Here is a 72,089-nt window from a genome sequence, read left to right as displayed (position 1 = left end):
GCATAGTTGTAGCATGTGAGGCCATGTCTTTTAATGAGCTTGATTAGTGGAGCCAGGTATATGTTGAAGAGCAGCAGAGATAGGGAGGATCCTTGTGGTACTCCACAGGTGGATTCCCTTGGGGTGGATTTGAAGGGTTTGATCCAGACGGTTTCTATTCTATCTGCTAGGAAAGATTAATCCAGCATAAGGCTACGCCAATGTTTTCTTTTTCTTCCAATCTCCTGATGAGGATGTCATGGTTGACTTGGGTCAAATGCTGCTGATAGATCCAGAAGTATTAGAGCTGTGCTTGTGTCTGAGTGTGCATTAGCCTTCTGGTCGTCCCAGATTGAGAGAGGTGCTGTTTCTATTCCTCTGTTCGGTCTGATACCTACTTGTGCCTGGTCCAGCAGAAGGTGTTCTTCTGTGTAATCTTGTATTCTTCAATATACGTATGTTTCGAGCAGTTTTGCTGGATAGGGGATGTTTGAGATGGGTCTGTAGTTGTCCAGGTCTTCCACGCTGCTTGCTGTGTCTTTGAGGAGCAGCTTGATGTATGCCCACTTGAATGATCATGGTACTTTCCCTGTCAATAGTGATTGTTTGAAATAGTTTATGTAGTGTTCCATGGGTGCTCTTTGCATGAGGATTGATTTGTGTATGTCTGGGGGGCAGGGATCCATGGGGAAGACAGCTTTGTTGCTGTTTCTTACCAGCTTGACGAATGTCTCAACTGATATTTTGGAAAGGTTTTGGGGTTTGTTCTGAAAATCCTCGGCTGGCAAGGTCAGTTACATGTTGTGGTAGATTGGTCTGCTTTGTATGATTTTATGGATGGTGCTGATTTTTTTCTTGATGTGATCTGAAAGGTTGTTGATTAGTTTCAGTTAGGGCATGGGTGTGTTTTTGCATTTTGTTTATGATGTTGAACAGTTCTTTTTGAGTGTTGCCAGCTTTGGAGATTTAGTTGTCATAGAATTTCATTTTGGCCTTGTGGATTTCCTTTTTGTATGAGCGGATTTGATGTTTTGTCATTTCATGTCGCTGAGAAGCAGGTGAAACCATTTTACTGTTGCTCTTTTGCATGATGAGGTGAACGGCTTTTCCTAGGAAATGTTGTAGATTTTTTTGGCGAACCATTTTTGCAGTATTTCTGTTTTTCTGTCGAGGTCAACCTCGTCCAGGGCCGTTGTCGGTGGTTTGTTGATTTCCAGTTGTTCTATTAGGTTCTTAGCTTTGACTCTGCTCCAGTTTCTTTCATGGTGGTGATCAGTTGTCCGGTTGTTTGGCTGTAGTCCTGGGTAGGGATGATGAAGTGGTCGGTCGCTCCAGAGGATCTTTATTGGTGGTGCTGTGGTGATGAGGTTGCTCCTTTGACTAGCTGATGTAGTTTCATTGTCTTCAATTGTTTTGCTAGTGACTTTTGTGAGTTAATGGTTTCTTCTTCAAACTAGATGTTGAAGTCTTCCCCGATTCTCAGGTATTCCTGCTCGATGGCTAGGTTGGTAATGGCTTCTGTGAAGGTGTCCACAAAGGTTGCATTATATGTCAGTGGTCTTTGAGGTTTGTTTTAGGGTTTGCTATTAGGTGAACAATTAAGGATTTGCCGTTTTTGATGCTTAGTGGTTCATCCGTTTTGATTTTCTGGTGTTCCTTTTAAGGTACTGCTTGTCCTCTTCCTCTTTGTTTTTTTATGTTTGCCTGTGAGCACTTTAAGTTGTCAGGCAGGAAGTTGTGAAGTGTGATTTTGTAGTTTTCATCTAGCCAATTGTTGGTTATGAACAGGATGCCAATACTCTTGTCGCACAGGAGGTCAAACATTTCTGTGGCATGTTTGGACATTAATCTTGTGTTTATTAGGTCACAATGGATCTTTTCAACGGTGTTGGGTTTATTTTAATTTTTTGTCTGTTTTGTCTTGCAATAGTGTGTTGGGTTGATTCTGTTTTGTTTACACAAATTAAATGGAGCTCTGTGGGCTCTATTTCATTGTTGAATCATTCTGTTAGATTGGTGGGCTGGGAGGATAGCTCAGGGGCAATGCGCTTCTATTGGAAGCAAGACAAAATGGAGCAACACTGGTTCAAGCCCTGTGTCCGCTCTCAGGAACCTCTGGTTATTAAGCGCATTATAGATAACCAATTACAATTACAATAGCTGTGTTTGAGAAATCTTCTATGTTTTGATGTAGTTATTGACGCTGCCCTTGTATTTTTGTGATATAAGTAGTGAGGGGGATGATTTTGTTCCTTTCTCTTCTTTGATCTTCTCTTCTTTTCCTGCTATGTTCCAATAGGTTTTCTGTCTGCTAGAACGGCCGGTGGCATTGGGGTGTTGCGGTGTGGAGGCAGTTTCAAGGTACGGTGTTAGATATAGGGATGTTTCTCTTCACATGACATTAGTTCTGTTGGTTGTGGTGTTTGTAGGGGTGTGTTCTGTGTTTGTGGCAGTTTCGACTGGAAGAATGAGCAGCTGCATTGGGATTATTGCTTCTTCTGTGTTTCTTTGGCAGTGTCCTGTTCTGTGTCAGGGCATCTTGTGGACCTAGGTGGTCAAAGGGCTTGGATCTTTTTTTGGGCTTTTTGGTTTGGGTTACAGGAGCTGTAGCCCACCTGTAGGACCTCTTGTGGTTTGGATGGTGTTGAGTCTTGTCCTGCTGTTTTGTAATTGTGCAGGGCACTATGTGGCCATGCTTCTTTTGTACATAGTTATAATCCAGGCTAGTTGTGGGGTAGTTGTAATATAGTGGGCTGCTGTTGTAGATTGGCTGGGGTGTCTGTGTATGAGTGATGTTTGAGATATTTGGGGATTCTGGGCTTGGGTTGTTGTAGGGTGCATGTAGTTTGCTGGGGGTTTTCCGGGTGGCTGCCTAAATAGTGGATTTGGGTTTTGTATCTCTCTTTCCTGTGGGTGGATGGCCTAAGTGCAGTGGTGTTGACATGTTAAGCGTTGGAGAGATGGTAGGCAGTTATTCTGTTGTGGGAGGTGCATGACCTGATCTTGGTTCTTAGTTGGGTAGTGATCAAGCTATGGTTGGTTGCATTCAGCGGGTAGCTGGTTGCTCCTTGATGGTTGGTGAAGGCCTGGGATTCACAAAATGGTAGATATAAAGACTGCTAAATTTGAGATTCCTGGAATATGGGGGAAGGGCCCACAAAGTGACAGATAAAAGCACACCTATATGTGAGACTCCTCAACAGCGTGAGAAAGACCAGGGTTTCACAAAATGGCAGATATAAACACAGCTGAATTTGTGATTACCAGATAGAGGTAGAAAGTCCTTGGTTTCGCAGAGCAGCAGATATCAACGCAACTAAGTTTGAGATTCCTATTTAGTGGGATAAAGGTCTAGTTTTGACAGAGTGGCAGATATGAACACACCTATGTTTGAAATTTGTAGATAGTGGAGAAAAGCATGGGTTTCACAAAATGGCAGATATAAACACACATACATCTAGATTCCTACATAGTAGGAGAAAGACCTAGTTTTCACAGCAGGCAGTAACAAACACGCCTATGTTTTCAATTCCTAGATGGCCTGGAGAAAGGCCTGGGTTTCACAAAATGACAGATATAAACACACACCCAAATCTTAGATTCCTAGATTGTGGGAGAAATGCCTAGTTTTCACAGAGTGGCAGATATAAACAGACCTACGTTCAAGATTCCTAGCTAATGGCAGAAAGGCCTGGGTGTCAGAAAATGGCAGATATAAACAAACTTACATCTTAGATTCCTAGAGAGTGGGAGAAAGTCCGAGTTTTCACAAAAGGCAGTAACAAACACACCTAGGCTTTAGATGTTTAAATAGCCTGGAGAAAGGCCTGGGTTTAACAAAATGGCAGATATAAACATACCTAGGTCTTAGACTTCTAGATAGTGGAAGAAAGGCCTAGTTTTCACAGAATATATAAACACACCTACTTTTGAGATTCCTAGCTAGTGGGAGAAAGGCCTGGGTTTCACAGAATGGCAGATATAAACACACCTACATTTGAAATTCCTAGATAGTGGGAGAAAGGCTTAGTATTCACAGAATGTCAGATATAATCACAGCTATGTTTGATATTCCTATCATAAAGAGCTAGAGCAGGTAAGGCCAGCTTCCCCTCCCTAACCTCACTGCACTGGAATGCCCTCCCCACTTCCTTGCGAGCCGAACCGTCACTCACTGCCTTCCATAAGACCATGAAAACCACCCTATTGGCCTGACCACCCCACATTCTGATATGAAGTCCATCCCATCCCTTGATACTGCAAACTGTGTACGTTTTTATGCATAACATGTATAACATCTCTGCTCTCCAATGCACTAACGTATGCTTAATGTAACTAGGTTTACTGCAAGTAACAGCGCCACAATGCCCTTGGGCTGTCTGTGCGCTATATAAATGTAAAAGATAAAATAAAATAAATAAATAGACAGCAGGAGAAAGGTCTGGATTTCACAAAATTGCAGATATACTACACACCTAATTTTGAGATTCCTAGACAGTATGGGAAAGGCCTAGGCTTCAAAATATGAAGGGCATTTAAATGAGCTTGTATTCCCACTGTTCTTCCAAGAAGATGTCACAGGTGCGTGTGATTGGTGTAGTTTTTGAACCTTTTGGTTGCTTAGGGAGTTGAGCATCAACGTGGCTATTAGAATCTGACAGATGTGCCTACCTTATCCGTTGATGCTGGTTGACAGCCGTCTAGTCCCCTTCTGGCAGGTGTGGACACTGGACACTGTTTGGGCAGCTTGTGTTGGTTGCTGGTGGAGTGTCTCGGTCACCACCCAGATGAATGGAGGTGGGACACAAGCTAGTGTTACAGTTGTCTAGATGTAACTCAAGCTAGTGTTACAGTTGTCTAGATGTCACACTAGGCTAGTCTTTACAAATCTTCTATCTGAGTGTGATGCATGGCTATACTTCACCAGGACAGAATGTGGATGCCTAAATTGGAGGCACAGCACAAGTGCAAACACCTAAATTTGAGGCATCTGAATAGATGGAGAACGCCTAAGTATGGGACACAACAGTGAATAACACATCTGAGTGTTTGTTACACAGCAGTGAAGGGGTATTCTTTACTAGTTGGATGATTTTGGTATGCCTATGTTGTGTAGGTAATATGAGAGGCAGGGCTGTTAGGAATACAGTGATTGCTGTACTCCCCACCCAGACCATACTTTTCTTGTCAATTGCTGCTGGTTAACAGCTGGCTACTGGCTTCTCAGGTGAACACGGGCAAACATGGTTTGGAACTACTTCTTTGGTAGCTGTCTTTTCCTTGGGGCCCTTTGCTGAAGGGGCTGAACAAGCAGTGGGCTGCTCTAGGGGGTGTGATTAAGAGCCTGCCTCCTGGAGGTAGACAGCCAATCACGGACAAAGGGCAGGGGAGGGGTGTCACATGGGCAGCAGAGAAATGGAAAAAAGCCCAGAAGCCAAGTGGAAATGGCCGCCAGGAACAAAGGCAGAGACACACCTGACTATTGCAACCAATTGCAGGGGTTGAGGGTGGGACAGGAAAACATCCAGAAAAAAACGAAGGATGACACCCAAGGGACTGCACACTTTAGATGCAGGCCAGCTCAGAGAAACAGGGTGAGAACCCCAGAAACACATGAGAAACCCACCAGAATAACACAAACTAGTAACAAAGCAATTGAAAAAAATCACACAAACCCCTCCACAATAGAACATGAAACAGGCCAAAAGCGGATTACAATCATGTATAACTACTCACTGAGCATCAACCAGCCCCTAAGGCTGCTTTCCAAGTGATTTCCAAAAAAGGACCCTTCTAGATTTCAATCCAGAAGGCAAGTAGAAATGGCTGCCAGGAACAAAGACAGAGACACACCTGACAATTACAACCAATTGCAAGGGGGAGCATGGGGACATGAAGTAAGCCAGAAATAAACAAAGGACAAAACCCCAGCGACTGCATACTCTAGATGCAGGCCAGCTCAGAAAAATATGGTGAGAGGCCACAGAAACACAACAGAAACCCAACCCACCAGAATATCACAAACTAGTCAAAAACTGATGGAAAAAAAACACACAAATCCCTCCTCAGGAGCACATGAAACGGGCCAAAAACTGATTACAATCAATGTACAACTACTCACTGAGCATCAACCAGCCCGCAAGGCTGCTTTCCAAGTGATTTCTTTAAAGGATCCATCTAGATTGCAGTCCAGAAGGCAAGTGGAAAAGACTGCCAGGAACAAAGACAGAGACACACCTGACTATTACAACCAATTGCAAGGGGGAGAGTGGGGACAGGAAGAAAGCCAGAAATAAACAAAGGACTATACCCGAGAGACTGCCCACTCTAGATGATGACCACCTCAGAACAATAGGGTGCGAAGCCACACAAACACAAGTTTAACCCACCAGAATAGCACAAACTAGTCAAAACCTGAATGAAAAAAGCACACAAATCCCTCCACAGGAGCACATGAAACAGGCCAAAAATGGATTACAATCAATGCACAACTACTCACTGAGAATCAACCAGTCCCTAAGGCTGCATTCCAAGGGATTTCCAAGGGATTTCCTTAAAGCATCCTTCTAGATTGTTGTCCAGAAGGCAAGTGGAAATGGCTGCTAGGAACAAAGGCAGCAACATACCTGACTATTCCAAGCAATTGCAAGGGGGGAGGGTGGGGACAGGAAGAAAACCATAAATGAACAAAGGACAACACCCCAGGGACTGAACACTCTAGATGCAGGCCAGCTCAGAAAAATAGGGTGAGAAGTCACAGAAAGCCATGTGTTGAGGTGCTCCTCCCAGACAAGATACTATGCCATAGGAAACCACAGAACTTGACACTCTTCTCGGCATTCATTGTCACCTTTGTCACCTTTAGTTTTGAGACTCGGCAATGGGGCCAAGGGTTAAATAGGCTTGGATAAAACACTAACCGTTCATTATGGAGAGGTTATGTCCATGTATATTTATGTATCTTATTTTATTTATTTTCTTCTCGAATTCCCTGCCAGTGCATTCACAGAAGGAGGAAGGAAGGAACAAAAGAGATTATGGGGTCACAAAAAAATCCCAACATATACCGTAACACAAAACATACCTTTGTGCTAATCACACTGCCAATCACGCTGGATTGGACTTTGACCTTGAAGGAATGAAAGGAGCATCCAGCACTGCTAAGACTCAAACTGAAGCAGTATGTACTTGGTGTGTGGGCCGGATATGTTTACATTGTCAATTTCCAAAGTACATATGCTGCATTAACGCTTCATTCTTTAATAAAACGTTATTTTTAGCACACATTATAATGATAAGCTATTGAACACAGGGATTTTGGAGACCGGGGAACAGACACATTTGACCCACACCCCAAACCAAAGAAATAAAGGTATCGTAGAATCTCTCGACCCACCCCATTTGTCATCCCTGTCACATGCACAACAGTGGCAGCGATTCAAATAAGCATGCAAACTCCCTTGAAGTCCCTTACCCCTTCATACTTTCTGGAATCCTAATAAACATGTGCAATTTCAAGAGAAGCATCGCCAGCCCACACAGAAATATTTATGAAATGGCAATATTGACAGGTTAAGCATTATGAGTTGCCCAGTATCACCAACTTTGGTTAATTAACAAAGCTCTTATTTGAGCCCACTCCACAATTTAAGCAGTTGCCCACATAGTGTCCCAGTTCCTGTTGTACAGCATGGTGTATTGTGGAGCTGCCTTGAAAAGTGCAAACTTCACATGGTACTCACACATAACAAAATACAAATAATAAAAATCATTATAGAAAAGTAATCCACAATTAGAAAGTAACCTAATTTTGTGCATCATAAATCAAAGTAAATTGAATTCTACAAACCCCAGAATACTAATTGATGTAAGCCTAAAATATCCCAAAACTGAAAAAATGTATGTAAAATGAGAACATCTCTAGCTATATCTATCTTGATGCAGCTTCCAATTTACCTCCTGCATTATGTGATGTGAACATTTTCATCATTGATCTCAGCACAAACACAAGCAGATGATTTAGGCACTATATAATAATACAGTTTATTTTCCTCATTCACTTATGTTCCTTGCACCTCGTTTTTAAAAATATACTATATCGACTGGATTCTCTAAATTACCAGTTTATGGGAGAAGACTGACACACCCAAACACTGGAACCTATGTAGGGGGAAAATCGGACAATTTCATGTCAACCTTGACAATAGAGTGAGTACCTATAGATTTGATTACAAGGCATGCCAATAGTAGGAGTATTTTCACATTTGTTGGCAATACTTGGCAGTGGTGGAACTGCAAGGGCAATGTATTGCAATCCCTAGCAATCCCTAGCCATGGGCCCGGTACCTAGACAATGGCCATCACTACAAGTTTCCCTGAACAAAGCCGGTGAAACCGTCAATCCGGTAGTACCATTAATGGCTACCGGAGAAGCCAAATCTCTGGCATATTACAACTTGGCGGGCACGCGCATCCCGCAATTATGGAAACGCTGTCCCCACCATGACGGTAACAGTGGCAAAAGTGACAAAGGCCGGTAATATTGTGAGAACAAATGGCAGCAACAGCGGTTCCATCCAAATATTGACGAAAAACACAAGTATCGTTGTTACCAATACCGAAACACCTGCAACAGTAACACCGGCACCGGAAACAACATTATCCGTTGGCAGGTGGACATTTTGGAAAAATCAATCCATTTAAAATCGGGCATTTCTTGCTGACATCCATTCACGGCAAAACTATAAAATGACCCAGTGCCTTACGGGTTGGCCTGTCAGATAGTTTGCATTATACTCAAACAAGTTTGCACAACCCTTTTAATTGCTTGAATTGCCATTTTAAAATAATTTTGATGACATGCAGACGAAGGGCTGCAGACAACGTGTTTGTACATAGAAATATAAGGAAATGAGCACAATAGCAATGCTGATGAGCATACTTGGGCTGGATTTTGAAGCCAACATTATCTTCCTTTAGCATTCTCCGTTCATGGCTGTTCTGTTACCAGACACTGGGAGAAGACACGGCCTGACTGTTAAGGATTATCTGACAAGTATTTTTTAATAAAGTGATAACAGCACATTTGCAATTAAATCCTATGTTGTAATTATGGATAATCTGAATGTGTTGGTAGACAGTCTGATAAGTGTGAATTAAGGCACCCAATTCCTGAGAACTATTCTTATGGCAGGGATGGTTTTTCGTATTCTACCGCAGGTAAATTGGATGTCTGGGAAGCATGCTATTTGCTTTCAATGTCTGCTTATCTAAATTGCTACAGGGAATTTTTTGAGAGGAGTGTTATTTCTGCAAAGTGCTTCACTTTGCTACCTAGCCCTTCCCGTGATCAGAATGTCCATTATAATATAATTTTGGCCCAGCCTCGAGTAGAACTCTGTGGTAAAATGTTGTTAATGCAAACTAATGACAAATTACGCCTTTTATGTATCTTTTTTCTTTTTTTTGTTCTTACATGACGTTTTGTGGGCTTTTTCCACTTCTGCTGGTGGAAGAAAACCTGGGAGAGTTCTCAGGATTCCAGTTAGCATGGGTCCCAAGAGATGAAAAGCTTTTTAAAAGATCACCACAAGGAACACGCGTTTTCAATTTTGCTCTCTTTCTCTGACTAATGCCTCAAATGCACACGGCTGCACAACAGTGAATACAATGCAGCACCTTTTCAGAGAACAATAAAATCCCTTCAAACTACAATGCCTTGAATGTTATGACTCACGTATTTTTTATCCGCGTTTACAAACTGCAGCGTTCAGATGTATTCCTGTTAATGTACATGCTTCTGAAATGCATAAGTCTCAACATTAAAAGTCATATTTTAATAACATGTCTTAATAACAAAAAAAACCAACTATGTAGGAGAAAGAAGCATGCAGTCACATCCATTTAGGGGACCGCTGGAATAATGTGTCAGCTAAACATGTCTGGAGCCCAGATGTTTCAGAGTGCCCCAGTGCATACATGGGTGAAAGTCCCAGCGGGCCACTGAGCACAGCGCCTGAACATGTTAAAGTGAGGTCTCAGGCATCTCCCAACCTGCCAAACAACATACTATGGTGTGGTAGTAAATGGGTGCTTTTAGTCCTCAAATTTCAAGCAGCCATTTCTCTGAATCAATGGTTCTTGCTCCAAAAACCCTTAGCATGGAGGCGTATGATAATGAGTCAAGCTTGCAGACTTTGTTCCTTTCCCTCATCTGCCAACTCACAGATACTTACTTTCTTGCAGATGGGGAACAATGTATCCACCTTGGGCAGAGCAAGTGAGGACATGCTAAAGAGTGGGATTGACAGTGGCAACGAGAACCCGTGAAATGGGACCTGTCTTTAAGATTCTTCTGGCAGGCGTACGTTCTTTAGAGATTTTGCAAAGGATTGGATTGTAGCAGAACCAAGTCTGACTACTCCCTTGGAGACTAGGATACTCTTTACATCTCAAAATCCGAGAGGTGAGAGAGCATCAGTGCCCACAGAATTTGCTGTGGGAAAGCTGGATTCATTTGTCTGTAATGTGGAGCCATGACCCTCTCCATTCCACAATGAATGCTCTTCTATTTGATTATGAAGACGCTGACGGAAGCTGCTGTGGTGAATGTGCTCATCTAACATGCGGGCTAGCTGTGCGGTTTGTCAGCGGTGTGACTGAAGTTGCTCGGCCCCTGTGGTGGTTTTTAACTTACCGCTTGTGTGTGAGCTCCTATGCTTGTGGGATTGCAGTGACCCAGCAAGGGAGCATCTGTCTCGTTTCTGTCAAACGTCTCTGTCATTGTTTGCAAGTGTTGTCGTTTGGAGCTGCACTCAGCCTGATGCAACCCTAAGGAAACACCAGGATCCAAATAATACATGCTCCTGTTTTGTGCTATTATTTTGTTGTTTATTGTGTGTTATCACAGTGAAAACCTTCATATCTGTGCTCACAAGTAGTGGTTGAGTAGGCTCCATTTTATGCAGTGCTCTTGCTGATTTTTTATTCTCATTGCTTCTGTTAAATATTTCCATCACGAGGTCTACTAGTTTGGAAGCAGCTCCCACACTTACATCTGTGCATTTGAAGGCTATAGTCCTTAAAACATGCCCTTGATGTAGAATTACTTTCAGAAGCTAGGGCTTCCTCCCAGTCTAAGATCAGGGTTGCTTTTTCTCAGGGAGGCGATCATCAAGCTCTGAGTTTGAACAGCAACCCCTCATCTAAATCAATTGCTGCTAGTAAAGCTGCCCATATCCCCTCATCAGCAACTATGGATAGGCTCTCTGAGGTTTTGGAGAGGGGTGCCAGATGGAGGCAGAGACTAAGATGGCCCGATTCATGGAAAAGAGTGCATTCATCTAACAAGGGCTGCGTGCCGAGAACGACACTGCGCAAGCCTGCGTGCATAGATAAATAATTTCTAGGAGACACGGAAAGGGAATAGAGCTGTGAGAGAAATGCCCACAACGTGCCTCCACACAAACCAAAGACCAAGCCATATGACAACCTAAGCACAAACCTCTGCGTCCACCCCGATCCACCATTCAGCACCCCTCTGGTGGCAGCGCCCCTGCGAAAAACACAAGGCCTTCCTTGCAAGTCAATACGGCACCCCTGAGAAAACACAATCGCTCCCTCCTAAGTCGAGGGTACACCCTTGAGAAAACGCGATGGCTCCATCACAATGCAAGGCAGCACTTCCTGCGAAACTGCTACTCCATCCCCCTACACCCTAGGCACCCAATCTGCTGCCATATACCCCTACTGCACATCATCCCCCTCAAGTCCAGACACCACCCACCAGCCCCCCACCTCTGACAATACCCAGCCTGCCCACAAGCCCAGACACCATCCACCAGCCCGTTACCTCCAACACTCCCCCCAGGAAGCCCCCTCAAGTCCAGACACCATCCACCAGCCCCCTTACTTCCAACACTCCCCACAGGAAGCCCCCTCAAGTCCAGATACCACCCACCATACCTCTCACCTCCAACACTACCCCCAGACAGCCCCCTAACAATACACTCCCCTCCCCACACTATCCTGACCTCTGACACTACCCCCAGGTAGCCCCCTCAAGTCCAGACACCAACAACCAGCCCTCCTCACTTCCGACACTACCCCAGCCAGCCACCTCAAGTCCAGTCACCATCCACCAGCCCCCTCATCTCCGACACTCCCTCCAGGAAGCACCCTTATGCCCAGACACCACCCACCAGGCAGGCCCCTGAAAGTACACCCCCCTCCCACACTGCCCTCACCTCTGACACTACACAGGCAGTTTCCTCGAATCCAGACACTACCCACCATCCCTCACCTCCAACATACCCCCCAGGAAGCCCCTCAAGTCCAGACACCTCCCATCAACTCCCTCACCTCTGACACTTCTCCAGCCAGCCCCTGACAGTATACTCCCTTCCCCACACTGTCCTCACCTCTAACACTACTCCAGCCAGCCCCCTGACAGTACACTCCCCCCAGTAGTGCCCTCAACTCCGACACTATCCCAACCAGCCCCCTCAAGTCCAGACACAACCCACCAGCCCTCCTCACCTCTGTCACTACCCCAGGCAGCCCTTTGACAGTAAACCCCCCTCCCCACATTGTCCTCACCACCAACACTACCCACAGGTAGCCCCCTCACAGTGCACACCCCTCCCCACACTGCCCTCACCTCCAACACTAACCCAGCCAGCCCTCCTTAAATCCAGACACTACTCACCAGCCCTCCTCAGCTACAACACGCCCCTCAGGCAGCCTCCTGATAGTACACTCCGAACCCAACACTGGCCTCACCTCTAACACTTCCCCTAAGCAGCTCCCTCAAGTCCAGGCACCACCCACCAGCCTCCCTCACTTCCAACACTAGCACAGCCAGCCAGCTTAAGTCCAAACACTACCCACCAGCTCCCTTCACCTGTGACACTCCACCCAGGGAGCCCCCTGACCGTACTCTCCCCTCTCCACACTGTCCCACCTCCGACACTAATACCAGGCAGCCCGCTGACATTATGCTCCGCTCCCCACACTGCCCTCACCTCTGACACTTACACAGCCAGCCCCCTCAAGTCCAGACCCAACCCACCGGCCCCCCTGAACTCGGACACTCCCCCAAGGCAGCCCCCTGACAGTACACTCCCCTCTCCACACTACCCACACCTCCAATACCCTCACCTGGCGTGTACCCCTGCCATCCCCCTCAAGTCCAGACACTACCCACCAGCCCCCATCACCACTGAACTCCCCCCAGGCAGCCCCCCGACAGTACACCCCCTTGCCACTCTGTCCTCACTTCAGACACTAGCCCAGACAGCCCCCTCAACCCACCAGTCCCCCTCACCTCTGACACTCTGCCCAGGCAGCCCCCTCAAGTTCAAACACCACCCACCAGCCCCCCTTACCTCTGAAACTACCCCAGCCAGTCCCCTCAAGTCCAGACACTACCCACCAAACCCATTCATCTCTGCCCCCCCAGGTAACCCCCTCACGTCCAGACACCAGCCTCCCCTCACCTCTGACAATATGCCTGCTAGCCCCCTCAAGTCCAGACACCACCCACTATCCCCCCTAACCCCTGACACTACCCCGGCCAGCCCCTGACAGTCTCTCACACCAAAAAGACCATTGCATGGTTGCAACTCACCTAAACCTCTGTGGTCTGCCTCCCCCATGAAGCTGAGTCTCAACATGTCCACCGCCAACACGAACAACAGGAAGCACCAAACACCATTCCAGGACGGGACCATCCAATGTCACTCACTTGCAGACTGGAATCTGCAGCACCACAGACAAACTGCACCTGCACCATATTGCAATAACAGCACTGTGGCCACTGCATCCACATGCGACAAGTGAATGCAATGCAAAGTGGCATTTGCATGTTGGCCATGTTTCACTGCAAAGACACCAAAGAACTGCAAATGAATATCACCTCAGGACAGAAGTAAACCCATTTGAACATTGACCAGATCAACAAATATTGACCTAGCACGTTACTGCCTGAGCATAAGTGATCCGGGTGGAAGACGTGGCAAAGTCTATATCAGAGACCACAACATGACCGGCCTGTGCATGGGTGATGATTCTCTGAGACTTGAAATGTATTCTGCCACACAGAATGAGCAAACATGGGTCACAACAGCATTCCAGGGTCAGAGGTGGAGCAAGACATAAGAGCAGGCAGTGTGTGATTGCATATTCTGGTGGGTGTGTGCGTATGACATGGGAGTGAGACAGCAATGTTGTAGCAATGTGCAAGTGATGTGACCAGGCTACCCATCCTCAGTGAGACCACCTCACACTGCAGCAATCGCAATGCGAAATACACAATGCAGTGTACAGAGCGTTGTCACATACATAATTCCAAGTATGTGCATAGTGGACATATGAACAATCGTGTACATGAAATTAAAGAAATGTGAAATTGTGCAAACACACAGGAACAGGTGGCATTACATCCATAGCCAGAGTCCAAAAAAAAACGAAACACATCCACACATTAATGTAAACATACCCGGATGAAAATCATATCACACACACCAGAACCCCCTCCACAAACACATTGAGGCTAAACACACAGTGAAGATGCACATGTACATGCAATTCCAAACACCCAGTGCAATCCCTAGTTGCCTGATGGACCCACCCACACATGTCAGGCACATGTGCAAGCCTCCACCCACAACCCTCACAGCAACAACATCACACACAGGCATGCCACAATACACATAATGATGAGATGCACTGTGTAACATTTCAATATTGAATTTTGCAGACCCACAAATGACTGCATGAAGCATGGAATGCAACCATGTAACACCTGTATTAAATCTAACTATATACAACTAAATTAGGGAAGGAAGGTACAAGAAGGCGGTGGCAAATGATGAAAAATTAAAAGAACCCTATACATAAATAACTATATGCATGAAAAACCTGGATGGAAAGTCAACAAAGTCTGGGGCAAAAGAAAAATAATGATGAATGAAACCTATCCCTAAATAACTATATGCAAAGACAGTGCATTAGTCCTCCTCATCCACAATGTTAGCAAAGCTGTGACCAGGGCTGAGTCACACGTCACATCCTCTTCCATGAGTTTGTCCTCTGTTGATTCCTGGCGTGCTTGCAGGGTGGAAAGCATATGCAGTTCAGCAGTTCGTCATTCTGCACCGGCCTTCCTGTGAACTCCATAATGTCACTCGCCTCCTTGCTCGACGCAGCGCCACCTCAGCCGTGGCCACAATCACCAGTGTGTCATGTGCCTGCTGACTCTCTGCCAGCAGCTGCCTCTCGTAACCATGGAACACGGAATTTACAGCATTGAGCGCAGCCACATGGTCCTCCTGCCTCAAAGTTGCCACCTGCCTCCCTTTAGGAGACTACTCTGCAAAACTCCACCTCCTCCTAGTTGCCACCTGCTGCTGTTTAGCCCTGTGCATTGTAAGAGGATTCAATTCAACACTACAGCTAAGTCAATGCCAAGTCTGGGATACTGAATGGAAACCCTTATTGATATATCTTTACGTCCAGTTCATGCGTTCTGGATGACTACCCCTATATAACACCCCTCTCTTGGAATCCCCCTGACCCCACTGAGCCAAGAAGAAGTTCTGTTTTGCAAGTTTAAAAGGTTTATTTGATAATTTAAACAATAGATATATATATCACACTTTATAATAAATTAATAATTGAATATCACACTTAATCTGAGCAGTAATCAATAATGGATAGTCCGGCACTAGCACACTTCTTTATAATCAATGATGAGTGGTTATAGGATGGATAAGATAGCAACAATACTTTTATGGCTTCAAATGGATGCAAGGTGGAATGAAATTGCAGTACAGAAATACTCAATATGATTTCAACAAAACAATGTAATCACTTTTCTCTGGCAATCCACTCCCCCCTTTATGCAATGCAAGGAAATGGAAGGAAAGCACACAGTTCTCAGAAATGCAATAAAATGTAATTCAGTTCACCCCAGCAAGCTTAGACTACAGAAGTTTGAAGCACAGGCCCAAAATGCTTTTATATGTGCTGGCAATGAAGTGAAAAATATGCTAAAATGCTTTTAATTCCCTCTAGAGGTTCAGGGTGAGTGGTATCTAGTTAATATTAGTCCAGGCTCACTCTAGCAATGATTCAGGGATGGTTCTTAAGAGGCAAACACATTTTTAGCAAGGAAAGGAAGGAAGCTGCTGTTTTCACACGTGGCTGGATTTTTAACCAAATCGCAAATCGCGGTAAAATTCGCGAGTGCGAGAATCGTGATTACGGCAAACATATGAGGAGTAGGAAGTCGGTTCTAGGCTTGTTGAAAAGGTGAGATTCTAGGCTTTCAGAGGAAAGTTAAAGTTCCTAGCCCAAACGGTTCCAGAGATACGAACGATTAAATAAAAGTAGTTTTTCGGATTTTAAATTTTAAAAGTTCAAAGCGACAGGTTACAGCTTGCAGATAGAAAATGACAGGTGACAGCTTTGCAAATGACAGGTGACAGTTAGGAGACAGTTCTGGTTAGATTAAAATAGATTGAATTATATTATTTTAACTAAGAGATTGGTTCTGCACAGTTCTGCTAGGTACTCACAATATATTTTTGAATTAGGCCTCGCCACGGATCTGGTCAGGTTTTGGACTTGACTCCGGTCTGGTCTCGGCACTTCACAGTGATCTGGGTCATCTCTCTGGTTCTGCTAACAGCGGTCTCCGGTTCAGCTGGTCTCTCTCTGGATACAACACTGCTCTCTGGCAAATGGCAAGAGTTCTTGCAAAGAATTCAAACAGCTCGCCTGGCTGTGAATAGTGGCAATGATTTGAGGCCTGCTAAAGAGGGATTTAGCTTGTAGTTGACCTCTCTGCTACAAATTCTGAAGTAAAGTCTTGGTCTCTGGAGGTGGATAGATTGAAGTCTCTATGTTGGCTCTCTGGAGGTTGATGGAGGTAAAGTATGGATTTTCCCGGCAGGGCGTCCCGCAGCAGATGGAATAGAATGTCCCTATCTGCCCTGACTGTCTGCTTTTATGTGTTTTGAAAGTGGGTGGAGAGGCTAGCTTTCTAGGCCCTACCCCTCTCCACTTGTCATTGGCCACTTCCGACTCTTCCCCTTGATTGGGGGAATGAAATGAAGTGTCATCATGATCATGTCTGTTTATGATACAGAAAACCCACCCCTGTCAACTTTACACACAATCTACATCTGATCCTAATAGACATATTTCATAGATAGACAGTTGTTTGGCATTGCATACATGCATCATGCATTTTTACTGATGGTAGCCCCTGTTCCAATTCTGTCGTTTCTAGGAGCTTGGGTTCAAAAATGGCAACATATTTCACTTTTTGGTCGGGTTACCAATACTGGATTTGTCCCCGCATTTACACAAATGTTCGCAAAGCATGTGGGCATTAGGTGGTGGAGTGTCAGATTTTTAACATACATACATTTAGAGTAATATCCTCTTTTCCGCTAAACACCCCCCTGAACATACCACCGGGTCCTAACACGTCTTCAAATGTGCACAGAAAAATCACAAGAATAATGATATCACTTATAAAATTTTCACAAGTCCGCTCTATGAATGATCCATCTTTTTAGATTCATGTTCTGGCCCCAAAGGGGTGTGGTTTCCCCCAGCACAAGGTTGAATTTCTGGTTTTTCCAGTTCTGCCAAGCCAGCTTGCTCTCACAGGCAGTGCTCCTCCCCTTTCCTTCCAGGAGGAAGCCACTTTTACGATCCCCCCCAATAAAACATTTGCCTGAGTCAGGACAGGGCTTTGTTCAATTTCCTGCAGAGCCCAGGTAATTCAATCAGAGAAGTGTCATATCCCTTTTGGTGGGAACAGCAAAAGGCAGCTAGGCCTGGGAACACAGCTGTTGTGCAAGTCTCAACTCCTGTCGGGGGTAGCTGGTGGGCAGAATTCAGTTTCATTAAGCCAGGTTTCAGATAAAATGTCACTTTTGGTTCACCAGTTTAGGTCAAGACAATTTTTACATATGCAGCTAGAATGCTGATTCTAAGTTCAAAACTATGACATTTCAACAGTGACAAACTAAGTGACACTCAAAAGTAGGTCACTCAGTTAATTTAAAATTTTCGATTTTTGGTAGTTTTAAATCCAGTTTCAGTTAGGCTGCTGCAGACCTGCAGAGCTCAGCCAGTCTTGTTATGAACATTCAAGTCACTTCAGAATATAACTTTACATTGTATCCACCTCTCAGTAAGTCTTTCTTTGGCCTGCTTTGGGTTCATTTATTCAGTTTTACACAAAAGTCTGGTGGTTTTTAAACGCCGGCTTTCTGATAGTGATGAGTACTGGTAATGCAACCATTTTGGGGATTTAAGAAAATGAATTCCCCACAGTTCTAGGTTGCTTTTGGCAATCAGCATTGCCATTCCCAATGGTTTCAGGCTACTGTGTGGGTAGTCCAATGGTGGTTTTAGGCAGTGCCCTTCTGTGCCCATAACATCGGCAAAAATGGGTGGCAGCCTATTCTTCATGCATTTCCCTGGGCATTTTCTGGGAAGCTCTGGCTATCATGATGTTTTCAATGCCAGTACTGCACAGTTTTTGTGGTAGGGCTCGGATGCATGGGTAAAAACATCCCACAAGCCCCCCTCTTTCGATGGCCATTCTGTTTCACTGATGGAACTCGCAAGATCTGGGATGTTTCCTCATCTTCTACCAATAGATGGCACAGTTCAGCATCTTTTTCTCCATCCGGTCGGATCGATCGGTTCTCCTCGCCGGTCCTGATGGGAAGATTGGGCGGTACCCCGGGCCCCTTGCATCTCTGCTCCCGGTCTCCGGATCGTCCTCCCTGGCCAGTCTCAAGGTTTTCTTTCTCCTAGGACGACAAAGGAAGAGCGGCAATACCTATTCATAGACATTTTTCCCCCACCATTGATATAGTGGGGTGGCATATAAATTTATAGTCAAAACATATGAACATGCACATTTCTTTTTGCATTCAAAAATGAAAACACCCACATTGAGAAACTCAGAATTTGATAGGCGATATGTAGGATATTTTAAGTTAGAACTGAATTAATCAGAGACAGTACCCTCTAGGATTACCGATGACTGCTGCAGTTGCTGCAAAGTGTGCCTGGGATGGCAACACTTCAACTGGTTTATATGGACCCACTTGTCTTCCCCCTCTGCCAAACCGCCTTTGGGGATGCGGATCTTGTAGGCCACAGGGGAGATCTTGTCTATAATCTCATAGGGTCCCTTCCATGTAGGCAAACATTTTCGCTGCTTGGCCTGGTTCCTTTGGAAATTGTATAGATAGACCCGGTCCCCCACCTGATATTCCTTCCTGGAAGTTTTCAGGTAATAGTGGGTCTTCATACTCTCAGCTGATCTTTCTAGATTCCGCTGAGCATAGGCAAAAGCATGCTGAAGGTGTTTCCTTAAATTCTCCACATACTCATGAGTTGTGGAGGCATTTATCAACGTTTGCTCTTGGGTTCTGTAGAGCAAATGCTGAGGAAGCACCATCTTGCGTCCAGTCATCAACTCAAAGGGTGACATTTTCGTTGCAGATGAAGGGGTAGATCTGATGGCCATTAGGACCAGAGGTAATCGGATATACCAACTTGGCCCAGAATCTGCCACAAACTTTTTTAAGATGCTCACAATGGTTCGGTTATAACTCTCTACTGCCCCAGAAGAAGCTGGCCGGTAAGCAATATGCAACTTCCTTTTGACACCCAGTATCTCCCACATCTTTGTCATCACTTCACTGGTGAAGTGGCTACCTCTGTCTGACTCAATCCTTTGAGGTAGACCAAAACCGGAAAATATGTGGTTAATCATCAAGGCAGCTGCCGTTTCTGCCTTGCAGTTTGGGGCTGGGAGACATTCCACCCACTTGGTAAACAAGCATGTCACAGTCAACATGTACTTATTCCCCCTAGCAGAGCGAATCACGGGGCCTACAAAGTCGATTTGCAAATCTGACCATGGCAGTGTCATCCCCCTCTTTTGGAGGGGTGCACGGTGCATGAGGGATGATGGTTGACATTGTGCACACACAAGACACCCCTTCAAGTATTGGTCAAGGTCCTGCCCCATGTGTGGCCAGTATGCAACCTCTCTTAAGATTTCCAGTGTTGTGTGAAACCCCCTATGACCGGCGGTGGCTGCATCATGGGCGTGACTTAACATCAGGCTTCGGAATGAGGTAGGAACCACTGACTGATCGTGGCCAGCTTTGGATTTCCTTACCAGCAAACCGTCTTGGATTCAGAACATTTTTGGACATTTCATCAACACTCTTAGGTCCTCTTTCCCAAGGTAATCGGTATCCGTCAGGGGAAAGTTCTCAGGGTCCTCAAGGTGTTGGTAAAACTTACCAATAATTGGATCCCCCTTCTGAGCTGTAATCAAATCAGCATCAGGGGTCTCCTTACTCCATTGTGCAAATGAAAGATCATTGTGAGCATTTGTCTGGGACCTAGTGATAGCAGTGACCTGGATTTCCCCCAACAGGGACTCAATCTCAATTAGATCCCCTTGGATGGCCCCGGTTTTGGCCAGCTGATCAGCTAGGTCATTTCCAGTTTTGTCTGGTCCCTCTACTTTGGAATGACCCTTGATCTTTTTCCAATAGATGGTAATCTCATTCGAGGTGACCAGATCGTCAATGTTTTGGATCAACTTCCCATGTTTCAAGGGTTTGTTGTTAGCACATAACATGCCTCTGGTTTTCCAATTAAGCAGGTGCTCCACGAACCCGTTCCTTACATAATCAGAATCTGTGATTATGACCAGTTCGTGAAGTTGATGTTGGACAGCAGTGAGGATGGCTTGATGCACAGCCATCAATTCTGCCACCTGACTACTTCGGGGACCAATTTTGTATCCAGCGGAGGGTTCTGGAAACTCCTTCACCCATGCATTCCCTACGCCAGCCACCAGTTCTTTCTCCCCGTCGTTGTCAACATGGTAAGAGCATCCATCCACATAGGCAGTGGGCATTCCCTCACACTTGTCTTCTTCAAAGACTTTGTGTGGGGAATTAAGGTATGCCTCCGTGTTGTCCTTGATCTTTAGACTTTCGTCCTCGAGACAGTTTTCTCTGGCACAATCATGCAAGTCAGCCAGACCTTGAGCGAGGGGACTCTTCTTGTTTTGGCCATATCTGACCTCCACAGGAAAGCCTTGCATTGACAGAATCCTGGAAGTAATTCGGGAATTACTCACATTTCTGGCCCGGATTCTGTCACTTTGGAGATATTGCAGAGGCTGGTGTGGAGTCTCCACTATGATGTGTTCCCCCTGGATAAACGGGTGGTAATTCTTCAATGCCCACACCGTTGCCAGGAGTGCCTTCTCACAATCGTTGAATTTTTCCTCCACAGAGGATAAAGTTTTGCTCGCATAGGAGATTACTTTATTGACCTTGTCATGCTTTTGGTATAATACCGCCGTCAATCACGTTTTAGAGAACCCCGTCTCCAGGAAGAACTCCTTGTTTCTGACAGGGTAAGCTAGGCAAGGTGCTTGTGAGAGGCTTCTCTTGAGTTGTTTTACCGCCTCGGCTTGTTCTGGACCCCATTCCCACTTGACCCCCCCTTCAGGAGATGAATCAGGGGTCTGGTGATCTCTGCGTAGCCCTCAATTAACTTTCTGCTGTAATTAGTCAGTCCAAGGAGGCTCCTTAGTTCCCGCAGAGTTGTGGGGTCTTTCAGTTTCTGAAGTGCTTCCACTTTCTTTTCCTGGGGACAGAGACCCTGAGGAGTAATCTCATGCCCCAAGAAATAACCACGGGTTCTACACCACTGTGCTTTCTGAAAGGAAAGTTTTGCTCCGGCGGCCCTTTACTGCGTCAGAACATAACGGATCTCCGCTATTTGTTCCTCCACAGATGAACTTTTGATGAGGACATCATCTACATAAGCCAGGTTACCCCTTGCACCCAGGTCAGGCATGGCCTTGTGTAGGAAAATGTTGAATTCATTGCCGGAGTTGAGGTATCCGAAGGGAGTCCGGGTCCATGTGTACTGCTGGCCCCCAAAGGTAAAAGCCAGCTTGTATTGGTCCTCCCTACTGACAGACACAGTCCAGTATCCATTGGTCAGGTCTATTGCAGTGAATACCTGTGACCCCTGGATCTGGGCCAGCCCTTGGTCAATGTAGGGCAGAGGCCATCGGGAAGTATGGACCTGTTTGTTGAGCTCCCTGAGGTCGGCGCAGAGTCTCCACTGGCCGTTTGGCTTCAATATTCCCAGCACCGGATTATTGAAGGTGCTGTGAACTGGACGGATTATTCCCCGGGACTCAAGGTTCTTAATTATTTCAGTAAGGGACTCCATGGATGCGAGAGGCAAACAATATTGCTTCACAAACACTGGAGTCATGCCAGGGTCCGTGGGGATTGTTGTTGTGTGGATGTCGGTGCGGCCACAGTCATATGAGTCTACCGCAAAGAGAACTTGGAAATCCAAGAAAACTTGTTTCAACTTTTGCTTTTGTTCCAGAGTCACACAGGCATCAGCTAGGTTGACTCTCTCTTCCACCATCTGCCTGAAGCCTGGAAAGACTTCTGGTTTGGCTATCTCAGCGGCCTCCTCCAGCTGGGTGGAGAAGTCCCTGGTCAGAGTGCTGATTTGGACTGGAGGCTTCAGGTGGGAAAGGCAGCCCTCATGGACCTGGAAAATCACCTCATCCCTCCTGAAGTCACAAGTCACATCTTCCTTACCATAAGGGCAAGAAGTGTACACCAGGAAGTTCCCCCCATGCCGGGTAAAAATCCTGTCTGGTGTTGTATTGTCATCACTGTCACTGTCAAAGCAGTCCTTGGGGATTGGCCCTAACAGTTCATTACCTAAATCGATGGAAAAATGTCGGTCATCAACCGCCGTTCCAATAATGGTGCCTGTGGCTAGAGTAATACTCTTTAAGTCGCTGTTATCCACCTCTATTAGGGGGGCGTGGCCTGGAGCCGATGGCGTTCGGAGGCTGATCCGCCGAGCTCCGGCCGAGACGCCGTTTCCAGATCCTTCATCCCGGCTCGAGCAAAGCTGCACCGAAAACAGAACCCTACGGAGGTGGGGGAAATTGATCCCGACAAGCCCCGCTTGCTTAATCGGGGAATCGGACCCCCGAGACGACACCAGCGGTCCCGTACGGCACTCCCCCCCGCCTTACAAGAAATCAAGATGGCGCCGCGCACCATATGACGAAGACGTGGAGGAGCTCCTCCGGCGGCGGTTACTGGCCGAGTGGGAGGCAGCGAACCTGAGAGCGGCGGCAGCCTGAGGCTCACGCCGGCCTCCGGAGCCTGCGTTGGGCGGCCCCCTCGCTCTGCGGCTGCTGATCCAGCGGATCCTTTCAACCGCCCCAGCGCGCGATGCGCAATACGCGGACGCCACCAGCGAAGCTGCACCGAAAATAGAAGCCTACGGAGGTGGGGGAAACTGATCCCGACAAGCCCCGCTTGACTAATCGGGGAATCGGACCCCCGAGACGACGCCAGCGGCCCCGAACTGCACTCCCCCCCGCCTTACATGAAATCAAGATGGCGCCACGCGCCATGTAACGAAGCCGCAGAGGGGCTCCCCCGGCGGCGGTTACTGGCCGAGTGGGAGGCAGTGGGCCTGGGGGCGACGGCAGCCTGAGGCTCACACCAGTCTCCGGAGCCTGCGTTGGGTGGCCCCCTCGCTCTGCGACTGCTGATACAGCGATACGTGACACGCGGACGCCACCAACGCCGCGAACAGCCCGAGGAGTGAACCAACTGTCCCCAGGCCCACACCCGACTCCTACGTTGCGGATGACTCGGCGGCGAGACCACGTAGGAGCAGCCCCCGGGGCACTTCTCCCCCCCGAAATCTTTTGGTGACCCGGACACCTGGAGGCGGGAACACCGGAGCCACGGAGGAAGACGGACCGAGACAGACCCTGCAACAGTCACGCGAGGTACTCATCCACAGTCCCCCAGCACTTGGGGGCACAAATAAGTGTGTCAGGGGACACAGACACCTAGTGAGTTGCCTTCACGACCTCATAAGTGGGGAATCCAATCCCACCACCACCACCACCCAGTCCCTCATGAACGTTAGTGGCTCTCAAGGTAAGGGGGAAGGCAACGGCCCCTAAGAAACAGAAGCCACTTTCCTGGAACCATATAACGGGGACTGGGAGCCCACGCAGACCCAAGGACAGGCACTCCTAATCAACCCCTACCATATACACCGTACTCGCAGCCCGCAACTACCCTGTGAACACCAACCAAGCCCTAACAGACTAGAAATTTCACTCCAGCACAGAGCCCTAGTCACAACACTAAAGCCGATCCAAAATGGCCACCAGGAATAAAGCCAAAGCAGCCACCATGGACTCCTTCGTTGCTGCCAAGCCGTAAACACCCACGCAGGCTAGACCTAGTGCTTCCGAAAACACCCAAACAAAAGAGGGCGAACTCAGACAATCACTCTCAAATATTGGAAGCCATTGCCTCACTGAGGACCCATATAGACTCCAAAATAGACGAGTTCAAAATCGACATTCAACTCATCCGCCAGGACGCACGCAACCTGACGGAAAGAGTGACGATTATTGAGAACTCGACAGAAGAAACGGTCGGGGCAGCCGCATCACTACGATCTGAGTTTGCCGATCTGAAACGAAAAGTTCACGCTCTCGAGGTAAGGGCAGAAGAGTCTGAAGGTCGGGCCAGACGGAGCAACATCAGGATCCTGGGGGTTCCGGAGGGAAGCGAGGGCTCAAACACCACAACCTACGTGGAGTCCCTACTACTGCAAGAGATTGGAGCCGGGAAGATGACACAGGGATTCGCGGTCGAGAGGGCCCACAGATCCCTCCAAAAACGCCCCCCCCCCAGGCTCACTACGATCTGAGTTTGCCGATCTGAAACGAAAAGTTCACGCTCTCGAGGTAAGGGCAGAAGAGTCTGAAGGTCGGGCCAGACGGAGCAACATCAGGATCCTGGGGGTTCCGGAGGGAAGCGAGGGCTCAAACACCACAACCTACGTGGAGTCCCTACTACTGCAAGAGATTGGAGCCGGGAAGATGACACAGGGATTCGCGGTCGAGAGGGCCCACAGATCCCTCCAAAAACGCCCCCCCCCCAGGCTCGCATCCCCGACCAATAATTGCCAAAATATTAAACTTTCAAGATAGGGAAACCATCTTAAGACCTTCCAGGGAAGGAGGTCCCATCGAAAGGGGAGACTCTAAGATAACCATATACCCGGATTACACCCAGAAAGTACAGAGAGAGAGAAATTCTTTCGTACCGATTAAAGCAAGGCTACGCCAACTAGATCTGAAATACAGGCTGCTCTACCCCTCACGCCTGAAAGTTATACATAAAGGACGAGCGATATTCCTCGAAAATCCAGAGGCCGCCAACATGTGGCTCGAAGACAACAACCTTGCCGACGGCAGAGACGCTCCACATAATAAGGACCGAGCTCCCCAGATTAGCTAAACAGGACATACACAGCACAGTAACAGCCCAGCAACAATTGAACCCGGATATCAGAAGGTAATCCAGTTACAGTATGCCACACGGAAAAGGCCCTCGTTCGGCCTCCTCACCGGGCCCCAGCCCAACCCCCAGCGAACAACCCACCCGGGTCGGGCCTCCACCAGACCCAACTCGCGCCTGAAGCCCGGATGGGCCTAGACGGCTCGAGAGCGCCTGAGCATCACGACATGAAAGTGGTCGCTGGGCGCACCAGTTTGAGTTATGTTGTTTGTTCCAACAGTTACACAGTCTTCAAACCTACACTGCCAAAGAAATATACGTCGGGTGCAAGAAATGCAATAAGAGGCACAAATCCAGACAGTCCCTGTCTCCGACCCCCTGGGTACGGATCGTTGCCACTACAGGCCCCAAGGATGGAACCCCCCGCCGGCCCCGAAACATCGACCCGATGGCGTCACAACTCAACGTGATGACGTGGAATGTGAGGGGAATGGGCTCATATCTCAGACGGAACCGCATACAATCCTTCCTCCGAAGGAAGAAAGTTTCAATTGCGCTGCTACAAGAGACACACCTCACAGAAGATGCCATGGCCAAATTAGCGGATCGATGGGATGGGACGCTGAAGGGGTCCCCCTACTCCAAATATGCAAGGGGTGTGCTCACATGTATAAACCCGAATGTCCCCTTCCAGCTACAAGGATACGAAACCGATAAAGAAGGCCGTTTTGTGATTATGTGGGGCACCATAGAGCAAATCCCGATATGCCTAGTTAACTCATACTTTCCACGCCATGGGATACCGTCGCACCTCAGAATGATCAGTGCAAAACTGGCTCAACACCGAGACAGAACCTTTATATGGGGTGGTGACTTTAACTGTGTCATGGATGTTGCCATGGATAGGTCAATACCTCCTCCCCAAACAAGCAACACGGCATCGTGCGCCCTGAAAGAGACACTATCGCAGCTTCACTTAACGGACATATGGAGAGAACTACACCCCTCGGAAAAGGTCTACTCCTACTACTCAGCCCCACACAGAGTATACACAAGAATTGATTACCTCTTTGTTGATAGAGAACAAATGCAATTGGTGGAGTCTTCCAAGTATTTGGGCAGATCGGTCTCTGACCACTCACCATTGATCCTGCAATGGCAGCTTAAAGGACCCAGACCTCCCATACCTATGTGGAGGATGCCCGCTGCGACCCTCGGAGACCCGGAGTTCAGAGAGGACCTCGCCGAAAGACTTGAAGAATACGTTGACATCAACAAGGGCTCAGTACCCACCTGGAGCACACTGTGGGAGGCCATGAAGGTGGTGACAAGGGGTGAAATAATATCGAAAGCTGGCGGTACCCCTAGACAGCTGAAGGCGTCCCTTGAGGCACAGGAACTGGAGATAACACGACTGGAATCTTCCTCTAACATCAATCCAGTAGTCGAAACGAGACTGAAACAGCTCCGCGAAAACTGCCAATACTCCTGGGACAGATTAGAGAAATTCGACTACGCAACGTACACCACCAGATCCCATAAAGAAGCTGATGAACCTGGTAGGCTATTGGCCTGGCTATGCAGGAAAGAACATCCTAAGCAACTCCCCACCGAGATAATAGACGAAGAAGGGACATCTCACAGGACACAGATGGGAATTAACAAGGCATTCGCCAAATTCTACTCCAGGTTGTACACTCACGACAAACAAATTCCCAGAGACGACATCATCGATACACTGGAAGAGATAGACCTCCCCAAGATCACCAACGAGCAGAGAGACGAACTGGAGGGAGAGATTACGATCGAGGACGTGAAGGAAGCAATCAGATCGCTCGCTACCGGCAAGGCCCCCGGAAGTGACGGCCTCCCAGCTGAGTTCTATAAAACATATGAAGCCACCCTCACTCCAATCCTGCACGAATTATATCAAGAGGCCTACAGTGACGGGGTCCTGCCCAACACTATGAGGGAGACAATAATCATTCCCATGCTCAAGCCACACAAAACACCCACGAATTGCGACTCCTATCGCCCCCTGGCCATGCTAAATTATGACATCAAGATCCTCACCACCATATTAGCTAGTCGACTCGCCAGAGTGCTGGGATCCATAATCCACGAAGACCAAAATGGGTTTGTTCCAGGTCGCAACACCACAGCCAACCTGAGAAGGCTTCAACACATCATAGCAGAGACTCATGAAAGGGATGAGGACTCGGTGGTGCTCTCACTCGACGCCATCAAAGCCTTCGACTCCATCTACTGGGAGTGGCTTATCGAGGTACTGAGAGGATATGGGTTTGGCGAGGCCTTCATCAGATGGATCACGGTACTATACAACTCTCCAACCGCCAGAGTGAAGACTGGCAGAACGGTATCAGAACCCTGGCAGATACAGAGGGGCACTAGACAGGGTTGCCCTCTCTCCCCCATGTTACATATACTCGGCCTAGAGCCGATTGCCATATACTTCAGGCAACAATTTTTTGATGCTGGCATCAAGGTAGGCAATGCCCACAATATAATTTCCCTCTACGCTGATGACGTTCTACTCTACCTAAATGACCCCAAGGTCAACGCACCGATCACACTGGAGGTACTAGACAATTACTCGAAATACTCCGGAATACAATTCAGCAGACACAAATCCTCAGCATTCCCCCTGGCTGGCCTGAGAGGATTAACAGAGACCGATCTCCCAGCTATAGGAATAAAATGGCAACTCGATAAGTTCAGGTACCTAGGAATTAAAGTGGGTCACACCCCGATGCTCACACACGATCACAACATGGAAGCTGCCATATCAAACCTCCGCAGATCCATGAAATTCTGGTCTAAGCTCCCGCTGGCAATGGTTGGTAGAGCGGCGATTGTCAAGATGATAATTCTCCCCCGGTTCCTGTATTTCTTCTTGAACATATGCTTCTACATAAAACCACCCTTCTTCAAGAAACTAGAAGCGCTCATAAGAGACTTCCTGTGGGGCCCCAACAGGCACAAACTGTCTTTGGCCACGCTATCTCTCCCACACAAGGAGGGAGGAATAAAACTACCAGACCTCCAACTATATTACCTTGCGGCGCAGCTTAGCCACATCACGAAGTGGCTCTCGGATGAATCGTCCGCTGAACTGGGACTCCTGAGTCAATTCTCTACCAAATTAACACCCAGGGAAACCCTATGGAGCCCCCTACGACGATCCCCCGAGGCCCCCTTGGTCATCGGTCTTGGCAGGCAGGTATGGGCCAGAACCTGTTACATCAGGCAAGTGAAACACCCGTACTCCCCAGACAACCCCATCTTGGTGGACGTGTGCAAATCAGAATTTGAACTACCCACAGCAAGAAGATGGGAAGAGGTAGGCATTTACACTTGGGGAGATATGTTCGAGGACGGAGAATTCAGAGACCTCGAGTCACTACAGACTAAAGAAGGGCTTTCAAGTGGCCAGTTTCTCTGGTACCAACGCATCAAACAAACCAGCAAGAAAAACTGGAACGGCTGGCCAGAGGAACCCACTCTGGACCCGCTACTGCAGGAAATGCATGACCTTGGGGACAGATGGAGACCGATCTCCAGGCTATACAACAGACTCATTGATAAACCCAACCCCAAGGGAGAGGCACTGAAGGCGAGATGGGAAGCAGATATCGGAACCACGCTCACAGACAAGGAATGGGAAAGAGTATTGATATATCCCAAGAAAGTGTCCAGGAACTCCAGATTCGGTCAGATCCAGCTGAAAGTCCTTTATCGAACGTACATGACTCCACACAGGGTGGCCTCCTTCAACAAACAAGCTTCCCCGGCATGCCCAAGGTGCGGGAACGACAGAGCGGATCCTGATTCATATGTTCTGGACATGCACCAAAGCGATGGAACTGTGGTTCAAAGTCAAACAGACCTGCAAAGATGCAGGAATGGAGAGCTATAAGTGGACACCGGGAGAATGCTTACTGGGCACCTACCCCAGACCAACTAAACACAAACACCTCATAAAAATGATGGACGTTTCGTGCATTCTAGCAAAAAGAACCATAGCCATGGCATGGAAGAAACCAGCTGGCCCCAGGCACGAACACTGGTTGAAGGAGATGCAGAGATGGACAGCAGCGGAGACCAGGGCCTGGCAAGACGGAGTCAACTCCACCGGAGACATGGCGAGTGGCACCCTAGACTCCTGGAAGGCCCTATTGAGAGACATATCCTTCAGCGCAGACCACAAACCCCCTTGACAATCCCTAACAATATGTTACAACTGAACGCTTGATATACCACTGTGACGACGATCCCTACCAAGAGACTCCACCGGTTCCCCGAGACATCCGATCTCTCTTCACTCACATCCACCCGAGAGATATGCACCACGCCTCATGAAGACTGTTGTTTTTGTGTTCTTTTTTTATTTGTTCATTCTGTCTCTTTTCTTTTCCTTTCTTCCCTCTCTTTCCTTTTTCTCTTTCTCTTTTCTACTTGGTATTGTTTACAGGTTATACGGTTGAACTTGTATGCGTTTAATACAAAACACCAATAAATTCCGTTTAAAAAAAAATCCACCTCTATTACAATGGTGTCATGTTCTATGTTGACTAATGGAGTTGGGTTTACCCCCAACCCTTGCTGTTGGAGAGAAGCGTTTAGATGTATGTAAGCATCAGGGTTTTTCAAATGTTGTCCTCTTTTAGCTTTCACTTCCAGGGAGAATTGTCGGGTCCTTTCTGGGATGGTGACTTCCTCTTTGATCTGAATTTCAACTGCATAAGGTAGCAATTGAGCTGACCTAAATGCTTTTTCTGGATCATCAAAGCCCATGGGATTATCCGCTAATCGGCACCAAGCTTTGAAGTTTATTAGGTCCAAACTAATGGCAAAGCGATTCAGAATGTAACTGCCTAAGTAAAAAGCGGCAGTGACGTCTCGCACGACCCAACAATTGTGGACTATGCTCTTGTTGCCAATGGAGATTTTGAGCATACACCTGCTTGGCAGGAGATGTTTGGAATTGGGTGCTTCCAGGTCCATTTCCCATTTGTCTATCAGTTTGAATGTGGGAATGGCTGGATCTTTTGGGAGTTGGCGGAACATGGCTTCGCTGATGAAGCTCTTACCGTTGTTCACACACACTCGAGCGAGAACAGAGTCCTTCCCATCATTTAACTGAACAGGGATGAAAAACTGCTCTCCAATTTGCTGAATATCAGCCAGGCTCTGAGCTGATTTCACATCTTTCTGGACTATAGGAGGGGGAGTTTCTGATTGTGGATTAGTATAGAATTTCAGAGTGTTTCCTTCCAGCGTGGAATACCACTTTAGACTGGAAGGAAGGTTGATTTTCAGAAATAGAGAGGACCCCCCATCACCAGTCTGTTGTCCTACTGCTATTACTGTCACGTCTGGAATTTGGTTATTCTGGAAGTGGAATTCTACTTGGTCAGATTTTTGTTCAACCATGTGGCATGTGCCGTTTAAACTAACATGGTTGACACTCTGTTTTAATTTTATGGGTCGGCTAGTCTGGGTCCAGAGGACCTTGTTTACGCAATCTATTAGGGGTGACAACCTTCTCAGGAGGTCATTCCCTAGTAAACAAGGGGTGCCCTCTGGAGTCACAACTATGACCGGGTGTTTCAACTTGTGTCGCCCAATTTTAATGTCCAAATCTGCCGTCCCCTCGACGGGAATTTCCTTCTCGTCAAAGTTCTGGAGTTGTCCAGGAAGTGAGGTGAGAGGAATTTGGTAATTCCCTCCCCTTCCTGCATTCAGTTCATCAAAGGCCCTTCTGGACAGAAGGGTAGCTTGAGATCCCGTGTCCACCTGCGCTGAAATCGTACCCTGCCCCTGTACTTGTACCGGGGCATAATATCTTCCCTCCTTCTCCTCAAGGGGGCACAGATAATGCACATTTCTGGACAACTGGTGGGGTAACTTTCTGGTTTTGGACATTGCAAGAGAAGAAATTTGGGCAGAATTCTGTGGAGAGCCTTGGGAATCTGAAAGAAAAAGTTGGCAACTGGAGATCAGAGCCATTGTGGGTTCCCCAGGTTCCGGTTCTGGGCCGCCCCCCCCCCTTTTTGGAGGCAGTCATCAGGATGGGTTTGAACCAGGGGATTTTGGTATTGTGGGTTCTGGGATGAGATGATGGGCGGCGGTAGCTCAGTCTCCATATCTCCCCAGTCTGAATTGGTATCCCTTGGGACCCATTTTTCCTTGGGAGGAGTTCACCCATCTCTGAAGGAGAAGGTCCTTTCCCCAGGATCCTCTGAGGATCCCTCTCCCCCAAATTGGAAGACCTGTACCTCCTCCACAAAGTGGGTCTGTTTGGGTCATTTGTTTCTCCTACCCACCCTCTGCTCCTTGGGAGGCAGGCTTTCAGGGGCAGGAGATTTTGTTTCCGGTTCCTGGTTTTCCAGGGGCTGTTTACAAGTTGGGAAGGAAGCTTCCTCCAAGGCTTTACACCCCCCTTCCCCTTGTGCCTCCTCCCTAGGAATCGGTGTGTTATCGGGGTGCTGCCCCGTCATTGTTCTGGAGTACCAGGTCCAGAGTTTGGGGCATTCTGTGGTGGCACGCTCATCTGAGGGTTCTGTTGAGCCCTCAGTATGTGACCCAGATCCCGTGCCATATTTTTGACCTGGCGCTCTAACTGGGAAACCCGCTCAGGCTGATACGGGGCTCTATTTTCTCCCCTGGGCTGATCCCGGGAAGGGTAGCTATCCCTTCTCTGGTAGTACCCCGGGTTGGGAAGATTTTGGTACCCCTCCACCCTTGGCCTCCCCTCTCCCGGATTAGGTTGTCTGGGCTCAGGGAATTGGGGAAAGAAGGATGGATGATTTTGGGGCTGGAAATTGGGTGGATACCTGGGGAAAAAGTTCTGCCCAGGATTTGGAGAATTTCTGCCCTCCTAGGGGAAGTTAGGAGGGAAGTTCCCTGGGTCAGGTGCTTGGCTGGATCCCCCCCCTTGGGCTGGAGGAGTCCACACATAACCCAGGATTGGTCTGTTTCCCTTGTAACGGGGACTTACATAGTCAGGAGAGCGAGGGACCCCATTTGTGGGACTACCTCTTTCACTCCCTGTCTGTGACTGGCCCGAGGACCTTCTGGGCCTAGCATTATTAGGTGCAGGTAGGTTTTTAGGCCCCCCCATCTCCAAATCCAAAACGGGGGTGACCTTTACCTCTGCCACCTTGGCAGCAGCGGGGGTGCTGTTGATTTTGGGGTTTTTCGCGCGTTATTTTTATTTTCGATAGGCTTCTGTACCTCATAGATCCGGGTAGCCTGTTCAATGACCCAGTCTAAAGATCTTTTCTCATCAAAATCTCTCACGAGCTGGGTCATTATATATTTGGGCAAGGCATGGAAAAATGTATTGACAAATTCTCTGCTGTCTGTGCGCACCCTTCTGCTGGTCTGCGCAAAGGCACGTTTCAGTTCTTGCACGAATTCTTGTGGGGCCTGATCCTCCCCACATTGCAAATTGTAGGCTGCCTTGCGAGCCTCTTCAGGATTTCTGTGAACAGAAAAATGTTTCAAGATGGCCGCCTTGTAGGTGGACCATCTTAAATGATTTTGGTCCTCCAGCCCCACAAAGAAACTGGAGTATTCTGGGGAGAATGTCCATTTGACGTACTGGATGCAGCTACTGCTGTCCTTCAAATGGAAAGTCTCCATCATTTGCTCATAAAGCTCCAAGTGTTCCCAAACAGAATACTTGGCGTTCTTGTGATATGGCGTCATGACACTCCTTATTGCCTTTATTTGCTTCAATGGGTCCTTAAGCTAGGCCCTTTTTGCCTTATTGGCCTTTTTGGTTCGGGTAACCCTGGTCCATTCATCCTCCGACTCAGAAGCGCTGCTCCCAGAGGTTCCTGTCTGATCTTCCAGGTTTTCCCAGATTCTGCGAGCCTGGGAATGGCTGGCAGAATGTGGGGACCTGGTCTCTTGCGTCCTGCGCCGTTCAGAGGAGTCTTCAGATTCCTCCTTGCTGCCAGGATTTGATGGGTACCCCCCCACTGACCTAACTGGGCAGAGGTTTTCAGGATGCCCTTAATGGGCCTACTCTCCTGGGGCTCCCCACTAAATTGCACTGTGCTTGGGTGCCCATACCCGGATGCCCGCCCATCCATTCCTGGGAGGTACAGGCCTATGAGCCCCATGCTTCTGGCTGGATAGTAATCTGCCATCCCTGTGGCCCAGTGCTCATGTGCGCCAGGGGCAGGGGGGTGGCAGAATCCAGGGACTGAGAGAGATAAAGGCCTCTGGTACTAAGGCTCCAGAGGTTATGCTCAGCAGTTTCCCTTTCCCAGCACACCTGGTCTCTATCCGCCCCTGCTACCTGTTGCAATGCAAGAGCCTGCGCCTTCAGTTCCTCAGTTAAGGCCTTACTAGACTCTATCAGTCTCTCCTGCATCGCTACCTGTTGTTGGAGCCTATCGTTGTGCTGGCAGAGAGCCTCATTCTCTCTCTGCGTTTCCTGATTGGTCCTGGAGCACTGGGCCAGTCTTTGCTGCAGGAGGGTTACCTCCTGAGCTGTGTCCCTATTGGCCTGCTCCTGTCTTGCCAGAGCCTCCTCCACCCTCCTGGTGTGCTCTAGCAAGTCCTGGTGTTCTTTTTGGAGGTCACCCAGTCCCTGGTGGGCCAGGTGATTTTCTTCAATTTTTCTTCTTAAGTGGCAGACTTCCTGGCCTAAGGTGTCCCTTTCCTGACCAAGAGCTTGAATTTGTGACGCCAGGTCGTCCCTTTGCCTTTGGAAGGCGCCAGCTTTCTGGCGCTCCTGATCAAACCCTGCCTGGGTATCCAGGTCTTTCAGGATCAGTTTATTGCTCTCCTCTTTCTCTCTGTCTCTGTCTCACTGGATTTGCAGGGTGGCTACCTGCTCTGTGCATGCCCTGTTGAAATTGATCTGTTGCTCCAGATTTTTCTGGCTCTGCAGTAGGGAGTCCAAACTGTCTTGGCGTTCCTTCTGCAAAGCCAGAATTCTGGTATCCTGGTCTGTCTTTTCCTGTTGCAGTATATCCATGTCCTCTTTTATTTTAATGATATACTGCCTACTATCATTTTCTGACTCCTGGCTCCCCTGCAGCCTCTGCTCAGAAGAGACCAGGTCAGATTGGACCTTCTGTAGTGCCAGCAGTTGCCTACTCGCCAGTTCTTGGCCTTCAGCACATTTGTCCTGCATGGCTCCCATATGTAAATATAAATATGCCGCTCCCCTGGCAATCTTGTGGTGCTCATCCTTGGCCTTCGGGGCCATGTATAGTTCGCTCAGGGCCACATGTAGGGGACCCTGATCTCCACATGTATCTGACCCTGTTTCAGTGACCTGTTGCGCGATTGCCTGCAACCAGACCGTTTAGTCCTGATGAGTCCACTCACCTCTCACAAATAGCTTATGTAAGAAGTGTTGTCTGGCTATTTTCATATCTACCAAGGTCGTCACTCTAGAGATTGGTCTCTGTCCTGACTTACAGAAGTTTGTATTTTATTTTTGCAAAACAGACCTTTTCCTTAGAGCGTTCCTTTGAGGAGTGCTTTACAGCGTAACACAGCGTGGTGATCCGACCGGATATGTGTATCTGGTCAGCTGGCACGCTGTATTAATCTGCACAAGTGATAGATCTAACCCAAACGTCCGGCTCGAGCCCCCAATTTGTAAGAGGATTCAATTCAACACTACAGCTAAGTCAATGCCTAGTCTGGGATACTGAATGGAAACCCTTATTGATATATCTTTACGTCCAGTTCATGCGTTCTGGATGACTACCCCTATATAACACCCATCTCTTGGAATCCCCCTGACCCCACTGAGCCAAGAAGTAGTTCTGTTTTGCAAGTTTAAAAGGTTTATTTGATAATTTAAACAATAGATATATATATCACACTTTATAATAAATTAATAATTGAATATCACACTTAATCTGAGCAGTAATCAATAATAGATAGTCCGGCACTAGCACACTTCTTTATAATCAATGATGAGTGGTTATAGGATGGATAAGATAGCAACAATACTTTTATGGTTTCAAATGGATGCAAGGTGGAATGAAATTGCAGTACAGAAATACTCAATATGATTTCAACAAAACAATGTAATCACTTTTCTCTGGCAATCCACTCCCCCCTTTATGCAATGCAAGGAAATGGAAGGAAAGCACACAGTTCTCAGAAATGCAATCAAATGTAATTCAGTTCACCCCAGCAAGCTTAGACTACAGAAGTTTGAAACACAGGCCCAAAATGCTTTTATATGTGCTGGCAATGAAGTGAAAAATATGCTAAAATGCTTTTAATTCCCTCTAGAGGTTCAGGGTGAGTGGTATCTAGTTAATATTAGTCCAGGCTCACTCTAGCAATGATTCAGGGATGGTTCTTAAGAGGCAAACAAATTTTTAGCAAGGAAAGCAAGGAAGCTGCTGTTTTCACACGTGGCTGGATTTTTAACCAAATCGCAAATCGCGGTAAAATTCGCGAGTGCGAGAACCGTGATTACGGCAAAAGTATGAGGAGTAGGAAGTCGGTTCTAGGCTTGTTGAAAAGGTGAGATTCTAGGCTTTCAGAGGAAAGTTAAAGTTCCTAGCCCAAACGGTTCCAGAGATACGAACTATTAAATAAAGGTAGTTTTTCGGATTTGAAATTTTAAAAGTTCAAAGCGACAGGTTACAGCTTGCAGATAGAAAATGACAGGTGACAGCTTTGCAAATGACAGGTGAGAGTTAGGAGGCAGTTCTGGTTAGATTAAAATAGATTGAATTATATTATTTTAACTAAGAGATTGGTTCTGCACAGTTCTGCTACAATACTCACAATATATTTTTGAATTAGGCCTCGCCACGGATCTGGTCAGGTTTTGGACTGGACACCGGTCTGGTCTCTGCACTTCACAGTGATCTGGGTCATCTCTCTGGTTCTGCTAACAGCGGTCTCCAGTTCAGCTGGTCTCTCTCTGGATACAACACTGCTCTCTGGCAAATGGCAAGAGTTCTTGCAAAGAATTCAAACAGCTCGCCTGGCTGTGAATAGTGGCAATGATTTGAGGCCTGCTAAAGAGGGATTTAGCTTGTAGTTGACCTCTCTGCTACAAATTCTGAAGTAAAGTCTTGGTCTCTGAAGGTGGATAGATTGAAGTCTCTATGTTGGCGCTCTGGAGGTTGATGGAGGTAAAGTATGGATGTTCCCGGCAGAGCGTCCCGCAGCAGATGGAATAGAATGTCCCTATCTGTCCTGACTGTCTGCTTTTATGTGTTTTGAAAGTGGGTGGAGAGGCTAGCTTTCTAGGCCCTACCCCTCTCCACTTGTCATTGGCCACTTCCTCCTCTTCCCCTTGATTGGGGGAATGAAATGAAGTGTCATCATGATGAGGTCTGTTTATGATACAGAGAACCCACCCCTGTCAACTTTACACACAATCTATATCTGATCCTAATAGACATATTTCATAGATAGACAGTTGTTTGGCATTGCATACACGCATCATGCATTTACTGATGGTAGCCCCTGTTCCAATTCTGTAGTTTCTAGGAGCTTGGGTTCAAAAATGGCAACATATTTCACTTTTTGGTCTGGTTACCAATATTGGATTTGTCCCCGCATTTACACAAATGTTCGGAAAGCATGTGGGCATTAGGTGGTGGAGTGTCAGATTTTTAACATACATACATTTAGAGTAATATCCTCTTTTCCGCTAAAAACCCCCTGAACATACCACCGGGTCCTAACACGTCTTCAAATGTGCACAGAAACATCACAAGAATAATGATATCACTTATAACATTTTCACAAGTCCGCTCTATGAATGATCCATCTTTTTAGATTAATGTTCTGGCCCCAAAGGGGTGTGGTTTCCCCCAGCACAAGGTTGAATTTCTGGTTTTTCCAGTTCTGCCAAGCCAGCTTGCTCTCACAGGCAGTGCTCCTCCCCTTTCCTTCCAGGAGGAAGCCACTTTTACGATCCCCCCCAATAAAACATTTGCCTGAGTCAGGACAGGGCTTTGTTCAATTTCCTGCAGAGCCCAGGTAATTCAATCAGAGAAGTGTCATATCCCTTTTGGTGGGAACAACAAAATGCAGCTAGGCCTGGGAACACAGCTGTTGTGCAAGTCTCAACTCCTGTCGGGGGTAGCTGGTGGGCAGAATTCAGTTTCATTAAGATAAAATGTCACTTTTTTTTCCCCAGTTTAAGTCAAGACAATTTTTACATATGCAGCTAGAATGCTGATTCTAAGTTCAAAACTATGACATTTCAACAGTGACAAACTATGTGACACTCAAAAGTAGGTCACTCAGTTAATTTAAACATTTTCGATTTTTGGTAGTTTTAAATCGAGTTTCAGTTAGGCTGCTGCAGACCTGCAGAGCTCAGCCAGTCTTGTTATGAACATTCAAGTCACTTCAGAATATAACTTTACATTGTATCCACCTCTCAGTAAGTCTTTCTTTGGCCTGCTTTGGGTTCATTTATTCAGTTTTACACAAAAGTCTGGTGGTTTTAAAACGCCGGCTTTCTGATAGTGGTGAGTACTGGTAATGCAACCATTTTGGGGATTTAAGAAAATGAATTCCCCACAGTTCTAGGTTGCTTTTGGCAATCAGCATTGCCATTCCCAATGGTTTCAGGCTACTGTGTGGGTAGTCCAATGGTGGTTTTAGGCAGTGCCCTTCTGTGCCCATAACATCGGCAAAAATGGGTGGCAGCCTATTCTTCATGCATTTCCCTGGGCATTTTCTGGGAAGCTCTGGCTATCATGATGTTTTCAATGCCAGTACTGCACAGTTTTTGTGGTAGGGCTCGGATGCATGGGTAAAAACATCCCACAGCATGCTGTGTTGGCATACCCTCTGACATGATGATTTTTGTCAGGGGCATAGGGCACCTACACTGCTCCCTGTTGCCTGTTGTCCCTCCATTGCCTGTGCCCCTGTCTTTGCCTGGGTAGGAACATTGACCACCTCAGCTGCCCTACCTGTGACTCCCACCTTGGGAGGGATACAAGCTCCACCAGACTGGGCATTCGGGGTTGGACTGGTGCACAGGGGGACGTGGTTGGTATGTGGCAAGAAGTCACCCGGTGTACGACTGGTGTACAAACATGTTGGTTGGTGTTGGGTCTGGGTATATGGTTGAAGTGCCTTCTTTGCAGGGGTGTAGCATACATGGGTATTTGGGTGATTTGCATGCCATGGTTGGTGTTGCCAGGGTTTTTTCTGATGTAGAGCTGATGAATGACCTTTCACATGTATGTGGAAGTGAAGCCCTAGTCAGGAATGCGCACAACTGGATTTTCATGAAAGGAAGTAAAGTAAAATTGTGGTTGAGCTGCTGTCGTGTAGGTAGTGAGATGATCTGCCACTATCACCTTGAAGTATATCAAATTATTGTGAATTACTATCTACACAGGCTGCGCTTGGTAACCAACGTAAAGCCACTGATGTGCAAAATTTAAACAAGAATGATGGGGAATTAATCACAGAGATATTCTACTGGTTTATTAGTAACAAAGAGCAAAGTTGTTCATTCACAGGTAAAGTGTAACACATCAATTGTGTTGAATGAGTCTGAACTTGGATGAATTACACAGAGCAATTTATATGCAATCAATAAAACACCCACAATTTATATGCAATTGCGCAGCATATTTGTTGAGTACTTCAAAAACCAAAACTTGAATGAATCACATTGTTTGAGATAGGCTTATTCGCCAAAACACACACAATTTATATGCAATTGCGCAGCGTATTTCACATTAAAGAAAAGCCAAGAATTTGCCAAAACATGCCAACACGTGTTTCAACCAAAGAGGTCGTCCTCAGGGCATACAAATGTAGTTTACCATTTGCATTAATCTATAATTATTGAACCTTGGCTTGAAATCGAAACAACCAACGTCAGAGGTAGTGGGTCAAAAAACAAGAAAAAGCAGGAGAGAAAGGAGAAATAGAAAGAAATAAAAACATACCGTTAGAGATAATATATGCAATTGATTGTTCTATTTCCTAAAATAGGGATAAATGAATCTATCCATACCTTAAATATGATTGAGGTTTCCTAATACTTGATTCAACTTTCAGTAGTTGAGAGATTTAGTGATTTCTACATGCTTGACTGGACAGGGTCTGTAAGTTATAAAGACTTGGTATAATATGACACATATTTTAGTTCAAAAGTCTGCATTGCTAGTAAGTTTAACATCTAATTTGTGAAAAGTATGGAAACTATAATTACCAGTCTTGCAATCAAGAGGTAGTTGTCGTTCGACTGATATGCCGCTGTTGCAGTATAATTGAAATGTAACGCACGTTTTTAGCGTGCCTTGCCTTTAAATTCGGCCGTAATCTGTAACATGGATATGACAACGTATTTAAACACTTGTTATAAGGAACGTGCTGCATAAGCTTTTCGTTTGGTATCGTTAGGGCGTAGAACTGGCTTACCGGCATACGCTCCAAAAGTTGATGTGCTCAATGGCCGGTTGTTTCTCAATACTGAAGGCATCGGCACAATCCGGGGGTTACTATAGTAACCTTCCCGGGTTAGGTCAGGTGATGTAGTCATCTGACCCTGTTTCTTGGATACTCCTTACAAGCCGGAAATGCATAAAACAGACATTTGAGGAAAGCTTCCTATGCGGAAGCTCATTCATTTACGGCAATATTTTTGCAGCGACTTAATTACATATAGATATTTTGATGTTAATACTGTGTACAGCTTTGACATCAACAAAAAGAAAACTAAAATAATCCGTACTAATTCTAATCCTATGTTAGGTGCGGATATTGGATAGTTAGTGCTAAATATCAACCTCAATTAAGAAATCAAAATAAATGTGGTGCGCTCGAATCAGCGTGCAGACATGCAAATAACTGCCGGTTGGGCTGTTGGGACAAATATAAACAGTGACTTCTCACAGAGTGGGGTCACTAGGCTGAATATAAATGCCTCGGGCATAGTCGGTAAGCTGTATCGGTTTGCATGGGTTTGATTGTCTGTTTTTTAGCATTAAATTCGTACAAATTATAGAAACACATTCAATTCATGGTCTTGGTTCAAACCAAGTGACAGGCAACGTAATTTACAAATCATTCTTGCTTCCTGTTGTCGTAGGGTCAATTCTCTGTTACCACCTCTCGGATGTTGTTGGATGTGTTTGAGTCCAATGAATTTGATGTCTTTAATATTATCCAGTTGATGATGCTTCTGCCAATGGGAAGCTAAAGGAAGTCTAATATCCTGGCTACTAAGATTGTTGAGGTGTTCTCGAATCCTGAAACGGACTTCTCTGATCGTGCTGCCAATATACATTTTCTGACATACACATAAGATACCATAGATAACAAATTTTGTACGACAATTAATAAAGTCAAATATTTTGGTTTGAAGTCCATTATGGCAGCTAAAGATTTTTGTAGGTGCTAAAGCATGATGGCAAAAATTGCATGTCCCGCACTTGTAAAAGCCTGCTGGCTTTGTGCTTGTAGTAAGCCAATTTGCCTGTCCAATTGGGTCAGGTTTAAGGAAAGAGGGACTGAGGATCTTCCTCAAAGTCTTTGCCTTGGTAAAGATAATACTGGGTCGATCAGTAATATACGATATCAAATCAGAATCTAGGTGTAAAATATGCCAATGTTTTTTCAGTATATACTGTATGAATTTGTGGTCACTTGAATATTTTGTGATGAAGTTGACATGCTTAGGATATTGTTCGCTGGACACTTTTGTCTTATTTATCAGCAATTGTGGTCTCGGTATTTTCTTGACCGCATCAGTAGTTTTCCTGATTAGTTGAATTGGATACCCTCTTTCCCGAAATCTGTGTCCAATTGACTTACATTCTATTTGAAACATTTCATCCTGGCTGCAATTTCTTTTCGCTCTTAACATTTCACCTCTGGGAATATTTTGGATAACACTTTGTCTATGGCTACTAGTTGCATTTGATTTGATATCGTATATTACTGATCGACCCAGTATTATCTTTACCAAGGCAAAGACTTTGAGGAAGATCCTCAGTCCCTCTTTCCTTAAACCTGACCCAATTGGACAGGCAAATTGGCTTACTACAAGCACAAAGCCAGCAGGCTTTTACAAGTGCGGGACATGCAATTTTTGCCATCATGCTTTAGCACCTACAAAAATCTTTAGCTGCCATAATGGACTTCAAACCAAAATATTTGACTTTATTAATTGTCGTACAAAATTTGTTATCTATGGTATCTTATGTGTATGTCAGAAAATGTATATTGGCAGCACGATCAGAGAAGTCCGTTTCAGGATTCGAGAACACCTCAACAATCTTAGTAGCCAGGATATTAGACTTCCTTTAGCTTCCCATTGGCAGAAGCATCATCAACTGGATAATATTAAAGACATCAAATTCATTGGACTCAAACACATCCAACAACATCCGAGAGGTGGTAACAGAGAATTGACCCTACGACAACAGGAAGCAAGAATGATTTGTAAATTACGTTGCCTGTCACTTGGTTTGAACCAAGACCATGAATTGAATGTGTTTCTATAATTTGTACGAATTTAATGCTAAAAAACAGACAATCAAACCCATGCAAACCGATACAGCTTACCGACTATGCCCGAGGCATTTATATTCAGCCTAGTGACCCCACTCTGTGAGAAGTCACTGTTTATATTTGTCCCAACAGCCCAACCGGCAGTTATTTGCATGTCTGCACGCTGATTCGAGCGCACCACATTTATTTTGATTTCTTAATTGAGGTTGATATTTAGCACTAACTATCCAATATCCGCACCTAACATAGGATTAGAATTAGTACGGATTATTTTAGTTTTCTTTTTGTTGATGTCAAAGCTGTACACAGTATTAACATCAAAATATCTATATGTAATTAAGTCGCTGCAAAAATATTGCCGTAAATGAATGAGCTTCCGCATAGGAAGCTTTCCTCAAATGTCTGTTTTATGCATTTCCGGCTTGTAAGGAGTATCCAAGAAACAGGGTCAGATGACTACATCACCTGACCTAACCCGGGAAGGTTACTATAGTAACCCCCGGATTGTGCCGATGCCTTCAGTATTGAGAAACAACCGGCCATTGAGCACATCAACTTTTGGAGCGTATGCCGGTAAGCCAGTTCTACGCCCTAACGATACCAAACGAAAAGCTTATGCAGCACGTTCCTTATAACAAGTGTTTAAATACGTTGTCATATCCATGTTACAGATTACGGCCGAATTTAAAGGCAAGGCACGCTAAAAACGTGCGTTACATTTCAATTATACTGCAACAGCGGCATATCAGTCGAACGACAACTACCTCTTGATTGCAAGACTGGTAATTATAGTTTCCATACTTTTCACAAATTAGATGTTAAACTTACTAGCAATGCAGACTTTTGAACTAAAATATGTGTCATATTATACCAAGTCTTTATAACTTACAGACCCTGTCCAGTCAAGCATGTAGAAATCACTAAATCTCTCAACTACTGAAAGTTGAATCAAGTATTAGGAAACCTCAATCATATTTAAGGTATGGATAGATTCATTTATCCCTATTTTAGGAAATAGAACAATCAATTGCATATATTATCTCTAACGGTATGTTTTTATTTCTTTCTATTTCTCCTTTCTCTCCTGCTTTTTCTTGTTTTTTGACCCACTACCTCTGACGTTGGTTGTTTCGATTTCAAGCCAAGGTTCAATAATTATAGATTAATGCAAATGGTAAACTACATTTGTATGCCCTGAGGACGACCTCTTTGGTTGAAACACGTGTTGGCATGTTTTGGCAAATTCTTGGCTTTTCTTTAATGTGAAATACGCTGCGCAATTGCATATAAATTGTGTGTGTTTTGGCGAATAAGCCTATCTCAAACAATGTGATTCATTCAAGTTTTGGTTTTTGAAGTACTCAACAAATATGCTGCGCAATTGCATATAAATTGTGGGTGTTTTATTGATTGCATATAAATTGCTCTGTGTAATTCATCCAAGTTCAGACTCATTCAACACAATTGATGTGTTACACTTTACCTGTGAATGAACAACTTTGCTCTTTGTTACTAATAAACCAGTAGAATATCTCTGTGATTAATTCCCCATCATTCTTGTTTAAATTTTGCACATCAGTGGCTTTACGTTGGTTACCAAGCGCAGCCTGTGTAGATAGTAATTCACAATAATTTGACCTTTCACATGTGTCCATTCTTTGCCATTCTGCCCTTCACTCTCTCCCACTTTTGTCCTTCATGTACCACCAGAGGTGGTTCTTGTCCATTTATGTTCCTTCTGTGCTCTCTGACCAGGATGCTACTTAAAGAGGTGTTCATGTCGCCATCGTCTTCCCTAGGGTGGATTGTCTATGCCCCAACACACTGCAAGGTCAGTCAGGTCCGGCTTCATCTCCGCTCCAGACAGTCTCCTATTTGCAATGTATTTGCATGTCCCTCTCTCTCACTCTCTCCCACCCCCACTCCACTGCTCGTCAATCGTCATTCTGTGCCCTGTCTCCCTATTGCAATCTGTGATCCTAGTACACTGGGTGGTGCATGCCTACTTTTGTGTTCCCTACATGATCCATTATCTTGAAGTTGTTGCAATGCATGTCTTTGAGATTTTCAAATGTATTTGCAGGTGGGAAGCAGTGGATGAATGCCATTTGGATTAAATGCGCAGGTAAGTGAAGTGCACTCAGGGTGTGACTTTTGTTGTGTTTTGTGGCTTGGATTCTGGCACTATATGGGGTTTCAGACTTAGAGGTCAGCGGCTTTGCTGTACAAATTCTACTGTTCTCACACTACCACTGCAATGCGTCTAGCATTAGAATGCAGCTACACACCAGGTATACCGCACTGGCTGCACGCATAATGAGTGCACCCAAGCACTATTTACTACCCTACTCCCTCCACTGACCTGGACTATGGTCCCCAAGGGCATTCAACCCACTGCGCTTTGAGATCATACCAATGGTTTATAACACGCTATACAAATGCACAATAACATAACATACCATAACAATGAAAGAGCCAAAAAAACCTTAGTAGGCTATTGTGCCTGGTGAAAAAACAGAGAATCTTAAGTGTTGGCTGCAAAATGTGCGAGACTATGTGAACCATAGTGGGTGGCTGTTGTGAGAAACAAGAAGGTGTCACACCCTCTAGTCCCCGGTGGTCTCTCTCTCAGGTGGCCAGGGCATGGCCATCGCCTTTGGATCCAGACCCTGGGGGTGTACCAGTGTGGGAAGATAACCTGGATGAGGGGTCTTTGGGGAGTGGGTGTGGGACACCTGATGGCAAAAAGCACCATCCCCCTCTATGTAACACCTTTACCCCATACTACCCGGTAAGAAATGTGGGAACCTTACCTCCCCCATTTCCCTCCACAAACACTTTCACACAGGCAGCTCACTATGGGAGAAAAGAGACTCACACCCAAGCAGTGTAACTGACATAATAATAATAAATAATAATAATAATAATAATAAATAATAAATAATAAGAATAATAATAATAATAATAATAATAATAATAATAATAATAATAATAATAATAATTATGTCCCACTACTATGGTCAGGCAATTACTGGTAAACATTCACAACTGACTTTCATTAAGCTTCCCCACACAAATAAAAAACAGAACACGAGAGCACACTCTGAGCAAGGCAAAGCACACGGAGGAACAATATTTTCCAGATGGCAGCTGAATGAAGGAAGAAAGACAGCAAACCAAGAAGGGTGCGCAAGGAGGGAGATACCCTTGGCCTTTCTGGTGAGAAACCGTTATTTTCAAGAGTCCTTCAGTGTTAAAAGCATAGGGCGAGGAAAGCAGACTGAAGAATCCTGCATTGTGTGTTGGATATACCCGGGGCACTCCTGCATGGCTGACTGGTACGATCCATGGCTCCAAGATCATAACAGTGAGTTGGGCAGACCAATGCAAGATAGGTCTGTGTTCAAATCAAGGATGCAAGCTGCAACATTGTATAAAGAGCACAAGAACGAATATTGGTAACAAGTTTGATGAAAGACACAGGGAAAGCTAAATAGATGTTTGAACTTTAACAGTGAAAAGATACAATACCGGTGACCGAGTTGTCTGGCACCATGAGTGTGCTCAATTGAAGGTCTCTGTACGGTATTCAGCCAAGAAGTGGCAGAAGTGAAAGTAAAAGGGTGTAATGGGAAATTAAATGAAATTAAGTGGTCCTGTGATGGGTTTAAGCAAAACCCATTACACAATCAAATGTCTTTGATTCTTGTGACAAAGAGGAAAGCTTAAGAAAGTGAGATTGCATGGTCATGGCCAAACAAGGGAGACCAATTTTGAACATTGTGCCCAAGGAGTCCGAACCCAAAGGAGGGAGATCCATGGTCTGAGTGCGAATGAGGAAGACCAATTGTGAAACTTGTGAATGTGTAATTCCTGAGAAGAAAGGAACTTTGGTGCTTGCTTGTTACATCAGGCCCCCTGGAATAAGAGACCATTCAAATAAGTGAGACTTTGGGCAGAAGGCCCTAATACCTATGCTTTGACCTGTATCCTCATGGCAGAGAAGCCAGAGTGTGTGTGCAGCTCGATTGTGCTGCCTTGTCCTGTGCTGAAAACATGAGGAAGGAAAGCCAACTGCTCAACTATCCTCACATATCATTTCTTGAACACTCTTCTTTTTGCATACATTGTTGTCCCACATCATGTGTGTTTATAAGTAAGGATTGGCAATAGGTTTATAAGTTAAGGGCATTTTATTTTGACAGAGACTCCACTAGGACTGTGTTATTATTAGTTGATGTTCGTAGCTTGCTCCCATCCTTAGAATTATGGTTAGATAGGCATTCAACTAACCCAATAAAATTTTAATAAACACCCTTGAACTGTGATCACTTGGGTCTGTCTTCACTGTTTGACACCATGCCTTCGTTACGTGTGGTGTCAGGACTGGGATGTGACTCAATTGAGACAAATTGGAGAACCCTAAAATTCTAGAAACGTAGTCACAGAGCCTCAGATCCCTCTACCGCCATAAAAGAATCTATGGGCTTTGATATTTGTAGCAGCAGGGAAGCTACTATCCCTCCAGGTAAAAGAGGGATGATTCACAAACACTTTCATACGGACAGCCCAATCTGGGAGGAAACAGTCACACCGAGCACTGTACCTGACATGTCCCACTACTATGGCCAGGCAAGGTCAGGCAAGTACTGGTAAACACTCACACCTGACTTCCATTAAACTTCCCCACACGGATAAAAGGTGGAGCATGAGAACACACTCAACCGAGGCAAAGCACACAAAGGAACAGTATTTTCCATATGGTAGCTGAATGAGGGGAGAAAGACGGCAAACCAAGAAGGGTGAGCAATGAGGGAAATGCACTTGACCTTTCCGGTTTAAAACCATTACTTTCGAGAATCCTTCAGAGTTAAAAGCATAAGGAAAGACACAGGGACATCTAAATAGTTTATGGATATTTGATCTATAACAGTGAAAAGATACAATGCTAGTGAAAGAGTGGTCCGGCACCGCGAGTGTGCTCAATCGTAGGTCTCAGTAAGGTATCCAGCCAAGACAAGGCAGAAGTGAAAGTAAAAGCGTGTAATGGGAAATTAAATGAATCAAATTGGCCCTGCTATGGTTTAAGCAAAACCCATTGCACAATCGAAAGTCCACGATTTTTTATACAAACAGGAAAGCTTAACAAGGTGAGATGGCATGGTCCGAGCCTGAAAGAAGGAGACCAATTGTGAACATTGTGCTAAAGTGATCCGAACCCGAAGGAGGGTTACAAGTAAAATCAAAAAAACACAGAAATTTGCCAGTTATGGTAAGCTAAGCAACCATAACTCGCACCACCACTGTGCACCGCTAGGCCTAACACCCATCACATCAATGATGACATCACAAATGCCATTGGCGACATCACTGATGACTTCATATGTGCATTTACTTTTTTAATGAAAAGTCTCAGGGGTGATCAGGAGACGTATCATGAACTACGTTCTTCATTAAACAATGTACTGCTATAAATAAAATTCAATTGCCGTGTTCTTTCTAGTACAGGAACCTACTCATACAGAAACATAGGCATTGGTTGTAGCATACCCCATACAGGTGCAATATTTATAGTCTTGCAATGTTGGATAGTAAAATAATGAATGCTTCCATATCACACTTTTGTGTACTGTGAAACATGTAATAAATAGCTAATAATGCATCACTTACTATATACTTGTACTGCTACAAACAATACATAAAGATACCACACTGCATACATATCTGGGGCATATGCAGGGAAAATAAAGTAACCAAAAAAGAAGCAGTATCATCAAAAACTGTTCATAACCTAAATGGTTATCTTCATGTACATAAATGTTTGCTTTGTTTCAGGTCTGCTTCTTCTCCTATGTATATGCATCACAAGATGTGACTGAACCCTAAGGAAAGTACTGTAGAACATATGAGAAGGGTAACGTCTGAAAATATAGTACCTTTTGAATTTTCAGTTTCTGACTGTCAGTGAACAAAACCACCTGGCCTAGATATGTCAGTGAACAAAAAACTATGGGCCAGACATGTGATGTCATCAGTGATATCATTAATGACATTTGTGATGTCATCTTTGATGTCATGGGTGTTATGCTTAGCAGTGCACGGTGATGGCGCGAGTTATGGTTGCTTAGCTTACCACAACTGGCCAAGTTAATGGGGTTTTTCGATTTTATTTGTAACCATAATATCCTTTTAACAACATTTTCCACTAGTTGTGCCAGGTTTTTATTAGTGCAATGTAACCATAAGGTCCCTGTAAGAACATGTTTTCACTGAATTGGATGGGTTTTATTAGCGCAATTTAACCATAATGTACCTTTAAAAGAGTTTTTTCACTGAATTTCACAGGTTTTTACCAGGATACCCTTAATTTGTGTACATGTACCATACAACATACTGACCCCACATAGCCCAATGTGATACCTAGAGACTCTGCGGACTGTGCGACTGTCAGCTGACCTCGGACAGCAACCACACTGCCCAAAAGCTCAGGGTTTGTATTACATTGTGGTAGCATGTAGCAAAGAAATTGACAATGTTTGAAAGGCAGTACATATGTGTATGATAAGGAAAAATGAAGTAGTTCTAGGAAGTCTTTACTTAAGGAAGGAGCAGGACAATTACATAGGGTGTGCAACACAATGGAATACACCAACCAGGAAAATGACCTGTGCATCCAACAGTATTACCTCAGTGCTGCTTTGCATATACACTGAGAAGCAACTGGCAATGGGAGAAGTGAAACATAGCAACAGCAGAGCCATGCTAGAAAATGGTAAGTACACTATATTTCTTCTTGTAACTTTGCAGTTTGTTCAGTGTACGCGACTAGTGAAATGCAATTTTCTTTTATTTTTTACACAGAAATGGCAGGCACCCTGGAGTGGCTTGAGGAGAATTTCCCTCTTGATGAAATGAGTGACAGTAGTAACTGTAATGGGACACAGTGCAATTTAAAAAGTAGGAACATGAATTCACATTGCTTAACATGTAACTGAAACATGCTCTTTTTTTTTACACAGTAGAAACTATGCAATGAAGGGAATGACCCAGATTCACCAGCTGCTCCACAAGTGGATGAGCACATACAAACCCAAATTGCCAGTGTGGGAAATGAACTAGTGATCCTGGGGGCAAAAATGGACCAATTGAACAACAGTTTTGCAGACTTAAAAGTGTTTGTAGAGAGGCATATAATGGGTAATGTAAAGAACCACTGTCCTACTTGCACCTGTATCCCTTCCCCCTGTCCCAACCAAACATCCCTACAAATGTCATGCACTCAGAGATGATTTGATGAGATCTCCTTCCCTTCCTCCCCTGATAACCAGCCTGTGGAAAACCTAATTTTCCCTGTGTAGGTTTCCCATTCTGCTACCCATTCCCTTTCTTAATTGAATGTTTTTAATGTGTCTTAATAAATTGTATGTGTTTACTGTTGCTGTGTGTGTTTTTTATTTTTAAAAAGGCCCGTTAGGAGTCTGCAGAGCGCACAACTGTGTGGCCTGTCCGTTATCAAGATGGCTGTGTCTTATGGACACCACACCTGTCTGGGCTGTCTGCAATCAAAATAGAGGTGTCCTATGGACAGTGCACCTGTCTGGCTATGTCCACAAAAGGATGACACCCCTTTATATGATTTGGGGGCACAGGCCTTGTCCTGCGGACACCCAGGCGCATCCAATCCCCAGTGCCCTCCGAATACTGTACTGCCCGCAAAAGTTGTGTCACACTTTTCATTAGTTCGAGGATCCCACCCCTGTCCTACGGACACATGGGTGCAAGCACATCTATTCCCCTGTGCTCTCCGGTCAACGCCCCTGTCCGCCTATGTCTATAGTTTCATTAGTTAGGGATCCCGTCCCTGTCCTACGACTACCTGGGCATATGTTATTTCTGGTCCGTAAAGTCTGCAAAGTTGTGGTTTACTTTTAATTAGTTCAGGGATCCCACCCCTGTCCCATGGATATCCGAGCGCATTTGCTTCTGGTCCCCTGTGCCCTCCAAACACTGCGCCTGTCCGGATCTGTCAGCTGCACATGTTGCACTTTTAATTAGTCCGAGGATCTCGACCCAGTCCTACGGAAACCTAGGCGCATGCGCACACTGCATCCCTCGCAATAGATGTACTACCGACAGCAGTCCCATTTGTGAATGTTCGCAATGTCACCATGTGACAGCAAGCATGCTGAGTGTCGGTCCTTATTCACGAAGACTGTCCGGGCCCCCAGATACTAAAAAACATGATTATCTGAGCACTCCAAGTTGTTTTGAGCTGAAACTACCCCCATGCAGAGGTCCTAGAACATTCCCCTGGCAATCTAGAAACTTTTTGCAACTTTTTGAGCCCAGCCTGGGGTTTGAAGTGTGGGATGTTTTAACCTACTCCCGCTCTGCTATGCTGCAGCACTGTGTTATGATGGTGCCAGAAATGGCAAAATGGCCGCAAAGCACAAACAGATGGCTGCCCAATCTGCCAGGCATGTTGTCAGTGGTGGAACAGAGATCTCACTCCTGGAATATGTCACTGGGCTCCCCAACAAGTAAAAATGGAGTACAGAAGGAAAAAGCAGTGTTGCTAAATGAAAACCCAAAATCTTGCGTTAAAACCCTTTTTTCTTTGGTGTTGAAACTGAAGAATGCCAGTACAAAGCACCATCAAATATCCAAAATTCTTGCTGGGTGTTACAATTCACTTAGTCTAAGAAATCATTGTGAACTTGCAAGGTCCTGAAAAGCTGAAAGCATAAAAGGGATTTCCACAGCAAAAGTGGCCTGTCTGTGGATGTCAAAATAAATCTCTGTGCAACAGAGGGTTGCTGGAATGTCAACTGTCAGGAGCCTGCCTGATTAAACTTTAAACATGGATAAACTTAAATCAAATGTTTGCTATCTAAGTGGCCTGTTAATGATAGTACCCTATGTTGTAATTGTTTTGATCCCATGGTTTAAAATCTCAAATAAGTATTCTAGCTGCTATTTTGAAATCACAAGATTGTTTTAAGCTAAGGAAAAATGCAACAGAATTAACAATTAAATCAAGCCTGGCTAAAAGCTACCAAACTGGAATATCAGGTTTCTCAACAGAAGGATGGCCTTTCCCCCCCACCAGGAAATCACACCGAAGCGGTAATTATAGGGTTTGGAAAGAACTTGCTCTACAGAGGCAAAAGGGAACAATGAACAGCTGCTACTAAGGAAATGCGGGTTGTGAGGACAGTCGTAAATGGCCTCTGCCAAGAGCAAACAGGGAGGAGACTGCTTCTGGACTGCAGAGAGACAGAAAGAGGCGGACCCGAACAACCATCTGTGGCTGAACCTTCACAAAGAACATTTTCTTAAAAGACTTATAATTTGCCAATGAAAATTGTACAAAATATAAAAGTAACAGATTGTTGAATCTAAATTTTGGTTGCACGTATCAAGAGGCAGCAAAATCGTGTGATATGTTCGGGAAAGAAATGGCAGAAAATGTGATTTTACACAAAATGTATTTTCGCTAGAAGTCTGAAACTTTATACAAATATGCCCATGTTAAACGCGCACACTTTTAGAAATTTTCTTATAAATTGGACATTGTGTTCTTGATGAAAAGGGCAAAATTCTGTGAAAAGCCGAGACAAGATCCCACATCTACAGGGTTTTGAAGGATAGCTGCCATGGAAAATATGTAATCTGTATATGTGATTCTTATAGAGGTTGCACATGTGGTAATATGTATGGTGCCAAAAGTAGATTTTGTGTTCATGGGGTTAGGGGTGGATTCTCTGCCTCATAAAATCACACCATAAAGGTGACACACTGTTTCTCTCCTCCTATCAAGGCAGAGAGGAGAATTTGACCCAATCACCTGGCAAATGGGCGAGCTTAGGATAAACCAGCCCACACACCCCTTTATGATAGCATAAATAGAGACAGCTCACCACTCAGAAGGACAGACAGATTCACTTGCTATCCTGATACTGGCAGAGCACCCTGCTGCTGAACTCTACATCTTCATTGCTCCAGACTCCAGAAACTTGGCAAAGCAGAAACCCATTGCATGACTGAATCATTTTCAGCTAGGCCCCAATTCCAGATCCAGCACCCCACAAAGGGGAAGCATCAAAATACAGCCAGGCTGCGCTGTACTGCTTGCCTGCTAAAAGAATTATCATCAGAACCAAGAAGGGCAGATCCAATCCAGTCCTGTGCCATGCTGTGACCAGAGTGCCTTGCTGATTGCAGATCCAATCCGATGTGCCCAGCTGTCCATCCTAGAACCAGATCCAGTTGCCTGTCCAGAATCTTGATGGACCAGAATCCTGATGGTTCTGTTAAAAACATATCTAGTGAGTATCTATCGTTAGAACTGTGTCACTAGCATATGTACTGTCCATACTCAATCCCTATCTTATACCCATCCTACATTGTATTCAGAACCTGTATTGTGAGGAGTACTTTTGAATTATCTGAACTCTCTCCAAACCATTCTATCTTCCTCCTGTAATAGTATTGCCAAAATTATCTTTGCGCTGATCCTTTCCCATCTGAATAAGGCGAGTCCTCATCAGGCAGTCATTCTGATCAAGTGGCTGTGTTCCTTCCTGTTTCCCATTCTTGTGCCTATCTCGAAAAAATAACCTCCACTAAAACGTCCATAACTTCCTCTGTTTCTGAGCTAGAAACAAAATTTCAAAACCGCATACCAAAGCAGTGAAAAGTTTGCAGCAAATTTCATTTTAGGGAAATTCTGACACGTGTAAAACAGCTTTTGATTTTTTCCGACTTGATTTTTAAGATTTCTTGGTATTAAAGCATTGCTTGTGTTTATGGGCAACTATCCAAAGTGGCTCCCCTAAGAATTGATAGTAAATTTAGCAATTTTGACCATATTTTGTTTTTTACCCGAGTCCATTCTATGATAACTTTAAAAGCCATTCTGACAGCTTGACAGTCAATTCCGTTTTTCTCTTGTGTTTGCTGGGGGAAAGTGGGATTGATATTTTGTTTGAATTCTCCCATTCCTGAATACCTTCTCTCTCCTCCTATCTCTTTACATTGCCTATTGGGGGTTGAGGGGTGTGCAGGTGGAACCTTTAAACACAGTGCTATCTGATCTGAACACACACACACAAAAGTATAATTTCTGTGCCAAATTGTTTTGCTCACTATTACTCCTTGTGTATTAAAGAGATTATTCAGTGTTCAGAGATCATTCAGTGTTACATCACCCCTTTTGTGATTATTGTGTGTCCATTAAGACATAGGGCCTCATCACGACCCCGGTGCTAAACCCTGGTGCTATTAGCACCATGGTCCATGCCGGGGTCCGCCATTGTGAATGGCGGAATTACCGCCCCATTCCAAGTTTGGCGGAGCGGTAATTCCCCATTCACCATGGGCCCTTCCCCATTCCCATTTTTGCCCCATAGGGCTCAATGGGAATGGGGAAGGCGCCAGGTACGGTGCCGCAAATTGCGTCACCGTACTTAGCACCAAGGTCCCTTTGCGGCACCCTACTGGTGAGGTGGTAAAGGTGGTAAAACCAGCCGTTAAGGTCGGGTCCCGCAAAGGGACCTCGTAACTAGGCGCTAAGTGTTTAACGGCGCCGCAGCCTTTTACTGCGCCGTTAAACACTTAGCGCCTGGGTCGTAATGAGGCCCATAGTGTGATTAAATTGTAAATACATAAATAAATATTTTTACTTTGCCAACCAGCCTGATTCCTGGATCAGCATGACCGGGGGGGTTCCAGGAGAGGGGCTTGATATGAATGGGATATCGTTCAGAATAAAGAACTTTTACACAAAAATAAATAAGGATTTCAGTTGTGCATTACACGCTAGGCATTGACTTGGGTGTGTGCTGGATGAAATCACTTACAGAAGTGCCTGCAGAGCGTGCAACTGTTCACAGAGCGCTCCCCAGCACCCCAATAAAAGGCCACACCCCAAGCTTTTCCTCATTCTGTTTTTGCATTTCCAGGACAGAGCACTTGGTTGTGATTGGCATTGCTGTTGCTGGATTGCCGCTCAGAGCACTTGGCTGTGATTGGCATTGCTGTTGCTGGATTTGTTGCTCAGAGTACTTGGCTAGGATTTGCATTGCTGTGATTGACATTGCTGTTGCTGGATTGCTGCTCAGACCACTTGGCTGTGATTTGAATTTCTGTTGTTGGATTTGCTGCTGGTGGAGATTATGGCATCCATGACTGCTGCGTATGCTGGCTCTTCAGCTCCACCTCCACCACCACCACAATCTTCTGGAGTGTCTGGGGAAGGGAACAGGCATGCTGATGCAGAGGGGAACAAGAAGAGGAGGAGGATGAGGTGGTGGTGGAAGTTCCCATTACCAGCTGCCAAACTGAGTGTTGGGTGTGGAGGCTATTTACCACCATTGGGGGATTAGCCAAGGTGCATGTGGCCAAGGTTTGCTGCACTGGTACTCAAGGCAGCAGTTCAGAGGGTCGTCCCCTTCGATCGGCGTAGTAAGTTGAGTTCCTCTGCAGAATCCTCAGCATCCGCTCCTTTCACCACGAGGGCGACTCCTGTGGGGCAGCGGATCGCTGAGCAAACCTTGCTGGCCATACACACCACAGCAGACCCTTACCTTTCATAGGTCACTGTATTGTGCACGTACTGCAATGTGGTACTCTGCAGGGGTGAGCAATTCCAGATCGCTTTTGAGGCTACAGTCCGGGAGCATGAAGGAAAGTGCCCCCTACCTCCACGAGGCTCACCCAAAATGTTCCTCTCTCCACCTGCCCCTTTGTATCTGTGGTTGGAGCCCCTTCCCTACACTCCCTTCCCTTCCTTGTTTGTCATGGTAAAAAATACCCCAAAAAATATGAAACATGAAAACACACAACAAAGGTTTGTTTCAGAGCCACCTTTCACAGTTTAAAAATAGAAGCACCAATGAAATGGTGGAGGACCCTGCGTAGTACACAAAATTTGCGAAGTCTGTGGACAGCACGGTAGTCTGCAGAAATTTAAAAAATATGGGTGGTGACACCATCCAAAACATTGCATTCTTTTCCAGGAGAAAGTGGTGACTCTATAAAGAGCATTTTTTTTTTTCTTTGGAAGGTTTGAAGTGGCCAACACTTACTGCACAAATGCTTGCTATACTTGCAAAAAGGGCTGCAAAGCATTTTGGATATTTCAGAGAAAAATGTGATTGCCATCATCAGTAAGACGGACGCCATCTCTGCAAAAAATGTTAGTGGAAGGAGGACATGTCAACATCTCGCAAAAATGCACAAACAGCCTTGTTGATTTGCAAATGGCTTTCTCCATTTGCGGACCAAATGAAGAAGAGTGCAGGTGCACCTGTCTCTGGGCAATGCGCAGAAAAATTACTCAGAAGTTTTGGCATATTTCCATAATTTTCCCAATTGCCTCCTTCATCACAGACTTCAGAGAGATTCCAGTAATGAGGTCTAAATTGTTCCCTCCACAGTGAACAATAATAATGGCTGGATGATGATGCGTCACCAAAGTGTCACAAAGGGGAACCAAATCCAGCCACCTCATGTCACACACTCCATACCAGTGCACATCCACATGATGGAATCCAAGGTTTGCAGACACTCCACAGTGCTCTGCATACACTGCCTGCAAACCAATGTATCCAAGAGACCCCCAAAATCCAGAAACACTGCCTCCTAAAACACACACCTGCCACACCCTCTCCTTGCACAACACACCCTGCAAACCTTATTGGCCAATCACCTGGCTTCCACAGTCCCATTTCCATTCATTCCATCTTCAAAAGTCCCAATGTGGCAGGTGCGATCTGCGAACTATGGCAGTGTTCGTGGATAAATCGGCCAATTCAAAAGGGGCGGGGAGGCAAATTTAACACACGGTAGGAGATTTCCTCTATTGTGATGGCTCTGAAAAGAGCCTTTTTTTTAGGTGCTAAAAAAACAAACACCTTTTCTTTTGTAGTTTTTTTGGGGGATTTCTCTTTGTTTTTTAACAACTTCTTCTCCTTCTTACTTTGACACATGAACCTCTGTAAAGCATTCCTTAGATTGTGAAATAACATGGCATTTCAAAGGATGGAGAAAGAAATACCATTTGTGCTGAAATAGTTCACATTAAGGGCACCAATGTTCTCATTGTCAAAAGAAAACATCCCAGCAGTAAGCAAAAATGCAAACATGCCTCTGTTGACCAGACACCTTCTGGCATTTTGCTGGGGACAAATAACTTTGGAGATGTTCCATTGTTCCAGGCTATTCTGGGTGGAATCTGAAAGAAAACCACCTTAGCACTTGGAAGTACCAGCATCAGTGCCTTCACCAACTCCGTCAGTGCACTCAGCAAACTGCGAACACTCATGTTTGCCAAATGCAGTGCACTGCAAAGCAGCACTACAATATCAGGAGTGGTAAAAGTGGCCATATCTTTGCAAACTGCAAGCGCTGCTTGCAAATTGCAGCCAGGCACACTGCACCACAAAGCCTACACTCCTTCAAAATCAAAATTGTCAGCTACGCCTCATAACTTGACAGACCTCTCCAAAACAATTACAAATAAATCACCAACCACCAACACCCTCACTTTCTGCACCTCTGCCATCTTCACTGCACACAGCAATGAAACACATTATTACCCTCTATCCCTATGAATGACAACCTCAACATCTGATTGGCTAATCCCAACAGTTCCATTTCCATGGCAGGCATACTGAGAAGCCCCAGATGTGGCACGCCCTGTCTGTGGACTATCACAGTGTCCATGAACCCCGTAACACAGGGACAGCCCTTCTTCCCTTTCCACTGCACTCTCTGCAGCACTCCCTTACTGGCTACTGTTAAGCAGTCACACAACCATCCACCAATCACATCAAAGACCTCTACATCTAACTCTGTCATCACAGTTCAACACTTCACATGTACTGTTGAATACTCAGAGTACAGATCACCTGTAATCCAAAGCACCTCCATCAAAAAGTGTGGCAAAACTCTCCAAGATTTCTGTTGCCAGATTCATCCACCTCTACATCCATCAACACAAACTGCAGGTATGCATATATTTTAGTAGAGGACATTTGCAACTCTGTTACAAATGCATATGAACAGACTGCCAGCTACTTACCCTGCATAACCTACTGAATAATGTTACTCTCATGTGTCCCATCTGCTGACATCAAGTGGCAGTTACTTAGAATGCTGTGTGCTGTCAAAGTTTTATTTTAATGCCCACTTGAATAACAGCTGCAAACCAGATATTTCAATTTTATCAGCACGCTCTCTGATGTTTTTGTAAAAACAAAAAAGAAAAGCACATTGGGAACATTTGCACAGCAAATTCAAGTGACAGATCCTATGTTAAGTGCCCAGAATGCACACAGAAAAGTGAAACTGCATATATGTTAGCAAAGCATGGCAAGTACATACATTACAACATTACTAAAATGCACCATTGGAAGGAAAGCAAAGAAATGCATGTGCACATTGGCAACAGTCCTATCTGTACATTTTAATAACTAAATGCAAAAACAGGAAAGTATGTCTGCACTCATGTACCAAGCATCTATGTGTGGGAAAGTTAATAAAATTCCACACACGGTAACATTCTCCTTTCTAATCTGCACATCTTTCTGCCCTATCTCTCACTCTACTAGGACTTGCACTAATCCATTTCAAAAGCAGTTATTGCAACAGCATCTCACACACTTGCAAAAGTGCAGCCCCATAGGGTACACTTATCACTACACCACTGTACCCCACAGCAACAATGCTTATGCTCCTAAGTCACCACTCGTATGCAGTGTTGTACTATTGCACACACACTAACTCATTCTGCCAACAAATCCTCCTACAATTTAAAGTACTTTGTCCTCCTAATGCAATTACTACACCATTAACACACATACTCACTCACTTCCTTCTTTTGCATTTGCAGTGAAGAACAGCCTCCCGAAAGCCAGTGACGTCACTACTGGAAGATAAAACTCAGAAGAAACCTACTCTACACATCCAACAATGTAGTGTCATATCTGTTACCAGACAGTGCAGTGTTGTTGTGTTGTAGCCTACACAATTCTATCCAACCCAACAGCACTTGCTTCACTCTTACTCATTGCACCTTAGCAGGTCTACTTTTTGTATTGCCATCTGAACACCAGTATGGTAACACCCACTAGTTTTGTGAAAACATTGTAATTTCCTTACTTTTTCAGGCGCAGTACACTGTCATACACACTGAAACAAATCTATCACACATCAACACACACACATACCAGTACAACCTCCCAACCTGAAGTAACAGCTCATTCCACAATCACACACCCCTCTGTGTATGCTTACCCTCTTATTCAGAAACTCATGCACAGTGCACACAAATACATTGCACAGCTTCCAAACCCACACTTTCTTTTTTTCTCCAACAGACACAAGAAAATGCCTACCAAAATGCAACTCTGCAGAAAACAACACAGATATAGAGAAGACTAAAGTAAAAGCATGCAAAATAGAAATCCACCTCTAGCAGAGTTTGTACAAAACATTCAAACAAAACAGCTAACACAGTCACTGAGCAAAACTGAACCAGCTATCAGGAAAGAAAGTGTGACCCCTCTTCCAAAATGCAAAAGTAAAAAGAAATGTATTGAGATGAAAGCACCAGTAGTGCTACAATATTAATGTAGCAACAGGTAAGCATTCTAAGAAATTAATTTTACAAAAAAGTCCACCATAGAGTCCTTCAGAACCTTATAAAAACAGGGGAGAAATCACGCTCAACCCTTAAAACTTACCACAGAAAACTGATCCTGGAAGCTCTCATAGACAGTGCAATGCTCCACAAAAGTTCCTGTTTATATTAATTTTAAACAGAATGAAACCACTAACAAAATTAATTAGTAAACTACAAAAAGCACTTTTCAGCACACGCAATATCAACATAGATACAAAAAAGAATTAGCAAAGTTTAAAAGCACATCTGCTGAAGTACCAAACCAGGTATGTTTGTATTGTCACAGAACGTTTTATACAAAGAGCACCAAGACTGTAGATATAGCATACAAAATAGACGACAAAGAAGAATCGCAATGGTTCCAATTAGCTCTCTACCTTATAGCAGAAAACAAATATGAAACTAATAACCCCTCAATGCACTGCAAAGATTTATAATAACCAAATGCCTTCACTGGCTATCGATAATAACTTATTATGATCACTTCCAAAACCACTCCAACAGCTAAATTTGTATGATAGCATTATAATCCAAGCAGTACACCAATTGCAAGACATAATACGCCTTCAACCTAAAACAGCCAAGTTACCTTCTTTTGAATTACTAAAAGGCATTTGTGGCAAAGTAGCTTATTTTCCATTGGATCTTAAAGAAAATGTGGACACTCTGGGAGTGCAAGGGCCAATAGATACATTTTCGATTATCCTAGTGAATGGTGTACCTGCAAAAGACAAAACAAATTGGCAGCAACTAGTAGACTTAAACAAAGTTAGAGAAGCCCCACAATATCTTAAAGAGAACAATGAATACTACAAAGAAATTAACATTGAAGAAAACCTGAGAGAAACCACCAAAATAATTCAGGATTCCTCATCAACTGGCCAATTTGAGCTTGTAGATCCTATTACAGCATCCAATATTTTAGACCAGTATAAAATTTACCCACTGCACTCCAAAGACATCATAGAAGATGTACTAGAAACATATCAAATGTGGCAAGCCAAACGATCACCAATCAGCATATAGAAAAAATGTGTAGAAGCAATAGCCTTTCTTCACGTCTTTCCTAACGGAAAAGGGGGAAGGTATGATGAAAGATGCCCACAAATATCAGCATCAGAATACCCATCTTTATGAATGTATTCTGAAGACCCCAGATTGAGATAAAACGTTGACTACATATTCCACATCCTGGTTGAAAGTGAAATAGCAACTCTATGTAACAGAGTTGCACACACTTTGAAACCAGGTTCCAGTTTTTTAAACATGTCTGCTATGCAACTACTTCAAAAGGTGCAAGCCAGAGATGAAGTTTTACAGTCAATTATCACAAATCTCTTGGCAAACATGTGTGGTACGAAAGAATACTGGTTCTAATGTCACGCAGATATATGTTATGTTATGTTATGTTATGTTATGTTAACTATATTAGTTTAGCGCACGTTCGACCGAAGGCATCATAGCACTGGTGAGGTAAGGAGTGGTTCTGAGTTATGGTTCCTAGAAAAGCAGGGTCTTTAGTTTCCGATGGAAGGCAAAGTGGTCGATGGTTTCCCTCAAGGGGGAGAGGTAAGTTGTTCCATGTTTTTGCGACAGCCACCGAAAAGGCACAATCTCCCTTATGGGCTAGCCTAAAACGGGGTACTGCCACCCGCAAGGTGGTTTGTGATCGAAGAGTGCGAGTAGGCAAGTAGTGGATGAACTTTGCTTGCAGAAATTCTGCTCAGACACCGTAAAAGGCTCGGTGCACTATGCACATAGACTTGAACATAATCCGGTTAACGACGGGGTGCCAGTGTAGTTGCCTCAGGAGAGGAGTTTGTGCCTGTGATGCTGGAAATGCATCGGAGGGACAGGGCTTCAGTATCCTTGTCCTTTACTGCGTTTTATTGTGTGCTCTGTCGTGTTTTCCGTGCAGGAGTTTATGTGGGACTCCTGGCGTTGCAGCTCTCTCTTTTGGTTTGGTGTACAGACCCATGAGGTATGCTTATGGCACCCATGGGTGGGGGTACAACCCTGTGCCACTAGTGTATGTTTTTGGGCACCTGTGTGTGGCCCAAAGAGCAGGGTATGGGCTGGTGGCAGCTCCATGCTGAATTTGACAGGTGCACTGCATATCCTCCATTTTGGCATATCCAGACCCTGCCATTGGAATCCGTTGATTCTTGATAGGAAACAAGATGGCCCCCGTGGCCTCTTGCTTTCTATTGCCTGTTACCTTGTTTTCCATCAGTCCTGGGAAGCCCTGACCCTGTCCCTTCCCCCTGACCGGCGGTTGGGTGGAAGTTCCTTATATGGTGTTTTTGTGAAGTCCAGGTCAGACTGGCTGGAGCCTTCCCAGTGACTGTATGTTGTCGGTACACCCTGTGGGTGGGACCTGGGTGAATGGAGTGGGTGACGAATATGCATTAGACAGCCGTGCCCGAAACTGGTATGAATGCAGTGTGGAGTGTTGAATGGCTGGGTACTTGTCCCAATACACATAACTTGTTGTGCGTGTCTGGAGAGGAGTGAATGACATGAATGCACTATGTACCTGATTGGCTGCCTGCCTGCATGAATGCCTTTCTGACCGATTGGTTGCCTGAGTGTGACCCAGCAGAATGAATGGGAGATCAACTAGTATATCTGGGGGCTTCTCACTTCTAGAATTTGTGTTCAGAAGCTGAAGAGTAACTGGAGTGAAACTGAAGCTTAACCTTGAAGCCCTGCTGGAAGAGAAGAATTGCTGTTGCTCTCCTTCATCAATGTGAAAGCTGCTGTGTCTCCAAGGACTGACCCGGAGAGGACCTGGTAAGGCGCCCTCTTCCTGAGCTACGAAGGACCATCGTGCACCAGCTGATATTTTCCAAAGCTCCCTGGTAGACAGAACTTCGACAGTCTGCCGACCAGAGACGCCGCGGAATAACAAGGAGAAGCAACCGGAATGTTGTCCGCCACCGTCAACGACCACCGTCGCCGACTGGAGCCGCCGTGCTCCCAATTTGCCTAAGAACTCTTGATTCAAAGACGCTCTCATCCGCATCGTCGCCCGCTTGATCCCGCTGGAGAAGGCCAGACCGTCGACGCACCGAGGAGTATCCGCCGGTGGGTTTCCCACAACCAAAGATCACAGAGACGCCAACAACTCGACGCCCTTGCTGGGCCTACATTGTTCTACTCTGCGGTCTAGAACTATCGACCTTGAGGTGGCCCGCACGCCTCCTCCTTGCAGGATGTCTACGCTCCATCGCTGACGAGCACCGCTAGGAGCGAACCTGCCACTTCACCGCTGTAGTTTACACTGTTCTTCACCCGACGTTCGATGACCCGTGACTCCTGCCTTAAAGGGAGGGCAGTCAAGAAGGGCCGTTGATTTCCCGAAGAGGAGCGCTACAACGCCAGGTACTTTGGGGTTGCAGAACTATTGGAAAGTCTCTTGTGAACAATATATGGACTGGGTTTGTGATATATCAGGTTGCCCAGGTGGGGGGATCTCCACACAGAACTGTGTCTAGTGGTAGGGGCCAGTATTCTGCCTATTGTTCTCACCAACTGCTTTCCTCTTACTTCTATTTTTGGTTTCCTTTACAAACTAGTTTGTGTGCCATTTAACTGTACAGTTGATGCACCTTAAAGAGATCTAGTACCACATACAACTGTATATATTTGCCATTATAGACAACTGAGTACAAAGTGAGTTATCGTGATATTGTACGTAACCTTGAATATTAATTATATAAAGAGTGAGTTTTAACCAATACAGTGTGCCGACATTCCTTTGTGGGTGCTTGGGGACTACACTGTACTTAAGAACTAGCCGGCATCACCTCCTGAGAAGCTAGGCCTTGATTTCTTGACCATATCTTCCGAATAGACAATCTTGGCTGTTATCCTCTGGGTGGAAGGCCGAAATATGTCTGGGGTTGCTTGGTTTTCTGTGCAGAGGGGACCTGGCCTAGCAGTTCGGGCTGGGCTGCTACCTTCGGAGGCGGCAGCTGCTGAGTGATTTGCACATGGCTGGTCCCCTTTTGCAATGGTGCAGACGGGCTAAAAAACTGTGGTGTGGAAGGTTTCCCAGAGCAATTGCCAGTGGTTTAGATTCATTCGAAACCTTCCACCCATCACTTTTGTGGTCAGTTTGTTTCTCCTTGTGAGAGAGGGTATGCCCAGACGTGGGTCCCTTGCTCGCTGCGCCAGAGGGAACCAGGCTGCACCTCACTGAGGAGGTCCAACAAGGCCGAAACATGTCTGGGGTTGCTTGGTTTTCTGTGCAGAGGGGACCTGGCCTAGCAGTTCGGGCTGGGCTGCTACCTTCGGTGGCGGCAGCTGCTGACTAATTTGCACATGGCTGGTCCCCTTTTGCAATGGCGCAGACAGGCTAAAAAACGGTGGTGTGGAAGTATGCCCAGAGCAATTGCCAGTGATTTAGATTCATTCAAAACCTTCCACCCATCACTTTTGTGGTCAGTTTGTTTCTCCTTGTGAGAGAGGGTATGCCCAGACTTGGGTTCCTTGCTCGCTGCGCCACAGAGAACCAGGCTACACCTCACTGAGGAGGTCCAACAAGGCCGAAACATGTCTGGGGTTGCTTGGTTTTCTGTGCAGAGGGGACCTGGCCTAGCAGTTCGGGCTGTGCTGCTACCTTCGGTAGCGGCAGCTGCTGACTGATTTGCACATGGCTGGTCCCCTTTTGCAATGGTGCAGACGGGCTAAAAAACGGTGGTGTGGAAGGTTGCCCAGAGCAATTGCCAGTGGTTTAGATTCATTTGAAACCTTCCACCCATCACTTTTGTGGTCGGCTTTCCCTTGAAGCCCCCAGAACAGGCACGAGGAGGACTACAATCGTTGCCATACCGTACACGTGTGGTCATCGAGCAGACCTTTGGGCTGTTGAAGGCACGATTTTGCTGCCTCAGCCGGTCGGGTGGGGCACTCCTCTACAGGTATGCGAAGGTGGCCAAGATCACCATGGCATGTGTAATGCTGCACAATATGTGCATCCGCCGGAACGTGCCCCTGCCCCCTGACATGGAACTGCTACCACCTGATGAAGATGAAGGGGAGGAGGAAGATGTGGCAGGACCTCATCACGGTGCTGATGCACAGGAGGGACGTGCTGTGCGGCAGTCTGTGATTGCACAATATTTCTGACACACATGTCAGCAGAGGGTGACATAATGTTTGGACATAGGGCACTGGGTGTGGGGGTACATGTACACTATACACTGTGAATGATTAAATGACACATGCACAATGATGAATGTCCACTCAGGTCTTCTTTTTCACACAACCGGTGTATTGAATGTAACAATATTAACGTAAGTGTCAAAACCCTCCACCACCCTCACCCCCTCCCCTCACAACTCCCCACACACCCTCAACCCCCTCCCCTCCCCCCACAACTCAACCACACACGCTCACCTCCCTCCCCCCACAACTCTCCCACACACCCTCACCCCCCACCACCTCCCCCCACATCTCTCCCACACACCCTCAACCCCCTCCGCCTCCCCCCACAACTCCCCCACACACCCTCACAACCTCCCCCAAAACTCCCCGACACAAGTCCCATTGAGTCCACAAAGCCTACATGAGGCTGCCATAACATTCACTCGGCACTCCCAGAGCCAGGGGGTGGCATGTCCCATTGGCACAGGGCACGGACCAACCGGCGGAGCAGGCTGGTTTGGGTTGAACTTCTGGAGGATGGTGTGGCCTCCTACTGAGGTGGTGGAGCTAGACGACCTGCTTCCAAGGCATCAGATATGCGCCCTAGCACCTGTCAGAGAGCCAAGACCTCCTCGCAGAGGCGGTTGGTGTTGTCTGTAAAGGACCGGCCCAGTGCTAACAACTCTGTGCACCACTCCTCCCTGGCCTGACGGTTGTCCTGTACGAATTCTCGGATGAGTGCAGTGAGCAGGTCAGCCTGCTGTGGTCCTGCGGCTGCACCTGTGACTGTGCTGGGAATCTGGCTAGCATGCCTAGCCTGCTCATCCTCACCAACACCGAACACTGGACTGATTGGTCCCTGGGTGTGGTCATGGCCAAACTGCTCTGGGGTGTTGGTGTTCATGGTATCGCTCGTAGATACCTGGGGGGATGCAATTTGGGTTGGGGTATGGACAACATCAATTATGTCAGACTCAATGGTTCCCCAGATGTCATCCTGGCTGTCTTCCACTGTGGGGGTGCTGTGGCTGCTACCTCCCCAGCCACACTAAACTCCTCCGAATGGGGTGTCTGACAGGTGTCTCCAGGCAGAACAGTGGGTGGGGGTGTGGGGGTGGTGGGCCCTCCACAGGCATTGGTGGAACAGGTGCTATGTGTCCCTGCAGTGGGTTGCTTGCTGGGACACGGCACCCCCTGGCTTGTCCTCTGGAAGTTGACGGACAGTTGCTGTCCTCCTGGGACCTCTTACTGGGTGTGGCCTGTGCAGAGGTGGTATCCTGCTCGTCGCTGTCATGCTCACTGCCTGTGGTGGTGGAAGAGAGGGACGGCATGAGTGATGTTTGGATTGGTATCATACATACATTGGGACGATTGATCATCCACACAATTGTGGGTAATAGGCATTTGTTTTGGGAAGGGCACTTCAATTCATACATGGGTGGTAAAAGCAGCCATATGTTGGAGTCACACATGTTGCCCAGGAACAGTGCTGTCTGACATGCTCACTATTTTGGTCATGCATGCTATGTGCCTCGTGGAATTTCCTACTTTGTGTGGTACGTGTCATGTACGATATGGCCTTACAGCAGGCATCAGCATGTGTCTCAGTTGCTTCGGCCTACTTTAAAGGGAGTGTGTGTGTGTGTGTGGCCGACCATGGCGTGACTCTTTGGACAGACATTGGCATTGACTTTCATCAAATTTGGCTTAGCAGTGTTTACTTTGGACACTCACCTCCATCAGCAGATGTCGTGGCGCCACACTCCATCTCACCTACGCCTTCAATCGATTCCGGACCAATCAGGCTTGCACATGTGTCCTCCCACGGGGTGAGCTTACTGGGTGAACTTGGTCCTCCTCCAGTTTCCATGGCTTGGGTGCGATTTACCAATAATATGCTGCACACCCTTAGGCGGAGATCATCCCACCGCTTACGGCAGTCTTTCACCGTGCGGGGTGTGTTGCCCACTGCACTACCTTCTGGGCAACAAGTGCCCAGATCTCCTTTTTACACAGCACTGCCTCCCTCCTCATGTTGCTGCTGAAGACTGTGCCTGCATGCTCATGCAAAGTATCCACAAGCATCTGCAGTTTGTCCTGGTTAAATCTCTCCTTTCTGAGGCGGGCAGATCCCTTCTTCAGAGCTTTAGGCATTCTTGGCTTGTAGGGGGTACTTTTCAGTCGATCAGCAGTATCCCAGGGGTCCTGTGTGCTGAGGGTGGCAATGGATTGTGTTTTTAAAATGGCCGCCGTGCTCCTTCCTGTTCCTGTGCGATGACGCTATTTCCGGTTCCGCTATTTAGCGGTGACTGTAAATAACGGTGTTCACTAATTATGGTCACCGTTATTTACGGTCACCACTTATAACGCATTGCACTATGTCGGAAGTGTAATCTGCACCTAGCTTCATGCCGGTAAGGGCTTTTTGGGAGCCTTTTGCGGCATAGCGCTAGGTACCTTACCGGCATGGCGCAAAGTCGTAATAGTCCTTTATTAGCGGACTGGTGCCAGCACGGACACGCACTTTGCGCCATGCCGGTAAGGGATGTTACTTACCTCCAAACTCGGCATGAGGGCCAATGTGTCTTGGATTGACTGGGTGAGTGCTGCACACATGAACATGATGGGGTGGATTGATGGTTACAAAGTGAAAATGTTTGTTGAATTGTCCCACCTTTTGTTTTTTGAGCATTTTTCGGAAGCCTGTTCATCAGAGCTGCATCAGTATTTTGCTGACCAGAACATTTTGGACCCCTTTATGCTGGCTAGGTTGGCTGACAAGTGGGTCTCCCACCGGGTGTCCCCTAAGGACTCCAGTGGGAAGGACAAGGACAAATAAAAGGGGACCTCTCAGAAAGCTGAGGAATCCCAGAAGCAATCACAGGTGTGTAAACCAAAACCTTCCTCTCCTAAAACCCAAAAACCTAGTGGGGATAAGTCTGTTGCGGGTGGGAGTAAGAGTAGTGGTCTGCCTGCTGAACTCTACATCTTCATTGCTCCAGACTCCAGAAACTTGGCAAAGCAGAAACCCATTGCATGACTGAATCATTTTCAGCTAGGCCCCAATTCCAGATCCAGCACCCCACAAAGGGGAAGCATCAAAATACAGCCAGGCTGCGCTGTACTGCTTGCCTGCTAAAAGAATTATCATCAGAACCAAGAAGGGCAGATCCAATCCAGTCCTGTGCCATGCTGTGACCAGAGTGCCTTGCTGATTGCAGATCCAATCCGATGTGCCCAGCTGTCCATCCTAGAACCAGATCCAGTTGCCTGTCCAGAATCTTGATGGACCAGAATCCTGATGGTTCTGTTAAAAACATATCTAGTGAGTATCTATCGTTAGAACTGTGTCACTAGCATATGTACTGTCCATACTCAATCCCTATTTTATACCCATCCTACATTGTATTCAGAACCTGTATTGTGAGGAGTACTTTTGAATTATCTGAACTCTCTCCAAACCATTCTATCTTCCTCCTGTAATAGTATTGCCAAAATTATCTTTGCGCTGATCCTTTCCCATCTGAATAAGGCGAGTCCTCATCAGGCAGTCATTCTGATCAAGTGGCTGTGTTCCTTCCTGTTTCCCATTCTTGTGCCTATCTCGAAAAAATAACCTCCACTAAAACGTCCATAACTTCCTCTGTTTCTGAGCTAGAAACAAAATTTCAAAACCGCATACCAAAGCAGTGAAAAGTTTGCAGCAAATTTCATTTTAGGGAAATTCTGACACGTGTAAAACAGCTTTTGATTTTTTCCGACTTGATTTTTAAGATTTCTTGGTATTAAAGCATTGCTTGTGTTTATGGGCAACTATCCAAAGTGGCTCCCCTAAGAATTGATAGTAAATTTAGCAATTTTGACCATATTTTGTTTTTTACCCGAGTCCATTCTATGATAACTTTAAAAGCCATTCTGACAGCTTGACAGTCAATTCCGTTTTTCTCTTGTGTTTGCTGGGGGAAAGTGGGATTGATATTTTGTTTGAATTCTCCCATTCCTGAATACCTTCTCTCTCCTCCTATCTCTTTACATTGCCTATTGGGGGTTGAGGGGTGTGCAGGTGGAACCTTTAAACACAGTGCTATCTGATCTGAACACACACACACAAAAGTATAATTTCTGTGCCAAATTGTTTTGCTCACTATTACTCCTTGTGTATTAAAGAGATTATTCAGTGTTCAGAGATCATTCTGTGTTACATCACCCCTTTTGTGATTATTGTGTGTCCATTAAGACATAGGGCCTCATCACGACCCCGGTGCTAAACCCTGGTGCTATTAGCACCATGGTCCATGCCGGGGTCCGCCATTGTGAATGGCGGAATTACCGCCCCATTCCAAGTTTGGCGGAGCGGTAATTCCCCATTCACCATGGGCCCTTCCCCATTCCCATTTTTGCCCCATAGGGCTCAATGGGAATGGGGAAGGCGCCAGGTACGGTGCCGCAAATTGCGTCACCGTACTTAGCACCAAGGTCCCTTTGCGGCACCCTACTGGTGAGGTGGTAAAGGTGGTAAAACCAGCCGTTAAGGTCGGGTCCCGCAAAGGGACCTCGTAACTAGGCGCTAAGTGTTTAACGGCGCCGCAGCCTTTTACTGCGCCGTTAAACACTTAGCGCCTGGGTCGTAATGAGGCCCATAGTGTGATTAAATTGTAAATACATAAATAAATATTTTTACTTTGCCAACCAGCCTGATTCCTGGATCAGCATGACCGGGGGGGTTCCAGGAGAGGGGCTTGATATGAATGGGATATCGTTCAGAATAAAGAACTTTTACACAAAAATAAATAAGGATTTCAGTTGTGCATTACACGCTAGGCATTGACTTGGGTGTGTGCTGGATGAAATCACTTACAGAAGTGCCTGCAGAGCGTGCAACTGTTCACAGAGCGCTCCCCAGCACCCCAATAAAAGGCCACACCCCAAGCTTTTCCTCATTCTGTTTTTGCATTTCCAGGACAGAGCACTTGGTTGTGATTGGCATTGCTGTTGCTGGATTGCCGCTCAGAGCACTTGGCTGTGATTGGCATTGCTGTTGCTGGATTTGTTGCTCAGAGTACTTGGCTAGGATTTGCATTGCTGTGATTGACATTGCTGTTGCTGGATTGCTGCTCAGACCACTTGGCTGTGATTTGAATTTCTGTTGTTGGATTTGCTGCTGGTGGAGATTATGGCATCCATGACTGCTGCGTATGCTGGCTCTTCAGCTCCACCTCCACCACCACCACAATCTTCTGGAGTGTCTGGGGAAGGGAACAGGCATGCTGATGCAGAGGGGAACAAGAAGAGGAGGAGGATGAGGTGGTGGTGGAAGTTCCCATTACCAGCTGCCAAACTGAGTGTTGGGTGTGGAGGCTATTTACCACCATTGGGGGATTAGCCAAGGTGCATGTGGCCAAGGTTTGCTGCACTGGTACTCAAGGCAGCAGTTCAGAGGGTCGTCCCCTTCGATCGGCGTAGTAAGTTGAGTTCCTCTGCAGAATCCTCAGCATCCGCTCCTTTCACCACGAGGGCGACTCCTGTGGGGCAGCGGATCGCTGAGCAAACCTTGCTGGCCATACACACCACAGCAGACCCTTACCTTTCATAGGTCACTGTATTGTGCACGTACTGCAATGTGGTACTCTGCAGGGGTGAGCAATTCCAGATCGCTTTTGAGGCTACAGTCCGGGAGCATGAAGGAAAGTGCCCCCTACCTCCACGAGGCTCACCCAAAATGTTCCTCTCTCCACCTGCCCCTTTGTATCTGTGGTTGGAGCCCCTTCCCTACACTCCCTTCCCTTCCTTGTTTGTCATGGTAAAAAATACCCCAAAAAATATGAAACATGAAAACACACAACAAAGGTTTGTTTCAGAGCCACCTTTCACAGTTTAAAAATAGAAGCACCAATGAAATGGTGGAGGACCCTGCGTAGTACACAAAATTTGCGAAGTCTGTGGACAGCACGGTAGTCTGCAGAAATTTAAAAAATATGGGTGGTGACACCATCCAAAACATTGCATTCTTTTCCAGGAGAAAGTGGTGACTCTATAAAGAGCATTTTTTTTTTTCTTTGGAAGGTTTGAAGTGGCCAACACTTACTGCACAAATGCTTGCTATACTTGCAAAAAGGGCTGCAAAGCATTTTGGATATTTCAGAGAAAAATGTGATTGCCATCATCAGTAAGACGGACGCCATCTCTGCAAAAAATGTTAGTGGAAGGAGGACATGTCAACATCTCGCAAAAATGCACAAACAGCCTTGTTGATTTGCAAATGGCTTTCTCCATTTGCGGACCAAATGAAGAAGAGTGCAGGTGCACCTGTCTCTGGGCAATGCGCAGAAAAATTACTCAGAAGTTTTGGCATATTTCCATAATTTTCCCAATTGCCTCCTTCATCACAGACTTCAGAGAGATTCCAGTAATGAGGTCTAAATTGTTCCCTCCACAGTGAACAATAATAATGGCTGGATGATGATGCGTCACCAAAGTGTCACAAAGGGGAACCAAATCCAGCCACCTCATGTCACACACTCCATACCAGTGCACATCCACATGATGGAATCCAAGGTTTGCAGACACTCCACAGTGCTCTGCATACACTGCCTGCAAACCAATGTATCCAAGAGACCCCCAAAATCCAGAAACACTGCCTCCTAAAACACACATCTGCCACACCCTCTCCTTGCACAACACACCCTGCAAACCTTATTGGCCAATCACCTGGCTTCCACAGTCCCATTTCCATTCATTCCATCTTCAAAAGTCCCAATGTGGCAGGTGCGATCTGCGAACTATGGCAGTGTTCGTGGATAAATCGGCCAATTCAAAAGGGGCGGGGAGGCAAATTTAACACACGGTAGGAGATTTCCTCTATTGTGATGGCTCTGAAAAGAGCCTTTTTTTTAGGTGCTAAAAAAACAAACACCTTTTCTTTTGTAGTTTTTTTGGGGGATTTCTCTTTGTTTTTTAACAACTTCTTCTCCTTCTTACTTTGACACATGAACCTCTGTAAAGCATTCCTTAGATTGTGAAATAACATGGCATTTCAAAGGATGGAGAAAGAAATACCATTTGTGCTGAAATAGTTCACATTAAGGGCACCAATGTTCTCATTGTCAAAAGAAAACATCCCAGCAGTAAGCAAAAATGCAAACATGCCTCTGTTGACCAGACACCTTCTGGCATTTTGCTGGGGACAAATAACTTTGGAGATGTTCCATTGTTCCAGGCTATTCTGGGTGGAATCTGAAAGAAAACCACCTTAGCACTTGGAAGTACCAGCATCAGTGCCTTCACCAACTCCGTCAGTGCACTCAGCAAACTGCGAACACTCATGTTTGCCAAATGCAGTGCACTGCAAAGCAGCACTACAATATCAGGAGTGGTAAAAGTGGCCATATCTTTGCAAACTGCAAGCGCTGCTTGCAAATTGCAGCCAGGCACACTGCACCACAAAGCCTACACTCCTTCAAAATCAAAATTGTCAGCTACGCCTCATAACTTGACAGACCTCTCCAAAACAATTACAAATAAATCACCAACCACCAACACCCTCACTTTCTGCACCTCTGCCATCTTCACTGCACACAGCAATGAAACACATTATTACCCTCTATCCCTATGAATGACAACCTCAACATCTGATTGGCTAATCCCAACAGTTCCATTTCCATGGCAGGCATACTGAGAAGCCCCAGATGTGGCACGCCCTGTCTGTGGACTATCACAGTGTCCATGAACCCCGTAACACAGGGACAGCCCTTCTTCCCTTTCCACTGCACTCTCTGCAGCACTCCCTTACTGGCTACTGTTAAGCAGTCACACAACCATCCACCAATCACATCAAAGACCTCTACATCTAACTCTGTCATCACAGTTCAACACTTCACATGTACTGTTGAATACTCAGAGTACAGATCACCTGTAATCCAAAGCACCTCCATCAAAAAGTGTGGCAAAACTCTCCAAGATTTCTGTTGCCAGATTCATCCACCTCTACATCCATCAACACAAACTGCAGGTATGCATATATTTTAGTAGAGGACATTTGCAACTCTGTTACAAATGCATATGAACAGACTGCCAGCTACTTACCCTGCATAACCTACTGAATAATGTTACTCTCATGTGTCCCATCTGCTGACATGAAGTGGCAGTTACTTAGAATGCTGTGTGCTGTCAAAGTTTTATTTTAATGCCCACTTGAATAACAGCTGCAAACCAGATATTTCAATTTTATCAGCACGCTCTCTGATGTTTTTGTAAAAACAAAAAAGAAAAGCACATTGGGAACATTTGCACAGCAAATTCAAGTG

At 45.8% G+C, this 72,089-nt stretch overlaps 2 long non-coding RNA genes across 2 annotated transcripts; one reads left to right on the top strand and one right to left on the bottom strand.

The window, feature by feature from the left end:
- Positions 1-38,894: 38,894 nt before the first annotated feature.
- LOC138481637 (uncharacterized) lies at positions 38,895-39,970 on the bottom strand. Its single transcript, XR_011274303.1, has 2 exons — positions 39,646-39,970; positions 38,895-39,536 (listed from the first exon to the last, which is right to left on the bottom strand). It is a non-coding gene; the product is annotated as an uncharacterized lncRNA (long non-coding RNA).
- Positions 39,971-42,405: 2,435 nt separating this feature from the next.
- On the top strand, positions 42,406-43,481 carry LOC138481636 (uncharacterized). Its single transcript, XR_011274302.1, has 2 exons — positions 42,406-42,730; positions 42,840-43,481. It is a non-coding gene; the product is annotated as an uncharacterized lncRNA (long non-coding RNA).
- The last annotated feature ends 28,608 nt before the right edge of the window (positions 43,482-72,089 follow it).

The sequence above is a fragment of the Ambystoma mexicanum genome, chromosome 5p, assembly GCF_040938575.1.
Source record: "Ambystoma mexicanum isolate Mex_15411 chromosome 5p, UKY_AmexF1_1, whole genome shotgun sequence".
NCBI classification, from domain to species: Eukaryota; Metazoa; Chordata; class Amphibia; order Caudata; family Ambystomatidae; genus Ambystoma; species Ambystoma mexicanum.
This window is presented reverse-complemented; position numbering and strand designations above follow the sequence as displayed.